At 30.8% G+C, this 72,089-nt stretch overlaps 5 protein-coding genes across 6 annotated transcripts in view; 1 reads left to right on the forward strand and 4 right to left on the reverse strand.

Annotated features, from left to right (window-relative positions):
* The window catches only part of LOC126844605 (uncharacterized), a 15,756-nt gene extending 11,609 nt beyond the window's left edge, over nucleotides 1-4,147 (reverse strand). The window contains exon 1 of the mRNA XM_050582908.1: nucleotides 4,048-4,147. Within this exon, the coding sequence (XP_050438865.1) occupies nucleotides 4,048-4,140 (93 nt within the window). The 5' untranslated portion in view covers nucleotides 4,141-4,147. The remainder of the gene's footprint in view (nucleotides 1-4,047) is intronic.
* Nucleotides 4,148-27,903: 23,756 nt separating this feature from the next.
* LOC126844610 (uncharacterized) lies at nucleotides 27,904-31,191 on the reverse strand. Its single transcript, XM_050582915.1, has 2 exons — nucleotides 30,964-31,191; nucleotides 27,904-29,601 (listed from the first exon to the last, which is right to left on the reverse strand). Exons 1-2 carry the CDS (start codon nucleotides 31,087-31,089, stop codon nucleotides 28,180-28,182), a joined length of 1,548 nt encoding a protein of 515 aa, XP_050438872.1. The 5' UTR covers nucleotides 31,090-31,191; the 3' UTR covers nucleotides 27,904-28,179.
* A 3,382-nt stretch (nucleotides 31,192-34,573) lies between these two features.
* On the reverse strand, nucleotides 34,574-43,023 carry LOC126844594 (uncharacterized). 2 transcript variants are annotated; one of them, XM_050582892.1, is made up of 12 exons: nucleotides 42,902-43,023; nucleotides 41,678-41,822; nucleotides 40,951-41,030; nucleotides 40,684-40,801; nucleotides 39,957-40,045; nucleotides 39,369-39,510; nucleotides 38,037-38,128; nucleotides 37,114-37,258; nucleotides 36,315-36,400; nucleotides 36,097-36,247; nucleotides 35,957-36,010; nucleotides 34,574-34,710 (listed from the first exon to the last, which is right to left on the reverse strand). In XM_050582892.1, the coding sequence occupies exons 1-12, from the start codon at nucleotides 42,971-42,973 to the stop codon at nucleotides 34,637-34,639; spliced, it is 1,248 nt and encodes a 415-aa protein (XP_050438849.1). In that variant the 5' UTR covers nucleotides 42,974-43,023; the 3' UTR covers nucleotides 34,574-34,636. The 2 variants fall into 2 exon arrangements, with proteins under 2 accessions (XP_050438849.1, XP_050438848.1); XM_050582891.1 differs by having other exon boundaries at nucleotides 40,645-40,801.
* Nucleotides 43,024-57,532: 14,509 nt separating this feature from the next.
* On the forward strand, nucleotides 57,533-60,883 carry LOC126844339 (acidic fibroblast growth factor intracellular-binding protein). Its single transcript, XM_050582475.1, has 8 exons — nucleotides 57,533-57,727; nucleotides 57,796-57,994; nucleotides 58,989-59,108; nucleotides 59,240-59,347; nucleotides 59,444-59,671; nucleotides 59,871-59,999; nucleotides 60,110-60,235; nucleotides 60,429-60,883. Exons 1-8 carry the CDS (start codon nucleotides 57,634-57,636, stop codon nucleotides 60,499-60,501), a joined length of 1,077 nt encoding a protein of 358 aa, XP_050438432.1. The 5' UTR covers nucleotides 57,533-57,633; the 3' UTR covers nucleotides 60,502-60,883.
* A 435-nt stretch (nucleotides 60,884-61,318) lies between these two features.
* Nucleotides 61,319-71,661, reverse strand: LOC126844842 (uncharacterized). Its single transcript, XM_050583269.1, has 22 exons — nucleotides 70,884-71,661; nucleotides 70,674-70,818; nucleotides 70,283-70,515; nucleotides 69,374-69,510; nucleotides 69,077-69,262; nucleotides 68,912-68,994; nucleotides 68,701-68,847; nucleotides 68,281-68,620; nucleotides 68,071-68,208; nucleotides 67,889-67,966; nucleotides 67,684-67,818; nucleotides 65,263-65,269; nucleotides 64,802-64,971; nucleotides 63,750-63,885; nucleotides 63,345-63,634; nucleotides 63,128-63,202; nucleotides 62,931-63,056; nucleotides 62,626-62,845; nucleotides 62,165-62,455; nucleotides 61,924-62,096; nucleotides 61,722-61,859; nucleotides 61,319-61,655 (listed from the first exon to the last, which is right to left on the reverse strand). Exons 1-22 carry the CDS (start codon nucleotides 71,074-71,076, stop codon nucleotides 61,545-61,547), a joined length of 3,552 nt encoding a protein of 1,183 aa, XP_050439226.1. The 5' UTR covers nucleotides 71,077-71,661; the 3' UTR covers nucleotides 61,319-61,544.
* Nucleotides 71,662-72,089: the final 428 nt, after the last annotated feature.

Below are 72,089 nucleotides of genomic sequence, written 5' to 3' on the forward strand. Positions count from 1 at the left end.
ATTTGTTTTTATATGATATACATTTATAATAACACAATACAATTAATATTGTTTTAGAAATGCTTATTTTTCGCATATATAAGATATATTGACAGAATTCACAATCAGAATTGAAAATAAAAAATGTTGTTATTAAAATTTCAATTAATTTAAAAAGTAATTTTATCTAAATTGTGCCCTGATGGTGTCTTTGTCATCATCTATTGTCTTAAGAAGGAATGAGGTAAGACTAAAATCGACTTGGCCATTTTTAGTTTTTAGTTTACTAAAGTAAATACGTAAATCTGTAGTGTTTGTATTCATAAATTGTATGTCAAAATCTTGAACAGGAGGGTTAGAAACAGTTCCGTGCATAGGAACTAGGATAAACTTGACTTTCTCCAGTATACGATCAGCCATGCTTTCAATTTTGGATTTGTTTGCTTTTAGTAGTTCTATGACTAGGAATGTAATTAGTTCTTCTATACCAATGTTATCTCTAAAGAAAACTAATTTAGCAGCTCTTTCCAATTCATAAACAAAATTTTTATTTGAACTTTCTAATTCATTATTGACTGCATACTTAGAAGTGATACTTAAAAAAGCTCTTAAATGCAACCAAGAATGCAAATATAATTTTATTTTTAAAATACGTCCAATATGTTTCAAATAATCATTATCGGGAAGCGGCTGTTGGATCCACATCCGGCTCGCAATATAATTCTTCATTAAAGTTTTTTCAGCGTCCAAATTTTCTTTTATTTTTATCCAATCAAGCTTAATTACTTTTGTATCTTTCAATAAAACATAATGTTTATCCTGCAGCTCTACCAAATAGAGACTTTTCAAACTAAACTCATAACCTGGCCACCCGTTCAACTTTTTACTACCGTATAATGGGAGAAATACTATTTTTAGTATAACGTCCAAAGGATCAGTTAAATTAATCATAATTTGAAGAATGTCTTTACTACACATGTCCATACTTTTTGAAATATCAAAGTTGAGTGGTTTATCGTCAACAAGATAGCTGCTATTCGGTAGCTTGAATTCTTCAGAATCGCCTTCTACGACACCACAAACTCTAAAATACAATTTCCATAGCCATTTTGCTGCTACAGTCTTCGCTGCATACAAAACTGACAACATTTTAGCCAATTTTTGCTTGAGCCCATAATATATTCGCTTTATTTTCGAAGGAGGTGTCGGTAAGTTTATAGTTTCTTTGAACTTATTCAATATAAACTGAACGATTGCTACATTAGCACACTGTACTTCTTGTATTTTTTGTTTAAATTTTAACAACGTTTTTTTTTTATCGTCAACAGTGTATTTGTTGTCAAAGGTATGCGGCATTCGAAGCATGTTGAGCTCGTCTTCGTCAAATTGTAACGGACTAACGCTGTAAGTTTTGAATTTATTCAAATGTATAACCAAGATGTCTTCGTAGAAATTTAATCGTCCGTAAAGTGCATCTTCGCAGGGCTGGAAAAAAACCATTTTATTTCTTGTTATTTTAATAATAAGTCATTTGTATAGTTAAGCTTATTTGTGGGAGTTAATAGCTATTGTTAATAATATGTTGTATTTTTATTTATTTTTTGACATCTCAGAATAGTTTAACTTATAAGTTAGAAGTTTAATACATTTATACTGTTGTGCTTATTAGAAATGTCTTATCTACATTTTGCTTATTTCTTTTTTTTTTATATTAGAAAACTATAGGTAGGACGAACCTTCCAGAGCTCGAGAGAGCCTTGCACGTAGGGCGTTCCAAATTGGATAAAAAAGATATAATACACCCCAAGAACTTCCCGGACAGCCTAAAATCTCAAATCTACATTATTGTTGGTTTTCGACTAATCAATATTTCTATTCACTGAGAATTATAAATAAAAAAAAATATATTATGGTTAGTCTACAGTCTCATAAATTAAACAGTGAACACTGTATTTTAAGTTTCTCAATTGCCCTAGAAGATACTAAAAAAAACTGTGAAAACTCACTAAGATATAAAATATAATACTTTCTATAAGGTTAAAACTTCAACGTATTACGCTTTTTCAAGTTGGGTAAGTTTGCTACATACATTATATAAAAACAATTGACCCGACGCTACCTCTATTCTAATCATATCCCTGATAATCCACCAAGAAGATTAAAAAGGAAATGGTGTAGAGACCTCCTATAAATTATAAAAAAAAAATTTAAAAGCAATAAGTATTAGATAAACTAACTCAAAATTCAAAGTAGGTAGCTCCATTGGGTGCCCCCCTACTGCATGTTATTCAAGCTATATTATTAAATTTCTTTTTTTACTGTTTACCCATTTACTGTTGTGCATATATTTTGTATAGATCTAAATATAATATAATAAAGACATTTTCTAAAAAAAAAAAAAATTGACCTTGATTATTTTTTATTTTTTGACAATCTTTTTAGCTTTGATGCAAAGCGAGAAGGTATTGGTTTTACTCCGATGTGTGTTTTTTTTTTATCTGTATACACTGTAACTTTTTTAATACTGGACCGATTCCTTCGAATAGCAACTCTATAAATCGCAAATTTCATCTAGTTAATACATTGGGGGGGGGGGGGTAAAAGTTAAAAAAGTTTACTTTTTAACAGACGAAATTTGAAAACACAAAAAAAAAACCGTACGAGTTTTTAAGTTAGAACTTTTACTGGCTATAGTTTCGAGAAAAAGAGTCGGATCGAGTTGGAATTTATAAGAAATATTTATTTGGTATGCCCGCCCACGTCAGTTGTATCAAATTTAAATTAAACCCATTTCCCACCCCCCTAGAGGGGGTTAAAGTTTTTTGTTTTTTTAGTTTTTTAGCCGTAATTTTAAGACCCTTAAGTTGAAAATTTGTCAGTAGTCAGAACTCATATGTATTCATAACATATAAACGGAAAACAAATTCGGCACTACAGGTTTTTTCTAATTGCCGGAAACTGTGTTTTCGCAGATGCGTATATTTTAACAAAAAACACTTAAAATCTTAAAAAAATGTTTATCAAATCATTAAAACAATTTTATGTAGATCTATGCAGAATGATACTATTAAGTTTTGTGCTCAAGTAACACTTTTGACTTTATGTTTACACAAATTCAATTTTTTTTTTACTTAAGTTCTTTCTGGCTGATTAAAATTGAGAGCTGATATTAAATTCGCAATCGTCGACCCCAAAAACATATATTATTTCTATGATTCTATATTTATGTTTTATCCGAGAGGACTAGCACAGTAGAGTATAGGCATAATGTAATCAAAGCAATAAGGAAACGGAGAGGTCATAGGTCTACAGGAATTATTATAAATAAAAGTGATAAAATTGAATAAAATCACTTTCAAATAAACGCTTTGATGCTTATTTGTAAATACAGAACCTCAATTTAAAACTTTCTAACTTTACTGGTTTATACTGAGCTTGGTTTGGATTGTACTGGCTTGAAAATACTAACTACCGATTTGCATCGAAGCGTTTTTTTCGAAAGTGATTTTATCACTTTCAGATTTAAAAATTCCTGTAAATTTGTAACCTCGCCATCCCCACTATGCCCCGAACCAGTTATGCTCCGTCCCCACTATGCCCCGACCCCACTGTACTGGTTTTTTAAAAATATAAAATCAAAGATTTTTTGTAAAACATTGGATTTTAATGCATTTAAATCTTTCAGATGTCATTCAAACACTTGTTCTTATAATATACATGTTATAATGTTACCAAACTTTCAACCGGTTTATTTGTTTTTGAAATAATTCGTGGTCAATTTTTGCAGTAAACCATATTATGCAAAAGTTGTTAACTCATGTAATTATTATTAACATAGCAAAGAGATATTTATTTTATATTAAAGTAGTTTTTCAATTGTTTAACGCATGTGTAGAGATTTTTTAAATAAATATCCTCAACTTTCGAATCTCCTAAATTGCAAATGAGGGTTCTCTTCTGCCTCCAATTTTATACATAGTTTTTTTTTCTTATACTCTCATAGAACAGAATCATAAAATACATACGTTTAATAGATTGTGAATTTTGAATAAGAAAAGCAATAATTACTTTTGCTGACTGATTTGTTGAAATTTCATTTTCTGTCGAGCGCACGACCGGCAATGTGAAAAAAGCTGCAACAACAAAAATTATTTTCTTCATCCTTAATCTGGCCACGTATCCAATGAACTAAAGTGAAAAAAGAAATTGCTCAAGTATGTTATTTAGTGTTGTTTTTCACGAAGACAAAATATGTTATTGATGACGCACTAGATCTGTGTAAATATTTTATTTACCCAAAAACAATTTCGTTATGGTAGAAATATTATGGTAAATACTAAAACTATCAGGAACATTTACCAACGTAAAGGTATAGATCGTGTCTACTGAATTAGTTTACAATATAGATAGATCACAGCATAAAGTTGTAAAGAAAACCCCATTTATATAAAAAAAAGGCCCCAAAGTGATGTGGTTTAAGCATTAAGAAAGGTGGTAAAATTATAAAAAAATCAATCAACTAGACATGTAGCTAGAATTAAAATTAAAATTGTTTTTATGATTCAGTATATAGTAAAAAGCCTTTTTATTTAAAAGTTAGCTTGATAAATTGAAAAAAAAACAACTTAATAAATCAATGTCAAGAGCCGCTATTGATTTTTTTTCATTTGGACTTTTGACTTTTGACTTTTGTGTGCCTATTGTTCAAATATTACCTTATATTATAGCTTACACGTTTTAAAAAACCATACCGCATTATCTTTGCCAGGAATTTAGAACATCCGAAGGTCTCTTAAATATTTAAAGATGTAGTAAATAAGTATAAAAATATATTTTTTTCAATACTTGAACAATACATGTGCATATTATTTTTCTAAGGTAAGGTATGTTTTTTTTCAAACCAATAAATGTATACATAATATTTTTTGCGCTTAAGCGTTTTTTTTTAAATATTTGAACAATAGGCATACACGCACATTATTTTACTACTTGTTTACTATATCTTTAGATATTTAAGAACTGGGCCGGAGGGCGAGATGGCGATGTCTTGCTAGGCCGGCAATATTTCGGTCCTTTAAAGTAATGATAAATATCAAAATTGATTCACATAGGTAGTTTTTCATAATTTTAAAAAATCGTCAATAAGGTGGGCTATGAAATTCTAAAGACCCTGCATTTGTCAACGTAAGGCGAATATGAAATATAACCCGTAGGTTTCTGACGACCAGTGGACTTATTGTAATATGTAATTTATATTAAAAATGGTTACATCGGAATTAAAAAATGTAAACAAATAATTTGTTTATTTGAGCATTTAGTCAAACAATACGTTTGCGAATAGCTGTTTTGTCTACTGGACTGATTCCTTCATACCACAAGTCAATAATAGATCAAAAAAGGTACATAATATGCACAATATATGACTAACGGGTTAAAAATTCCACTTTACTCTTTAAAATTGAAGGAAACCCCCTTCAAATTGACGTATTTTCTAATATACGCTGATTTTAGCGAATAATTATTAGTATTAAATTCGTTTTGTATAGTAAAAATCTATAGCAATATTTTTTTAACCTGAATAAATATTTATTTTATTTTCTACTGAATGTAATATATATTTAGAACAGGGACATAAAATTCATTAAAACTGAGCTCACATTTTTGCCGTTAAGCTATAATACTTCAACATGGAAATAAAAGTGTGATATTATTTTTAACGTTTAAGTACATGGAATTCCAAGTATAGTAAAATTAAATTATATTTGTACCAATCACAGAAATTTAATGGCTACCATAATCTAATTTAACGACCAGTGTCTTAGTTAATTCGCTTACTTGCCAAAACTTTCCGCTGTGCATAGGAAAGTGGACTTTGTTTTTAGTATTATGACTACTTTAGTGTTATTCCGAAAACGAGATTTATTAACGCTTACAGGGTGGTAGATCTTAAATTAAAATTGAATCCTTTAATTAAGGATCGTTTATGTTATTTTTAATGTTTCAAGTTATGATTTCAAAAATGATAAATGTTGTACCTCTATATCGTTAATTTAATTATAGAATTTCTTAAAGAAGTCAATACACGTAGGTCACAGTTTGACACTTATAGCAATTTAAAAGCCGGGAAACATTTAGAATAATTTATTTATGAACACTATAAGTAATTGATTTATTATTACATATTTTTTTTTTTTTTAGAAAATGTCTTTATCATATTGAATATTTACATCTATAGAAACTATATGCACAACAGTAAATGGGTAAACAGTAAAAAAACAAACTTATAATATAGCTTGAATAACATGCAGTAGGGGGCACCCAAAGGAGCTACCTACTTTAAATTTTGAGTTAGTTTATCTAATATTTCTTTTCTTTTTTTTTATAATTTATAGGAGGTCTCTACACCATTTCCTTTTTAATCTTCTTGGCGGATTATCAGGGATACGATTAGAATAGAGATAGCGTATATTAGGGTTAGGGTGAGAGATGAATTTGTTATGAAGTTTTTGGTAGGCGATATTGTTTACATAACTGATTTGGAGATCAGAATGAAGAGTTTTATTAGAAATATACCAAGGGGAATTTGTGAGTGTGCGTAGGCAAATGGATTGAAACGACTGGATTTTTTGGATGTTAGATGGAGCGGCACAGCCCCAGATTTGGATACCGTAATACCATAGTGGAAAGAGAAGAGTTTTGTAGATGAGTGTTTTGAGTTCAAGATTAAGTTTGGAATGTAAGAGAGGGCGAATTAGATGAAGTCGGGTGTTTAATTGTTTTCTTTTTTCAGTTATATGATCTTTCCAAGTTAGGCGTTTGTCAAAAATAAGGCCTAAGTATTTTACTTGGTTAGTTTGGGAGAGTAGAGTGTTGTAGAGTTTGACTGGTGGACAGTTGTCTAGTCAAAGAAAAAAGGTGATGTGATTTGATTTGCTTGTATTAACTTTTATTTTCCATTTAGTAAACCATTTTCAAGAAGATTGAGGTGGTGTTGGAGTTTAAAATTTGTAATTAAGGGATCAGCGTCGGCACTTGTATCGTCGGCAAAAGTATTTAAAATAGTGAAGGTAGATGTAGTTATATCAGCTGTGTAGATTAAGTAAAGAAGGGGGGATAAGTCACTGCCTTGGGGAACTCCGGCGTTTATCTTGAAATGGTTAGAAAGTGTATTGTTTATATTTACTTAGAAAGAACGTTGGTCTAGGTAAGATTTCAATATTAAGTAGTATGGTGTTGGGAAGTTTGATTTTAGCTTGTGGAGTAACCCTTCGTGCCATACCTTATCAAAAGCTTAGGCGATTTCTAAAAAGATACCTGAACAGTATTTTTTTTGTTCAAGAGATGAAGAGATGGCATCGGTGAGACGCTGTAGAGGGTGGATTATAGAGTGATTTGCTCGGAATCCGAATTTATTACATTTATGGTTAAAAAAAAGTTATGCTATAGTAATAATTGTTTTTCCTGAAGTGTAGAAAGACGTTTCTATGTAGGTATGGTGTATTATTATTAATTTTTTTTTCTTGATGGTAATACATTTAAAATTAAGTTAGTTTTAAAGTTTATAATTGCATATAATACAATAGGTTATACATAAAGACTAGTGGGGATGGATACAGTTTACAATATTCTTAATAAGCCACCGCAGACGTACGTACAACCCGCTCTCTACAAGGTAACCCACTTAGGTGACCTAACCTAGCCTAATTACCAAGAGCGAGAGACAAATACACTGATGTAATCTACTATGCTACGTGCGTCACCGTAAATGTTCGATATTTAAAAATAAATTACATTTTTGTAAGTAATATTAAAAATGAGTAGAAAGAGATTAGTTTATGTTAATGAGCTATTTAATATTTTAATAAGTTTCTTATATAGACCGTTATATGTTAGATTTTTATGTTTTGTCATACTTTGGGAATTCCCATCCTAATTTTTCCAATATTATGTTAATATAATTCTGTGACTTGGTGCAAGAAGGGCCAATGTCAATTTTGTGCACAAACAAGTTAGTCCGCTAATTGCAAAAATTGAATCATTCTTTATATACTGTGAAAAAATCACACTCTGAGGCCAAAAAATGAATTACTCATGAAGAGTTTGATAAAAAAATTAACATCGAGCCCAATGGAAAATAAAAACTTCAAAGCTCATTTTCCGAAAGTTGCAAAAAGTGACATTGGCCCTTCTTGCTCCAAGCCACAGAATTATGTTTTACTCAATCGGTTAAGCTGTTCTTATTTTTTTGGAGTATTTTATTTTATTTTCAATTTACGGAATAAAATACGTGCCTTTTAAACTTAAAGTAAATAAATAAATATGGAATTTTATGGACGTTTGGACGCTCATAAAAAACGTACATAAATACATACATTTATAATTTTTATCAATGGACAAGCGTCCAAACGCCTGCACCAATTTTGCACAAACTAAGCGCATGTAATATTGTTTTTATCATTTAAATACACGAGAGTATTGTTATAGTACAAATTAACGTATTTTTTAAATAAAAATATAGATTGACAAAAACTTCTTACATAGAAGTCGATCAAACGTAAAAAAAAAAATTTTAGGTAATGACGCAATAAAAAAAATTAGTTTTTTCGATCATAAACTAAACAGTGGCAGCGGCAGATATTACTAATATTGTAAACGCACCGCAAAATATTTGATATATACAACTTTAGGTAAATAAAGGCCGTATGTAGGGCAAACGAATTCCGGTAAATATCTGGAATCTGCAACACGTAGTCGTAAGTAAAACCCACGCAGTGATTTTATTATTGATATTGACTAAGCAGTCGTGTATTGGATTACTTAGAGCATTCTAGTGTCATTTGTACATTTACCGAACATAAACTATAATTACAAAATGGTCGTGTTGAAATCGTGGAATATAATAAGTGTTTTTTTAATTGCGCAAATACTCCACCCGTCGTACAAAGTGCATGGCAATTCAAAGGCAGACAAAGATGATTGTATTGAACAATTGTTGAACGCACAGAAGTTTAATACGGGTTACAGCTACCACACCATATATAATAGAGAACAATTAAACAAGTCCGAGTCCCCTTTGTCCATCCAACGTTTAACATCGAATATATACCAAGAACTCGAATGCGGATTTCTTTACAGTGCCCAGTTGAATTTGCAATTAACAGGAGACGTAGTTTTTGGCAACAAGAAAAATATTCTCACAACAGAGTTGGCTCAAGATTTTTCGTTTGAAAAAGAAGCAATCATGATGATCGACTCGTTGTTTTATGTATTAAACGAAAAATTGAACACCTTGTGGTTACTTTTCGTGTACGCCCATCAAATGAGTGTTTTCTATAAAGTCATTGTCGAGCAAGGTATGCCAAACGATGGCATTATAGCCAACAACAAAGAGATGCACGATTACGTCTTATCGGAAATAGACAGACACGTCGATGGGTGTTCAAGCGAAAACGTTTTTAATATAAAATCGAAAAGATGCGAACACTGTCAAATGTTGTTTAAAAAACTTAGCTGTTGGCCTTCCTTCCGTAGAAAAGATAAAACCTCGACCAAACGTATTTTGAACGTGATAAAACAAAACAAGACTTTACTACACAAGACCTTCCAGGAAAACAAGGCCGAAGGATTGACTTACATCAACGCCAAAAAGTTTTCATTCGGCTTGTTGCATTTCCACGACGAGAAGACATTCACATCGTTGCTGGAAGAATTCCTCATAGACAGTGCCGATTTGACCGTACGGTCTCCCGTTGTGCTAACGAATATTATCAACGCCTCGCAAAACGGGTTGAGAGGAATAAAATCTCTTGGCGAATACCAGCGCACGGTACTGGGAACAATCGAATTGATAATGTTGCGAATAACATGGACTTATGTACTATTGGTTGACGACATTTTACACACAAAAAAGTACTGTAGGATTCTAGAATTTTGTCGACAAAATCGTTTGTACGACAACGTTGTGGAGAACGCAAAGAAATTCGTCGACGACATCTTTACCAAGTTCCTGGATGCCATGGTGTTAAACGACGACAGAGCTTTTAAGAACATCTTTGATTTGTTCGTGCATTGTTATGGAACGCTTTTGACGACCGGTAACTCGAGTGCAAACGAACTTGCGAATTATCAAGACTTACTCGTTAAACAAATTGAACTGTTGGCCGACAATGTTTCTGAACAAATCAAATCGCCCAAAATACAACCGACCTTGCCGTCTAGATCGTTAGACGATGTTCTTGTAACCGGCAAAAGTTTTGTTTATAAAATCCAACACGATATTGGAAAACATTCTTCCATCAGGTTAGTGGAATCGTTTCTGGTAATGATAGACGAAAAATCCGAATCTATTGACCGCATACTTATCGCAAAACAAAAAAGCAAGCCATAAAATATCATGTTAAAAACATAATAATTTAGTACTGCTGAACAGAAGTCAGAACAATTATTATTATTGCTTGTATATTATATTAAAGACATTTTTGATTGAATAGTATGTAATTTACCTATCCATGTATTACACTCTGACGCATTTAAATAAATCAAATCAATAAATATTTAAATTAAGTTTACTATAGTGATTACCGTTTTTTTGTTTTTGTGTATTTCCAAGTACTTCGCCTTTCTTTTTGGGTATCTTTATAAATACTTTTTTTATTGAAGTTTAAGATGTAAACTCAAAAATGTATTGGTGTCATAATAACAACTTTTAGCATTTATGTCGACATAACATAATATTTAATAAGTGGTTTTCTTCATACGTAATGTTTTACTTCGATGTGAAGTGGAATAGGAATTTTATTTGCTAGTGACTTAAGCATTTGCACTAATTTTGGCAATCATTGAAGTATTTAGATTGTTTGTATTGATTGTTGTATTAGCGAAAACAAAAAAAATCGAATCGTGTGATTTTCTTTTTAAGTGGAAATTTGGCGTGGTAAAGATTTTTAATCATTATCAAGGCAATGGTATATTATCTTTTTTTATACCGTGCCAATAAAACATAACATATTTTAGTACTTATTCAATTTGATTATTATTACCATGTATTATACAATTATAAAACATCATCAACGACTTAATATGCATGTAGCACCTACTACTTAAGTAGATAGTAGTGGTTTATAGTTTAATTTTACACTAAAGCAATGTGTTTTTTTTTTTTTTAAGTTGTTATAAAGGTGTAACTTTTAATATTGTATGTATAAACTGCACTCTTATATTTATATTATGTATAAAATAATTTGAGATGATATGGGTTTTTGTGGGCTAGGTACTATTTTACTTGATAAAACTGCACAATCAACATACACATAAAATGTATTTACATATTTTAAAAATACTCTGTGACATACATAAATGTATAATGTAAGATACATTTGTTCAACATATAGAATGTATACAAATTACTTGTTGTTATTTCGAAAAACCGCAAAAATAGGGGTGACCTTTTTCAGTTTTTTTACCCAAAGACGTACGGTGAACGACTTCTAATCTATAGACCATTTATGTGTTATAAATAAATATGACCGTCGCGACAGTTAAGTAGTTTTCACGAGTCCAAACAAACACAAAAACAAAACTTTTTATTTTAATAATATCTTTTAACAAAAGTCCGACCTTCCGCATTAATGAAGGTATGGGAAAAGTAAACATGGTATAATAACATGTTATCATAGATGGGAGTATTTAAAAACTTTAAACTTTAAACTTTATTTATGAACACGTAATCAACTTTTGGTCGTATGAAGATGTATCAGTCCTAGTGCATTACTGACGGCGATACACAAAACCCTGTGTTTTAAGTACGTTTTTTTTTGTTGTGTTTTTGATTAATATTTGGAAACATCACCGACTTTATAAAACAAAGGTAAAAAAAATTGATTATAACTTATAGAATGAGACTTATAGTGGACTATATATACTAACACTTATAGTGATAGTAAATGTGGACTTATAGTCCTAGCAGAAAAGAGTTTACTTCTATGCATTGTATACAGTAATACGCGCGAAATTTAAACGTCTGTAACTTCCAAAATATGCGCGAGCGGTGCAAAATTTTTTAAGCACATTTTGGATAAAAAAAAAAAATTGAAAAAAAAAGAGTGCTCGGTAAACTAGATTTGTTCCCTAATTGTAAACACTGCACCTAACTTTCATATTTTCTTACTGTGCTGGTTTATACTGTGATTGGTTTGGACTGTACTGGTTTAAACACACTAACTACTGATTCACATCAAAGCGTTTACTTGAAAGTGGTTTTATCACTCGCAGTTGGAATAATTCCCGTGTCCTATGACCACTCCATCCCGACTGTACTGGCTTTTATTATCGTAGTGTTTTTGTATAATGTAATATTAATTTTCCTCAATTTTTATGTTCCTACTTCCTTATGTTATATGATGACCACGTCATCAATATAGGTAAATTTATAAAAATAAATATAGGCAGTGCTTCCGACGACTCGAGACTGATTACTAAACAATTAAATTAACTTAACGCTTTGTTGCAAAATGTAAAACAATATAAAAGACATTTAAATTCAATGCTATTTCGTCAGTCGACTTTACCGTAACCACATGTCATCAGTCAAGAGTACTCGGTTGTCGCTGTCCGTCTACAAGGTTTAAGATCGAGAGTTCGTTCATTTAACACCTAGTAGTCTCTCCTCTTTTCTCGTGCACTTGTCTTGCGATTCCTTAACACAGTCTTTCCTTTATCAATATCTAATTCTTTTTAATCCAGCGTAAACAACGGCTCTTCGACATCCGCGCAGAACCCGGACGGCAATCCGTTATACTCTAATGCTCTGACAAGTGCCAGTTTACCACCAGTATATATATCTAGTGTCTCTATTTCTTTCTTTTTGTCTTACGATACTTACCAAACTAGTATTTTAATATCAACTATTGAAACTTAAATAGAACGTATAATATATTCAATTAACTCTTGAAATTGATAAAAATGTACTAAAAATGTTGACTGGTCGATAAACAGTTTTAGATAACTACTTTAGAAGTTATACGGGTTCAAAAGTTAAAACGGGAGGAGAAGTGCGAAAAGACAAAAATAATACCATAGTAATCCAACTTTCCTCCTGCCTTAAACTTGAAACTTCAATAACATCAAAAGTAGTTATTTAAAACTGGTGTTCGACCAGTCAACATTTTTAGTAAATTATTTTTAATTGATCTAAATCGAAAAAATAATTAGTATGGGAATGGGGTAAGAACGTGAAAATTTGTGGGAAATTGAGATTACATTATAATTTATATAAAACCACTATGCAAAAAATACTACTACTTTTATTCATATATTTAAAAAACCCCAAACGACAAATTGAATAATACAGTAACGTGTAATTAAAAGGAATACTACAACGATTCAATGAATACTCAAACACTTTTCGTTTCAGGTGATCAAGCAAAATAAAACATGGATGACTTGTGGAATCGTAGAAGGGTAGCATTCAACAACTGGTTCTTTATACTGTTGCGGCTATTTTTGTCACTAAATAAAAAAATACCGAAAATTTATTTCACCATAGTCTTGTGGACTGTTCTAATATTCCTGTACAGTGTATTGGGTCTCCTATACAATATATTCTATCATGATATTGAAATCAACAGATTGTGTATAATATTATTGGCTTACGTGAACTATGCACTTATTATGGTAAAATACACCACAATGTTACGTAAGGATAAACAAATATTGAAAATCATGGATATAGTATGTGTAGATTTCTTAACAAGTAATCAATGTCCATTTGAGACACAACGCTTATCACAAATAAAAAATCGAAGTAAAAAATTCTTTTATACCTTTGCTTTTTTATTATTTGGAATGGGAATAATAGGGATTGCAACCCCTATTAAAAATACATTACTTGGGCTGTACTATGAAAATCTAACTACAAACCCCATGGGCTATAATGCAATAAATCTGTATTATCCTATTGCCGAACAATCCTACATCAAATACTATTACTTTATTTACACCAACGAAACAATTTTTGGCCTTTTCATTCTATTGAACCAAGGTTTATTTGATATATTTTACTTCTCAATGTGCTGGGCTATATATATCCAATACGAAAATATAACGTTAGGATTAACGAAGTTTGGACATAACAACAGCCAAAAAAGTAAGCGATTAATAAAACAATTATATTTTATTATTCCATTTGTATTCTATTTTGCAAATATTTTTTTTTCTAGTTAGGAATTGGTTCACTCGGATAGAGAGTACATTTTAAAACATAGTGTTTACTTAAAATATAATGTATTATTTATAAATTTTTTTGTTGTACAGTTGAACAAACTCAAATGTATGAAGACTTGAAAATAATCATATCGGATTGTCAAAAAGTGCATTTGTAAGAGTTCTTAAATCGTACTATAAATACCATAAGCTATACAACAAATTTACTTTTCATTAGCTTCTTATTTTAGAAATCAGAACTATAATTTTCAATGCTTTCAACACGTACTATTTTTTATGTAAAATAAAGGTTAAAATAGAAGTGTGATCTAAAGTTGACCCTTCTATTTTACATTACATTTGTATAAAGTACATTTTAAGCCTAACCTAAATCTTTAAAAAGAGGCATCCTCATACTTGATTATTTCAATCATTAAATGTGCTGAAGATAATCTAAATCTTAATTTAGGTCCACTGAAGAAAATTAATAAATTCTGGTTCTTGTTGTCAAATGGTTTTAAAATAATACTTTTGTTTTTAAAAAATTACCACTAAATAACAAACATAATTTTTGTTTAGGTATGTGAATGAATTCCATTCCATAGTCCGTTTAATCGTACTACTTCAAGTTGCTGTTTGTTCCTGTTCACTTATAACGACTTCATACATAATTTCATTTGTATTATAATTATACTACCATAAATCACAATACATGTTACATATATTTATACTTTTTTTATTTTTAGCAATTGGTGACTGGTTCTTTTATTTTGTATGCTTTATTACAATCCATTGTTTCTTTTATGTTCTTCGCCACGCAGTTAATTTTGTACACGTATTTTTTGGACCTACTACATGAAAAAGTAATGTACCATACATTTCCTAATAAAAATGGTATTGTTTATTAAATAAGTAATGGTTTCAGAGAGAAGGGATTAATTTCGGGTTGTACAGTTGTGACTGGACGGCGATGGAAATTGGCTTTAAAAAGTTACTGCTTCTAGCAATGGCCATGAATGATGCGAATCAGTTTAAAATGAAAGCAACACCAGAGAAAGTTCTTAACTTGAAATTTTGTTTAAGCGTAAGTAGTGATCATAGAAACGATAACACTTTTTTAAACAATCAACTGCGAAGTTCATATCCAATATTTGGAAAAATATTTTACTATGTAGGAATTAAAAATAAATGACAGAAAGTTTAAGTGTTGTTCGAAAAAACAATAAGGTAACTTTATTAAAAATATTTCTTACCCAAATGTTTCAATAAATTTCTTAAAAACTTAATTACTCTTAGAATAATCTGATTAATCTTTATCATCCGAAATATTGTTATAACTTAGTTAATTTATTGTGTTATGAAATATAGTTTGTTTTAACATGTAACTAAATGTAGCATCGGTATGAAGTTGAGAAAGTATTTCTTTTACAATAATGTATTTAATTATTTTTGTGTCCCGGTTTCTTTATGCAGCAAGACTATAGATCAGTAGTCAGACAATCAACTGGTTATAACTGAGATTATTCATAATAATTTAAAAACAATTTTTTTAGGTGTACTTCAAAATTGGACCCATGGCTATTGTTCATAAATTGTATATAAATAATAACTTAGTATAAGACCGAAAGTTGAACATGCTTACACTTTTAATTTTTTTCAAAACACCCTAACATTTGTTATATTATCAATTTTGAAATTTGCTCTAAGTAACTTTCAAACTTCGATTAAAGTATTCTTTAGGTATTGAATGAACCATAATCTAATTTTACATTGTTATAATAACATCTTTTTTAGATTTTACGAACGTCGTACTCTATAGTATCAGTTATTTTGAATACCAATTTGGTTGATAATTGAAATGCGTCCAATAATTGTTATTCTAAGGAATAAGCAGCTAGTATATAAGCACATAAAGTATGTATTAGCAATACTAACTTTAATTTTTAATTTGTTTAATGATAACATAGCGTTAATCTACGTATAAGTACACAACTCATAAGTAACATATTTAATGCACATAATTATTATGAATAAAATAAAATATTTTGTCTGAGTAATGTAATATATATATATTATAATCGTAGTTAAACGTATTTTATTATTATTATTATTTTTTTTTTTTAAGTTAGTTAACGTAAAAAAGTTACCTTACTAACGAATTATTAAAAAGCCCGTACAGTTCTTACATTTTCACCGTAAAGCAGTTAGGTAAAGTTAAATACTGGTTATGACCACTAAAACTTGTATGATAGAAGCAAGTTAAAAAATGTCATGACACCTTTATAAATCCAAAGTTTAACATCGAATGTATAGCACTAACTTGAATACAGATACTACTGAGCTTGAATTAACAGGAGACGTGGTTTTTGGCAACAGCAAAAATATTCTCACAACAGAAATGGTTCAAGATTTTTCGTGTGAAAATGTAGCAACCATTATGACCGATCATTTGGCTAGGTTATACAAAATATGTACGACATAAATGCCCTAGTATTATTTCATAATATGGCTTAGTTTCACGCGATAAACATTAGAAATTCATTGGGACACTAAACGTAAAAATACTCAAATTGTTGATAACCCTACAGCCAAAATACATGTTCATTTCAAGCGTTTGCATTTCGTTATTGCAATTAGTTGGTAATAACAAAGAAAAAAATATATGGTTTAGGCACAATGTTTAGCAATTGAAACCGTCGATTAATTTTAATCAAACCCCACAATTTATTTTTATGTTTATTTTTTGTATTTTTGTATTGTACATAAAAATGAATAATTATATATTTTACATGGTACTGATTCATGCCAATCTTATTTTTTTTATTCTTTGTAATCGACCATTAATATCATACAGTCAAACGCAGATCACGCCACTTCACCCTATCCATCGCTAAGACATGCCAATCGGCATTTGGGTCCAGCATTTGTACATCCTTCCTTACTTGGTCCTCCCATCTTAGTCGTGGTCGCTCCAAAGCTCCTTGTAGAGTCCCACATTGAACCATCCGAACTAATGTTTCTTCTTTTCTCTATGAATGTCCTGCCCGTTGGAGTCCCCTTTTTTTTGTTTCCCTAATATTATATCAGGCATTTGGTACAACTGTTTAAGCTCTTCGTTTTTTCGAATTCTCCATTCCCCCGTGATTTCATCTATACACGGTCCGAAGATTCGTCTTAATATTTTTCTTTCGAAAATCAGCAGTGGTTTTGCTCTGATTTCCGTAATGTCCACACTTCACATCCGTACATTACCACTGGACGGATGAGAGAGCGGTCCAGCTGTATCTTGAGGTTCTTTAATATCGTTCTCGCCTTTAACAACTTATTTAGTCCATAGTAACAGTTATTACCGGCTTGGAGCCACGCTTTTATTTCAGTAAGTTCATCGTTTTTTTGTGTCAATATCGATCCCAGATATTTGAACTCTTGCACTCTCTTAAACTTATACTGTCCAACTTCTAAAAGTGGGTGTACATGATCTGCGACCTCTCCTCTCCGCACGACCATATACTACGTTTTTTCATCATTTATTTCTAAACCTACTCTTTTGGCCGTATCTAATAGTTTTCCCACTTGTTCAATGAGATTTGTCTTACTGTCCGCCAGTAATACTATGTCGTTTACGTAGGCCAATCTCCTATTATGCAACCATCCAATCGCACTCCGTTATCTTCAATATAGCTCTCGATGACGACCTTTTCTAACGCTATATTAAATGGATGACAAAGCATCCCTAACTGGTATCCCTTGTGATACAATATTGCCAACTTTGATCTTGATTTCCGTGTGTAGGATGTTTGCTTTTATTAGGTTAATGAATTTCTGGGGTAATTTAAACTGCCTTAGTATATTCAAAAGAGATTCTCTATGTATGCAATCATACGCCTTCTTGAAATCAATAAATAATACATGTATTTCTCTGTCAAACTCCCGCCTTTTTTTGATAATTTGTTTCAAAAAAAATATCTGGTCTGTGGTAAAAAATATTTTGTCTAAAACCTGCTTGATAATCCCCTAAAATATCTTCTGCCCACGGTTTAATATACATTTGGTAGAACTTTATAAGTAACGTTTAATAGAGAGATGCCTCTGTAATTATCACACAATTGCTTATCTCCCTTTTTGTTGTATAGGATATATCAGCGCTGTTTCCCACTCCCCTGGAATAACTTATTTTTCCCTAACTTCTTTTATTAGTCCAGATACATAGTCAAGCAAGCCTTTTCCCATACTTTTAAGTAATTCTCCAGGAATACCGTCTTCTCCGGGTGCCTTATGGTTCTTTAGGTTTCTTATTTGTTCCTGAATTTCCTCCTTACTCGGTGCCAGGCAGATTGTATTATTAGTTTTCATATTCTCAAATTGAAATAAACTATCTGGCGTATTACAGTTCAATAGTTGATTAAAGTAGTTCACCCATTTATTTACTATCACTTCTTTAGATGTGATTAGCGTTCCATCGTCATTTTTGAGAGCTTTCTTGGGATGTTTATATTCCTTACTTAAAAAGTTTACCTTTTTATATAAGTCTCTTGTATTATGACTAGTAGAATCGTGTTCTGCCTCCTTAAGTATGTTTTGTAAGTATTTTCTTTTTTCGCATCTTAATATGTTACTCGCTTCCCGTTGTCTCATTTTGAATCTTGCTAACTTCCACATTCTCAGTTTCACATTCTCTTGCCACATTCTCAGTGTCGGACAGCCATATATTTCTAGCTTTCATTCTTCTTTCTATGGATTCTTCGCAAATACCGTTAAGCCGGATTTTTTCGTTGTTCTTTGTTTCCTAATTGTTTTTTCTGCGGTTTCTTGAATAAGGAGTTTTATCGTTTTCCACATCTGTTTCATTTTTCTCCCTGACCCACTTGCATGCATCACTCTTAACTTTTCTTCTATACCTTTTTGAAAGTTCTCTACTACCGCTGGATGGTTAAGGTTTATGGTGTCAAATCATCCCGTAGCTCTTCCTCTCTTTGTTCCTTGTTTTCCTTTTAACTTTACTCGTAGTCTACCTACTACAAGAAAGTGATCCGAATCGCTGTCTGCTCCACGTACGGTTCTTACATCTAAAATACTGTTGCTAAATCTTGCGTTTACAAGCACATTGTCTATTTGGTTTACGTGCCGTCCATTTGGTGACCTCCACGTACCTTTGTGTATCTTCTTATGAGGGAACATGGTCGTTTTAACCATTAGATTTCTTCCCGTGGCCAAGTCTATAAGTCTGCAGCCATTATCAATCGAAAACTGGTGTAACTATGGTCTCCTATTATATGGGCTTAAAACATTCTTCACGTCCAATTTTGGCGTTAAAATCTCCTAATATGATTTGTACACAACCTCTTGGTATCTCACACAGTGCACTGTCTATATACGAGTAGAAATCATCTTTTTCATTTTCATCCTTGTCCTCTGTAGGAGCATACACGTTTACGAAAACTACTTCAAACCATTTTGTATCCAGCGTCAACACCGTTATTCTAGGGCTTATAACTTTAAAACTATTTACCGCTGTTAGTAGCTTGTTGTTCACTACAAAACCACTGCCAGCTTGTATTCTTCCGTTACAAGCATCAAAAAATAGCGTTGTGTTAATTATTTGCATTGAGCTCGTGTCTTGCCACCTCATTTCCTGTAGTGCCACTACAGACTACTCCTAAATAATATCTTTCTATCTCTTTAACTACTGTTCCTACTGCTCCAGGTTTGAATAAAGAACGTACATTCCAGGTTCCAAAACGTAATGCCGATTTCCAGTTTTCCAATCCGAAGTCCTTTGATCCACAATTCCGAGGCAAACTTGTGTTTGATTCCTGAACAAGGGTTTTTTACAGGATAGGTTGTTAGCCTATCGCCAACTCCATTATACTCATGGATAGGGTAGCTCGAGGCCCCGGGTTCACTACACCCGTAGGTGATTTCCCTGAGGGGTCATGCCAATAGTAGTGTTTTAAAATTATTTAAGTTTATTTTACGAATCCCTGTTATTAGTTTCATGTCCATAGTTGTTGATGAACGGATAGATAAATTATCCTTTTAAGAAAAATGAACTGCTTTTAGTACCTAAAACGTTTAATATATTTCATAATATGCTAATATAAATAAATCGGAGTGGAATGGCGGCGCACAGTTCTAGAAATATCGTTTACGCATAAAAACAAAATTAACAGTTCAATATCGAAGCTAAAACAGTTTTACGTCGTATTTTTATTTACATTAACTCTGAAAAATACAAGGCTAATAAATACATTTATGTGGGTAATAAAAGTAACTGGCGGGGTTGTGCCATCATTAATCTTAAACGATTATTGACTGACCTTAATCACCCTTGGCTCGCGTTTTAGCCTTATCCGACTGCTTTGAACAGAAATTGACTAAATATTGACGTCCTAATAGTTACTTTGCATGTACATGCATAATAGATAAGTACCTGATGTATGTATAAGCCAATTAATTGAATATTATGCAATAGGTAGGCGATGTCGTGGTGCAGTCAGGTAGCAATTATTTTCTAAAAAAGTTTTCCAAAGAACGCATTAATCTAGTGTGTAAGTCCTTATTTTTTAACAAGTTATATCCTGAATTACCGGTAATTATCATCATTTTTGAGACTTACAAACATTCTTATGATCTGGTTGGTAAGTATAAGAAATAGTTAGAACAAACAAACAAGTAACTAAGATTTATTATTATACCAAACAAAAAATGTATTTTTTAAAATATACAAATATACGAATATATAAATGTTTTTACTGTTTATTGATGAAGTTTTGTAAAGGCCTAAAAAATCTTCGTGTCGTACAAAATTGTTATTAAAATATGGGGCACAACCTGACATTTAAGTGTATAGTATATTACGTTAAAGTAACGTTTTAGAGAGTAGGGGTGCCGTATTACACTTGATCGATTAACGATTGTCCTTAATCACTCGTTGCTCGCGTTTTACCTTCAACTCACATTCAACAGAATTTGACTAAATATGTATGTAGTAATAGTAACTTCGTATGAATATGCATAATAAATAAGACCCTTCGATGATGTAGGTATAAACATTATTTGAACATTATACCGAAAGAATGTCGAGCTACTGTAACAGTTTAGTGTCAGATAGTCTTTGAGATAGGTCTCCAAACTAATATTATACTGTATTCTTTCCTCATATATTAACAAGCTACAGTCTAAAATTCTGGATATAATCAACATTTTTAAGATAGTAAAAATATATTTGTCATCCGGTTGGTAAGTATGATAAATTATTAAAATACTAAAAATGTATCCAAATTCCCAATTTCCAAAATTAATGCCGCTTTAGGGAGTGTAGCTTTAAATGCACTAAGTGACGCGCATGAAAGTAGGAGTGAAGTGAAGTTATGAACTGTAGAAATAGCAGACATGGCCACAATGTAGATATTACTATTTTGATAGACTGACTTTTTTGAGAGAGGGTCTGGAATTTGGACCTTTTTCGATGTAAAGTTTTTGTTAAGGATTTGTTAACAAAACAAAATAATTAAATTTGTTTCAATAGAACTTAATAATGTTTTTTAATTAAAAAAAAAAGGCAAGATGTATGTATTTTTATATTATTTAATTAAAACTTACTATGAAAAAATGTATGTACATAGGGAAAGTAGCTAGGAAAAAAGTATTGTGACAAAAACAGCTACTTGAAAGGTATTATAGCACACTATAACATAACATGACTTGGACATTTACAGAACTATAATATAATACAGTTTTAAAACAATTTTCTATTAATATTATTATTATTATTATTCTGTAAAGCCTTTTGCATGTAGAACTTAAGCCTGACTTAAATATTAGTGTATAATCATACAGTATATATATATATTTATATACCTCAAGTGACAAATTGAATAATACTACAATGTGTAATATAAACAAATGCTTCAGCGATTCAATGAATATTCAAACACTTTTCGTTTCAGGTGATCAAGCAAAATAAAACATGGATGACTTGTGGAATCGTAGAAGGGTAGCATTCAACAACTGGTTCTTTATACTGTTGCGGCTATTTTTGTCACTAAATAAAAAAATACCGAAAATTTATTTCACCATAGTCTTGTGGACTGTTCTAATATTCCTGTACAGTGTATTGGGTCTCCTATACAATATATTCTATCATGATATTGAAATCAACAGATTGTGTATAATATTATTGGCTTACGTGAACTATGCACTTATTATGGTAAAATACACCACAATGTTACGTAAGGATAAACAAATATTGAAAATCATGGATATAGTATGTGTAGATTTCTTAACTAGTAATCAATGTCCATTTGAGACACAACGCTTATCACAAATAAAAAATCGAAGTAAAAAATTCTTTTATACCTTTGCTTTTTTATTATTTGGAATGGGAATAATAGGGATTGCAACCCCTATTAAAAATATATTACTTGAGCTGTTCTATAAAAATCTAACTACAAACCCCATGGGCTATAATGCAATAAATCTATATTATCCTATTGCCGAACAATCCTACATCAAATACTATTACTTAATTTACACCAACGAAATAGTTTTTGGCCTTTTCATTCTACTGAACCATGGTTTATTTGATATGTTTTACTTCTCTATGTGCTGGGCTATATCTACCCAATACGAAAATATAACGTTAGGATTAACGACGTTTGGACATAACAGCAGCGAAAAAAGTAAGAGATTAATAAAACAATTATATTTTTTTATTCAATTTGCATTTTTTCTGTAAATACTTTTTTTCCAGTAAAGAATAGGTCAATTCGGATAGGTTAGATTAGGTTAGGTTTTAATGAACTTTTTTGTTGTACAGTAGAACAAATTCAAATGTATGAAGACTTGAAAATAATCATATCGGATTGTCAAAAAGTACATTTGTAAGAGTTTTTAATTTATATTTATTTATTTTTAAAGGACATAAGTCCAAATTACATTACAATTTACATTATTTATTATAATCATAACAATATATTTGATATAATTATAAAATAATAAAATGATAAGTTATTGTTTAATAAATTAATAATAACAATATTAACAAAAACACATTAAATATGTTATCGTTACAAAATCGATTACTAGCTGATTGCATTATAATAATAGAGGAGTAAGTTAAATAATTTATAGAGAGTTGTAGAATATAGAAAAGGTCTTTGTCTCGCATATTGTAAGGATTTATTCTAGATTTAATTTGACTAAGAAGGAAGCAATCGTCAATCTCATTTATTAATAATTTTTCTAGAAACATGGCATAAGAAAAATCTTTCCTATATTTTAAATATAATAATTGTCTAATATTTTCATGACCAAAGTGGCTTGTCTGGTAGTGTTACATTTATAGAATAATATATAACGAAGGACTTTGTTATGAATAGATTTAATTTTGTTGCTATGACTTTAATTTTGGTTTCCCAAATAAGACAAGCGTATTTCAGATGTGGTCTAACAAGAGAGGAATAGAGACATTTAAACTTAATTGGATCTATACATTTATTTAATTTAATTCATTTAATTTCTTAACAAACAACTTTTTTCAATAACAACTTATACAATTCAATCATTAAATGTGCCGCAGAAAATTTAAATCTAAATTTAGGTCCACTGAGGAAAATTAGTCGATTTTGGTTATTGTTGTCAAATGATTTTGATATAGTACATAAGTTTTTAAAAAAATTACCACGAAAAAACAAAATCGGCTCTCACTATGGTAGAAATATTGTGACGTAACAAAAATCTAATTTATTTAGGTATATGAAAGAATTCTATTCCATTGTCCGTTTAGTTGTACTACTTCAAGTTGCCGTTTGTTCCTGTTCACTTATAACGACTTCATATATAATTTCATTTGTAATATGATTATACTACCAAAAATCACAATACATGTACAATATATTTATACTTTTTTTGTTTTTAGCAATTGGTGACTGGTTCTTTTATTTTGTATGCTTTATTACAATTCATTGTTTCTTTTATGTTCTTCGCCACGCAATTAATTTTGTACACGTATTTTTTGGACCTACTACATGAAAAAGTAATGTACCATACTTTTCCTAAAAAAATGTTATTATTTATTAAATAAGTAATGGTTTCAGAGAGAAGGGATTAATTTTGGGTTGTACAGTTGTGACTGGACGGCGATGGATATTGGCTTTAAAAAGTTACTGCTTCTAGCAATGGCCATGAATGATGCGAATCAGTTTAAAATGAAAGCAACACCAGAGAAAGTTCTTAATTTGAAATTTTGTTTAAGCGTAAGTAGTGGTCACATAAACGATAACACTTTTTTAGACAATTAACTGCGGAGTTTATACCTAATATTTTACTCTGTAGGAATTAAAACTAAATTATAGAAAGTTTAAAAGTGGTGTTCGAAAAGAGTATAAGGTAACTTCATTAAAAATATTTCCTATCCAAATATGTTCCAATAATCTTTTGTAAAAACATTTTTTTTATACATTCTCGAGAGAAAATTTTCAGTTGGTCAATTATCATTATATTATAATATTATTTTACATACTTTTTAGTTTTTTTTTTTATAAATTTCAGTAGTAAAAACTAATTTGAGTATAACTTAAATAAAAAAACACTCAAAAATGTATTTTTTAATGCTAAATTTCGACAACGTATTTAAATATTATAATGTTATATTTCTTTATGGGTCTATGATATACGGCTATTATTTCGAGAATATCTGATAAGTCATTATATTTGGTAGTGGTCTTACAATTTTTGTCTTGAATATATTATTATTATTATTATTATTATAAGTAAAAGTAATTTAAATCTAAATTGAAAAAACTAACACAGGAGACAGGTCACACGGTTACTTAAAAAATATTCTAAGTCTTAGTGCATTGGTTATGAAATGTACAAGTTATCCCTTTTAAGAAACAATACTAGCCGCACAACATACACGAATACATAAACTAATTTCAATTATGTATGTATCACACCATTATGAAAAAAATTAAAATTAGATATTTAAATAAAAATTAATGAAATAATTTTTAATATAAACATTTCTTTACCGGGTATTGTGGTATTACAGGTACTGTGCTATCACACTGTCAAGGGCGACTTGATAGTACTATCATGATAGCACGGTCGTAATGCACAAAAGCGGTATGTTCGTTTTGGAACAGATAATAGTATTATTAGATCACAAGCTAACATGTCTAGCAAATAGCTTAAATTAACAGTCGGTCGTTGTTTGTAAACACAGTTTAGTTTTGGCCATTTTCGTGTTTACCGATTTCGTTACTTACAGCGCCTCATTTCAGTGTCTCGTGTGATATAGGAATACATATATTGTCGGCCAGAGGACGCCATACAACCTGCTTTTACTGTTTACGGAATTGCATACAGCAATGGAAAAATACTGCTGTTTCGGAGCCTCTGATAATTCGTCGCTTGGGGTTTTCCTCTGACCTCGTTTGAGACCACTACAGTTTTTCAAATTTATCACATAAAAGCGACGATGGTCGATCGCGATTATTTTGCGGCAAGTGTAGCATTTTAATGGTTTCAACCTAATTGCGATTTCTTTCCAAGCCAAGTTTTACGGTTTATTAAAGAAACGCAAAAATATTGACAAATTCTGCCGTGTGTTCGTTTCTCGACATTGGCAAGGTATATATACGAGTGGCGGATTCAGTATTGGCCAGGGGGCGCGATGGCAGTTAACGCCGCACTAGCCATAAGGCTTGGGCCTTGTGATACATACGATTTAGGCGGTTGCTGCCGTCCATAATCCCCCGGCCAAACATTTTTTGCTCACTAACAATATGGATTTTTTGTAAAATATAAAATATATTTTATCAACGTGTATAAAATATAATCCACATAAAAAAGAACCTAATATTACATTTTTACTTTATACAACTTCAACGATATGCACACATCCCTCGTTGCATCTCCTACTATAAATTCTTCTATTTATAAGGCTAAATAAAACATAAATGTAGGTTGTCATAGTAAAATTAAAAAGTAATAGCGATATTATCAGTAAGTGCTATGGGGAGGGGAAAGAGATTTTTAAATGCATATTATTATTAAAAACTGAAGGTTACTTAAACACTATAATAACAAATTATCTTACATACTATTGATTTATACAATTTGATTTGAAAATAGTTAAGTATATACAAATGTTATTTACATAAGTTTTCTATTTATTTTTAGATTGTTAATAATTCTACATCTATTGTTCAAATATCTGGCTTCAAAATTAAAAAGCTCTTCCTTTTCGAAATAGCGTTAAACGCCCTAAAAATTTGTACATTTTACAACTTAAATATAATAAAATCAAAAAATGAAAAAGTTTTTCAGCCGAGTCTGCAACCACGAAAGAGCATTTTCATGTCTCGTTTAAGTACCAAATAAATTTAGAGTAGTGGTGGAATTATAGGTAGGTAATCATATAGTATATTAACAAGCAGTAACAAGCTGGTATCTAAGGGGGCTAGTATATTAAAACATCAAGTCTCTGACTAATATTGTAGTTTTAATATTTGGCCTTAAAACAATTCATAGAGAATTTGGGCCCTTAAACTATTTTGAATTTATCATTTAGTTCTAATTTGAACGTTGAACGTACAACAAATCTCTCATCTCTTATCAGATAACAGCGTAACGCTTTTTTGGTAACACTTTTTTCGGTTATGTGCCAGAGCTAATTCCCACCTCCAACCCCGTTCCCATCCCAAAATCATTCTCACCCCCACCCCCAACCCCATTCTCACCCACATCCCCAAAACCCTATCTCCCACCCAAGTTTTATAACTAAGTATATAACTGATGTGGAGTCGATAAGGTATTGATTTACAATCAAGTGTTTAATTATTTTTATGTCTCGGTTTCTTTATGTAGCAAGTCTATAGATTATTAATCGTACTTTTATTTGGACAATAGTTTAAAAAGTTCATCTGTTTCCCTTAAAAATCGAGTTTTGACCTAATAGCTAGCTATTTCATTTAAAAAACGCTAATACAAATGATAATCTTTTATAAGACCAAAAGTTGAACAGTTGTACCCTTTTTTTTTTTAAACACCCTAACGTTTTTTTATAATGTTATCAATTTAATAATATTGCACTCAATATCTTTCAAAATATTTTAAAAGTATTCTTTACATATAGAATTACTGAGTGAATTATACCTTAATTAAAATACTTTATAATACATTTTTTATAGGTTTTACGAACGTCGTATTCCATAGTATCAGTTATTTTGAACACCAAGTTAGCTGATAGTTAAAATGCGTCCAATCATCGGTATACCGAGGAATAAGCACATGGAGTATGTTAGTTGGATTTAAAACTGGATTTGTGCATAATATTAGCGATATTAATCTTTACTTTCAATTTTTCTAGCGGCAACATAGTGCTAATTATGAACGTAAAAGTACACTACTAATAACATATTTAATGCACATAATTATTATGAATTTAATAAAATATTTTGAATAATAAAAATATATAATAATCCTAGTAAATCTTAGTAGTTTTTTTTTGGAAACAGGTAAGGTAAGTAATTTAACCTTGCTGATGATTTATTAAACAACCCAATAATTTTTGTATTATATTGAACTTTAAAATATAATTAACACATTTCAATTAAAATAATTTACAAAGCCTAAATAAGATATAATTAAAATAAATATAAAATTATAATTTAAATAGTTACTGCATTTTTATTTTTATTTTTTCGTCTTTATGAACAGTAATAATTTTATTATTTTGATGCGAAGCTAACCTTCCATTCTTGTTTAAACGTTTTATTTTTATTTATGTATACAATAATGCATATTTTGCTGAAAAAGATCATTAGTTACCGTGTAAGTATAATATGTATGTAAAGATCAATCATTCAACGATTTGCCGAATAAATACCAACAAACACACTAATGGTTTGCAGCATTTATCTAGGTACAAATTACAGGGTACCTAATGTTATGCATGTTATGGACCTATACATATTGCAATGTAATACTTACAAATTATAGGTATTGTTTCAATATTTTATGAAAAAAGCTTCGTAACATATTTTCTGTGAACGTTTTTTGATGAGGTAAACGTTCGTTAACAACGAACGTTTCCTCGTGGTTTTGTTCTCCGTCAATAAAAAACGAGATGAATACAAAGTCGATTTGGTCGAGTTTGATTTTAATGTTTCCAAAATAACCATCTAGTGAGTTCAAATTGTTTTCCAAAAACTCCATCGTGCAACTCTGACGGTCGAACGTCTCGTTAAAACTATGTGACAAACGGTTTTCACTCAACGCAATCGATTCCACGTCGATTTTGTTCATTATCCGAGTGGCCATGTTTTGAATTTCCCGTTTTTCTGAAGTTGTTATGTACAAAACCAAATCTTTTAGTTCGTCCACAAACTCGTCGTTGGCGTAAAGTAAATCCGCAGCCGTGGATAAAACGGCATACAACATGTCGTTAATATAGTCTAGTTTGGATATTGAATACGGTTTTGAAACGATTTCCCGATAACATGTCAAATGTATCCACGTGTACATGAACAATTTCACCTTGCAAATGCTGATCACGTATTTCAGATAAACGTTCATCTGGAACGGCTTTGCCGGCCACGCGTTATTCTTAATGTGATTGGCCATTAAAGTCTTGGCGTTGTCCAACAGTGATATCGTTACGTTCCACTCTATTTGCACACCCGGTACCGCTGCACAAATGGCATCGTGCTCGTCCCAAAACCGTCTCAAGTACAGGTTGTCCACGTCGAAATAGTCGGCATACTTATAAACGTGGTCCAGCATAACGTCGTCGTAGAGCTTGCCGTATAAGTTTTTCATAAACCTATGTGCGTCTCGCTCTGTTTCCGGTGGTTCGTATAGACGTTTGGCGACACTGTAGTCTTCGTTCAAGTAACCGTGTCTGACGCACATCTCGGTAAACGCTGAAATAGTGGCGCCCAGCCGTTGGTCGTCGGTAAGGTAACTCGCCATCAAGTCTCGGTCGGTCCAATCCGGATCCAAAGCCCTGTAAATCCCGAAATACAACAGCCAGAGCCATCTATGCGCCACAGTCTTGCCGAACAACAAAACCGACAGCATTCTGGCCACGGTCGTTTTGAACCGAACCAACGTGGGTTTTGTTTGCACGACGGCGCTAGTTTTGTTCTTCTGTTTGGCGAAACGTCTCAGATGGTAAAGCACAGACTGCGCGATCGCCCCGTTTGTGCACTGCAAGTCTTGCATTTTCCGTTTGTACTTCAATAGGGCGACTTCTTTTTGTGTTGTTCTATACACGCCGTAGCTGGATGACTCCGACAACATTGTCATCTCGTCCCAGTCGAATACTATGGGATGGTCGTTCATCGTTTTCAGATCGTTCAGCACATAAACGAATCCCTTGTTGTGTGTGTCCAACATTTCGTATTCCTCGGAATCCTGAAAACAAGCACAACCACAAGTTTATTTAAAAATAAATATAATAATATTGTACTGTAAGTTTACTGATCGCCAAACAGTAACAATTATGCATCTTGCGGTAATAGAAATTTAAATCTTCGATGGTTAGAAACGGTAGATAGTCCCTTCCTAAGTCCCTTCGAGGTTCGAGTACCCCCTGGAAAATATTTGGCAGTATAGTATAATTATTATCTATTTACAGCGATGTATGACATTTTTTCGGATCAAACACAAAAATACATCGTTCTAATTTATGTTATTAAACCCAAATCTAGTCATCAATTACGTCTGGTATCTCTAGAGTCTAGAACACCATATTATTTCTTAAATACATTAAAATTGAATACATTTCTAAAATGTATTCAAAGTAGTATTCAAGTAGCATTTTTTTTCAAGTTTTAATTACAAAGTTGTAACTTTGTGGACGATTTGAAGAAAATTGATGATCTGTTAGGCAAAATTAGTTTCCAGGTATGGTTTAAGCGAAAAAAGGTAAAAAAAAAAACATGAATTCAAATTAAATCACTATTATTTTATTAGCAAAATAAGTAATTTTAATTTTAAATTTTCATCTAGCCAGAAATAAATAATAACAATTTTTCTTTTTTTTTTATCTAAGTAAACTTTTAAATACATGGAATATTACATTTGGCCAGGGGAGGGAAGGACAACTTTGTAAAATGGGTATCAGTTAGTAATAAATAATTTAATGTCATCCATTTATTTTCCTAATCTTATCTATCTAATTAATGCTAAAATAAAATAGTACCCTTAAAATTATTGTAGCTGTGTCCAAAAACGTGTTCAACCCACCCAGTTTTATCTTAAGCAATAGCGACCGTTTTTTTTTAAAAATTTTATGGTTTAGCGAAACTATACCAGCATATCTGAAGTGTTGCTAACGTTATTTAAAAAAATAACGTTGCCAACACTTCCATGCTAAGAAAACAAATTTTACTACGTCAAACCAATATGTTTACTTGCTTTCCGTTCAGAATTCAGGAGTAACAGTTACCATAAAACTGTATAATCTTGAAAAACTTATTATAATTTTGTTTTAAATTAATTGTATAACACTGAATTCAGTTAGTCGGATGGAACTTGTGGGTATTTAAATTCTAAACTACCTGTTAATATTATGTTGACTTATATCTGCTGATAAAAACAATGTGTAATTCATGTAGTCTGAGCGCATTTAAAGTATAAAACCTGTACAGTATATTTTTTTGTCATTCATTCAAACTTAAAAATGGCAATCCTTTCTCGGCTTAATTATCGGTTTTGAATGCAATATAATTGTTTAGGACTTCGATTATACTATATAAGTTCGATAATAATTACTTCGGTCGGCTGCGTTGATTTTGGTTTAAGCCAAAATTTTAAAAACGACGGATACCCATACACGAAAGATGTTACAAACGATCCATATAAGAAAATTAACACGACCACATACATTGTACTATTCATTATTCGTTACACACGGTGTAAAGTATGTGTTGTTAGAATCGGTAGAACGAAACACTTATAAAACGACTATTTGCATAACTACGCAATTCACTCAAAACATTATTCGACTTGCTACTTATAAAAAAAACTAGTTCATACTACTGCGTACACATTTATTTTACTGTTATTTATTATTTTAACTTGCCGCCTATAGTCTTGCTTTAAGCGTTTCACATAGAAACACCGCAATGTGTGAGATATATTTAATAAAATAAACTTTGACGCATAATTTGATCTTATATTTTTTTTAAATAGCAACTTTACAGTAAATCGTAGGAGTATGGTTTACTGGCAATTTATCACCGACATTCTGGTATTATCGTTCCATATTTCAAAAAAAAAAAAACAAACAAAAATTTAAGCAACAAAGATACACGATTTTTTAGTCTGCCTTACTTTAACAATTTTAAATTTCAATTGCATGCCGATTAGGTCAATAACCTAGTGTACTGTATTTGTTACAAAACACTGCACAATTTGTATGTATTGCATGGCTCGATGACAATCTTAAAACAATTAAATATTCAGTGTATGATCTGATTCATAGTATTACTTAAGACATAATACATAATGTAAATGTACTGACAACATGTGGTTTGACGTGTACTCACCAACAACTTGTTACTATTGATTTAATTTATAGAATAAAATTACAAAGAGCAAAAGAGCGTTTTCAAAATAGAACGAATTGTATAGTAACAAGACAAATGAGCTAGTACAGTATAGCAAATTTTGTTTTAAGAGTTGTAATAAATTTGAAATCACAAATCTACAAATGCATTGAATTAAAATATTTGATTGTTTAAGATCATTGACATGCTTTTCGTCTTGTCTCGATTCAAATGGAAATCTTTTTAGGAAATAATCATTTCTAGTGACTATTGTAATAAAATAGGTTCAATAAATTTTAAACTATAGTATATCTTTATTCAGTCAATACTTAGCTATTATTGCAAGTTTTTTTTTAAAAGATTTCCAACCGTCATTATTTTTTATTTGATATTTTAATTAATAGTAAGGCAGATCAAACAATAAAATTGTTCACCCTTTATGATTAAACTAAATAATGAAAATCCCAATGATTGTATTTATACTTAAAAAGAATGATGTAATTATTATATTATATTTCACTATATTTGAAATTTGTATTTTTAAACATTGTGATACAACAATAGGCAAAAAAAATGATCTGAAAGAATTGTATAAAGATAAACTAGTATATAACTAGTTGTTATTGAAACAGTATAAAATATACATACACATTTATCTCGTGGTCTACAAGTTCACAAAACATAGTTAAGATGAGCAACCATAGCATATGGTAAACGCCGTGGTTTTAAATTATATCATCGACAATACAGACATCTTGACACTTACTTATAGATTATAGTTTATAAAAATAATTAAACCAACAGTTATATATCCATGAATCATAATTTTCCAGGATTTAAAATATACTTCTTTTTTTAGTACAAAAAGAGAAATAGAAAATAAAAGAAGAAATTTTTTTTTCGAATGCACTCGTATTGAACAGTTTAAATATCGAGAAGGAATGTGTATATAACTCCAGATTTCGGAATTAAAAATTCCGGTTTTTTAAATTTTAGAAAATCAGGATATCCCTATTACTCGTATTAATTCATATGAACACGTTTATTAAAAAAAAAAATTCACACAACTGTAGATGTATGGCCTTTTTGAAATGACCGATTTAATAATGAAAATATTTCCGTTATATTGATATAGGTTGCATAAACTAGTATACGAGTAGCATTTCTAAGCTGAGATATTATTATTAACCGAATATTATCGAAAAACCCTCTCATTACTCTTAAAACACATCCCACAAAATGTATGATAAGTTAAATCTATAGCTGTGTAATGCCGTTAATAATACTATAATATGTCATTTAGGTTATAAAATTCATAAGAAATCAAATGACGACATCACTTTTATGTGATCTGAAGTAACGGTTTAAAATTCCTCGATTAAATCACAATACTAATACTGTAGGTGCATAAAAAACAATAATCTGTGTAAGTATAGTACAATACTGTAGTAAAATACGGTTCGTTATCCTTATTTATGTAATATTTTACTATATTCATTTTGCAATAGCTGTAATCGTCCTGAGTTATGTCAAAAAAATTTCAAATGACGTTGGTCCAGATAATTTATCTGTAACATTTTTAAAAAAAATGTGCTTGTATTCTATCATTTCCGATTTAATTTTTGTTTTATATATCTCTCAAATCAGGTATTTTTCCTAGTATGTGGAAATATTCTTTTGTTACTTTAAAAATTGCGATAGCTGTGATATTATTAATTATAAAGGCCAATATTAAAAATATTAATTATACCTAAAATTTTATCTAAACTAGTAATCATAAACTTTCCCATATACGTAGTAAACTAATAATAAATGAACAACATGATTTTCGTGTTGGTAAGTCTACTATTACTAATATGGTAATATTTAAAGAACATATTTTAAATTAATTTTCTTCCAGTTTTCAAACAGATGTTATCACCACTGATTTCGAAAAAGCGTTTCACCGAGTAGACCATTAACTACTTATTTCTAAATTAAAATTATATGGCTTGGAAAATCCTTTATTATCCTGGTTATATACTACTTATCAAATAGATTTAAAATTATAAAGATTTCAAATTTTATATCAGACCCTCTACCCATTACTTCTGGTTTTCTACAGGGTATTCACCTTTCACCGTTATTATTTCTGTTTTTTATTAACGATACAGCTTCAGTAATAAAGACTAAAGTATTCTCAATTTCTTTTCTTTGCCGATGATTCAAAAATCTTTAAAACGATCAATTCACTGTCTGATGCTGCTCAATTACAATATGACATTAATTGCTTTGCTACTTGGTGTAATCATAACGGAATTACTTCAAATATTAAACATTTAATTGTATAACATTTACTTTGAAAATGTCCAAAACTATAATTAATTATTCTGTTGCTTCCAGTTTTGCACCGAAGCAATTATTTAAAAAGAATTTATAAATGTCGGCATTATATATTACTAAAGGCTTGTGACCCCCCTAAGGCACTTTTCGTTAGTACTTTACATATTTTATATTACAAGGACTTAAGCAACACTAAGAATTCACTTGGATTATCTTAGTAACAACAGGACATTTTTCGTTGCTACTAGAATGTAATACGTCCAAGGTACATATTAAAAAAATGAGAAGAATACAAGTAGATTTTTGTTTTTTAAAAAATATTATCTAGGTTAAGTTATGGCTTGTGGATAATGTTGAGCTCTGATAACACTACAAGAACGATCACGTTAATATTTTTTTCTATGTATTTTTATTTGATTAAACACCAATGTCTAATTAAGTGTCAAACGACATATTATAATTATTATGAAAAATGTTTGAAACATTATTAATGAAACATTTTAATCGTTTTGATTATATTTTTTGCGTTTTTCTTAACATAATAAACTTTTGAGGAAGCATTGACAAAATTTCCATTACTCCGGTAGTGAAAGATCTCCAAAGTTCATGCTTCTTTTAAAGTTAAGGAAATTTAATAGGTACTGTCCACCTGAAAATCACAAACATAATATAAATATAATGTATAGATTACTAAAAAAAATACTAAAATGTTTTATTGACCACACGGTATCAAGGAAACGGGACGCATAAATAATGGTAAGGAATGAGTGAGGCGGTTAGTATAGCCACGGCAGTCGAACAGTTGTGACTATCACATCCCTGAAGATGGACTCTGCAAAGAGTCCAAAACGTTGGCTTAAAACTATGGACATGGATTTATCTGAAACTCATCCGCTTGATGTTTTATTGATTTAAAACAGCCCAAACATTAATGTAAAAAAGATTTTAAAAAATATAACTTAAATATATTATTATAAGCTTTTAAAGGCTAACATGTTTTAAATTACAAAGGGCTTCACAATATTTTAGCTTCGATGAGAATCTGAGATGGTATTAATTCTACAATGATTTCTGATTTTGTATGTTAACACGATAACTTTTTTCCTCTTGACCGATTTACTCATGTAGCACCTTTATACATCCAAAATTGTATGCGATTGGTGCTGTAGTGGGTTACAAGTTAAAAATGTCAATTGTTTCTACCCCAAAATCAGGAAAACCCGAAAAAGCCAGTACAGTGAGGTCGGGGCATAGTGGTGATTGGGGGTCACAGGTTTACAGGAATTATTACAACTGAAAGTGGTCTTAGACTTAAAAGCTGAAGGTAAATTTTAGTGAGAATATTATAATCTGTATGATTTTAGAGTTGAACGATAAACTATCATAATTTTATTGTATAATATTATAGTTATAAATTATAATGTATTTTTAATTTTTTTAATTTTGCACAAAACTAAATAAGAAGGCAATGTTAGCGTTTAAAAGTTATGACATAAATCCTGCACAGTAAAAATAAGAAGCCAAGAAATAAATAATATACAGTAGCTATCAGTACAGCTTGAAGTAAGGAAAATGTGGAAAAGACGATTATTAATTCTGAAAGTGGTTACATCGGATTAAATGAATTGATGCTGTGTACGAAAACTAGAACATTAAAACCTTGTATAGTAAAACCAAGCACAGCACAACTAGTATTTATTACTTAGTGCTTATTAGCTATGCAAATAATATAGTACAACAAAAGCATTTATATTATTTTTAAAACCTATAATTTCATGTGGGCATTATTTTAATAAGGTTATGTAATTGGTTTTTGAAAATGGCACGTTTATTTTCAAACAATCATACATATAGTTCACTTAAGAATAAATGTAGTTATTAAAAATCATATTTACCATTCCATTTATAGTCAAAATATTTCATTTGACCACTTTCGGCTAAAGTCGGCGCTAAGCAATGTATACAAGGTGTATAAGGTATTATTAATAAAAAATTTACGTCAATTAAATGCAATAATATTATAAACCATAATTACAACGAAATTGTCCGTATTTTTGTAAAATTCGTCCGAAATTTTCTAAGTCTGTGGGTTTTTTAATCCCATAGTGTTTAACCATGTCATCGAGCATTATATAGTTTCTTCCCCCATATTTTGGGAGTATTTCCTTAAATAAATTATACATCGCCTAAACAAGTTTTTTAAATCTTATACAAAACTGATGTAAAACAATTTTGAACAGTAATATTTACTACCGTCATTTTATTATGAAACAGATCTGTAAGATAACCACCGTTAATAGCTCTTGAAAAGTTATCGAAAGTCATTCGGTATTGATCATCTGTAAAACACCAAAGTATCATAAACTACTAAGCATTCATAAAAAAAATAGATAGTAAAATGTTTTAGTGAGTGCAATGTGTTCAGAAAATATATTTTTTTTATAATAGTATAATACAACAACATAAGTGAATAATATTTTGTTTTCTATATTATGGGGTGGAATGTGAGCAACGACATCATTTTTAGTCACTTATTGTGAAATCAGTCGTTAAAATTCAAAGTTATTTTTTAAATAAGTGTACTTCAAGCAGGACTAGTGGTAGTAGATAAAATTAATTATATTTTAAAACCTTCATCATCAGTAAATTTTATATAAAAAATTTATAAGTAAATTTTTGGTGATTTACACAAGACAGACCCCAATCATATATTTAGCTTTTTAGATAAATTGTATATAATATATTTATATAGGTAGAATATAAACAGACATTTAAACAAAATGCTGGTATCGGTAGTTTGTTATATTTAATCCAGTAACGTTTATGGCATTAGTGTGAATTTTTGTGATTAGTACTTTGTATTTACTTTTTGTATTAACATTTAAATTATATCATCGGATAGGTTGGTTCAGAATAAGTTAGATTAGATTAAATATATTAGCCAAATAAAATAGAAACACTTAATTGTAAAACCACATTATTTCCAGTGAATATTATTTTTACACATTCAATTTACGATGATAAAAAAATAAAAATAAAAAATCATATTTACCTTGCGTTTCCCCGTATTTGCCTATAACATATTTGAGATGAGTCTCAGGAATAATTTTTTTATAATATCTATTTAGTTCTTTGAAGGTAATATATTTTTTGTCTTCTTTTTTTCCGATTATTTTCATAAATTCAGCATGTATCAACTATAATTATTTAAAGTAGCTAAATGAGTTTTTCATTAGGTATTTCATTAACAATTTATTATTACTATTAGGAAACAGGCACATACAAATTGCCTCCATTTCTTATCGTAACTTTTAGGGTAATAAACTACTAGCTGCCTCGCAAGCCAAGTAGTCAATATTTTATATAGGAGTAGCCCCCAAGGATATCCGAATTCCCTCCCGACGCAACAGTTCCTTTTAAGCCAAGGAAAGTTTTTTAGTTTTACATACACACTTTTAATTTGTGAGATTGTACATTGTTTTAGCATAATTACACGTCATTAAGTATATTTTGCAAAGTATGTGCAGCAAATAACTAATAGTATTAATAATTTTGTAAATTATTATTAAAATTAAAATAATCATCAGTTTTTGGATTTTAAATTTATCACTCATTATTTTTCTATTTACTACCTATGATAGAGATTCATGTTAGTGATCCTCAAGGAAAGCCCTGTATGTTTTTGTTGTACAGTTTCTTGGTCGGAGAGAATTGAATTTTGACGACTACATGGTGATGAGAGGCAAGTAGTGTGCACCGTAGGAAACAAATCGATAAATCGGTAATCTTATCTTAATCTCTAGCAACATGTAGGTATGGACATTGCACTACATTTATAGATTTATCATTTATAAGCTGAACTGTACAGTTGTTTTTTTTTTTAGTCTATAGGTAGTAATACCCAATATTACCCAATTGTAATTATCGTGTGCACATAAATATATAATGAAAATAACGTAATACTTATTAAATTACCTTTCTACTAAATCTTGGTATGTCCCCCTCTGACCCGGCCTTTTTAAATTCTTCAATTGTCATTCTGTATTCATCATATTCACCTAGTATCTCTAAATATACATTTTTTTCTGTTACAATACAATTTTATAAAGTTTCAAACCATATTTTAATAGCAACACCTCAAACAATTCAAATTAAAAAAAAAAATAATTGTACTTTAAGCAAGTAGCACACTCGCTTTAGTAGTAGGACGTTTCTGATCTGACAGATAGCTAGACTTGCACTACAGTTAACCGGTACTTAGCTTGCAAAACACTTTTTCGAAACTAAGTATGAACTATGATTACTGGATAAAGGTCCGATGAATTATAACGGTATACTTTAAAACATAGTGAGCTGACTCGACACCGTGGCTGGCGTAGCCGGGCACCCCCCTCGGAACCGCTGTGTACAGACATATAACATACTACGTTTAAACAAATTTTGTTTCACAAAGGTAAACCTTAACAGACATTTAGCTGACTGTCCTCTAGACATTTTTATCTGTTTTCAACTCATAAAGTTAAGCGGGATGACACCGGCCTATATTGATGACGTGGTCTATAATATAACAACTTTTACCAAAGACAATTTCCATTATACACTTTTTCCCAATGGCCAGCTTCTTATCAAGTCTCTTTAACTTTTTAAAATTTTAATTTAAACTTAATTTTAAACCTGTTACCTCCTCATAGACTGTAGCCTACAAACCTAGGATATTTTTAGTTGGCGGATCGAAGCGACGGCGCCGAGCGAGCGAATGCTAAAACACTCGAAAACCTGCCGTCCTTATCAGTTATCAATACGAATTCCGCCCGCTGATAAGGAACTGGACATTGGTAGTTCATACAAATTGGTAAAAGTGGTAGCAACACCGGACACTTGATATTTATTAACCGTCTAACTTCTAGACTATTCTTTTCAATTTAAAATTAAAAAAAATTACAGATACATAGCTAGACTTACTCTACACTTAATCAGTACTTAGCTTGCAAAATATTTGTCCATAACTAGGTATGAATTCTGATTACTAGATACAGCCTATAGGTACCATGAATTATAACGGCATTCCTTTAAGACGTATTCCGATGGCTCGACACCGTGGCTGGCGCAGCCGGGCACCCCCCTTTGGAATCTGTGACCTCCCCGAAAATACTTTGCAGCGAGGGGACGTGAGCGTGCCCGGCGTAGCCGGGTACAGTACCGGGAATCTGTGGCCTACCCGCCCGACTCGGGGGCCTGGGGGCGGAGACCCCAGCTAGAGCGAAGCTCTAGTTTACAAACTAAAATATTATAACATCACAATTTTACCGTCTTTTACAATATGTATGGATCCGTAAGTTTTCACAATAGGTTTGTAGTCGTTATAATCTCCATAATAATTACTCATGAAGGCCCTATTAACATAGTCCTCTTGTATATTTTTCATCTTGTTGAATAGATATACTATTTCCTAAAAATAGTGATGAAAATGATATAATAAGTGATTCAGATCGGTTTTTAATTAATTTGATGAGCTATTTTTTATTCTTTTTATAAAATTTAGCATAAAACTAGCATAAGATTTACGTCAACAAAATATAAAGCTAATTTTTCAAAAATGTCCTAAAGATATTTCGCCAACCCAACATAGATTTAGTCTTCCATAGTACATCCTAAAGTTATTTATATTTTTTTTCCTATTTTTCAAAAAAATTGACAAACTTATAGAAATTGTTAAATTGTACATTAAAGCGTCAAAATTGAAACTGTCGTAAGCTTTCGTGCAAGTCGTGGAGGAATAGGGAGACATCATTCATAAAAACGATACAAAATATATATTTGATGTATCCATATTTATAAGTGGACTTCATATGTTAATGCAAATAGCTATTATAATTTAAAAAAAACAATTCATACCGCCTCAATTGCAACTTCATCACGCCAAGGTTTTGGAAGATCACCATTGTTTACGGCTTTTTTAAATTCATTAAACCCTAAATGTTTACCTAATAAAAAACACCAATAAAATATAAATATTCCGTACCAATTAAGATAACAATATAAAAAACAATATTAATAAGATTTAATGTTTACAACAAAGTCCAAACAGTAAAGTTAAAAATGTTTTAATAATCTCGTGAAAGTTGAAGCTATTTAAAATAGTAAATATTTTATACATAACATATTTTAAACAGATTTTTATTGAATTAATGACTGTTGGCATCAGATGCCATTGGCTAGCAAATTTGCATAGATATGGTCTTCAGAATTTTGTTTTAAATATATCATTTTACCTACTTTAATTATTTATATTTTGTTTTCAATGTAAAATATATTTTTTTAGTTAAGTGGTAATCCTTTAAGGACATAACTTTTATTAAATGTCAAAAAATATAAATAAACAATTTTAATGATACTATAATACAACAACAAAGTTTACAATAAGGAATTTGGGGGCAAAGTTCCCAGCTGCGCTAGAGATAAAATAAAAATATAATGTTTTGAAATAAAAATACTATACTATAAAGACATCTTAGCTAAAGCCTTGTGGACACCCATGATGGCTTTACCATTGTTTATTAAAAGCACAAGAATTTTTAATTACATATTATTGGCCTTTTGCTGTATTTGTTTAAAACATTACCGAGTTGAAGTGGTAGAATTATTGGTCCATAATAATGACTCAAGTCTTTGTGGGTAATATTGCTTGTAAGTTTGTTTTGTTTGTTTGCGATTATTGCCTCGAATACAGATTTAATTGCCTAGACATTGATTTTAAAAACTTATGTAAAATTAATAGAAAAAAAATGTTGAACAATTATATTTATTAAATATAAATTTGTGCTTATTCAATGATTCTAAAAGACTAAAGCTCATAGTATCAAGCATAAAATGATAATTATTAAATTACCTGTTCAGAATAAAAGTGTATGTGTCCATCAGATGCAGCTTTTTTAAAATCCTTATAATACATTCTGTACTCTACATTGTCTAAAAATCAACAAATAATAAAAAACAACTCCAGTACATTGGGGTCATATTATGTGGGATGGACCATTATACGATTAAGAATGTTAATGGTCTTTAGAAATCTTTGAATGTGATAAAATAATTTTAAATAAACACTTTGGCGTAAATCCCTTGATTATAAAATGTACATATGACGAAATATATTACTGTAATAAAGTCATTGCATAATTATAGTATATTTTAAATGAATTAGACGTTTGTAAATCAAATCGATAGAAAGTAGGTTAGCTTAACTCTTTTGCAGCTGATTATTATGCGTTTGTATCTTATTTTCATTTTTTGATAGTTTTTCTTAATTTTGAAGGGCAAGAGATGATTTTTTAAATTTTTACCCAAATAAGCACCTCTTAATATAACTATTATTATAAAAAGCTATAGCAAACTGCAGTTTAAAGTTAAAATAAATTTACATTTGTGTTTTTTTCGATTTTTAATTGAAACTTTTTAAATTTCCGTTCCAATAAAATACCCTTTTGGGTACGATTTCTAATATATCCTATAAACATCCGCCATGAGCTTATATCTATATAACTGCTGCATAAAGAATTTAACTCAGTCATTTTTAGGGTGATATAAACTTTACGTGTAAAAACATGAAACATGATTACTTTCATTTTCTGCCGACTGGTGGCCGTACGTTTGTAATACGCTTAAGAATTCAGTTGGATCTTCGTCTTTATAATACCTACACCAATAACCTTGATTTATAAAGTCACTTTCGCATCTTATCGCGTCCCAGAGAATTTCCATTACCTGAAAATTTTAATGCAATGGCATAAGAAGTGTTATAAAATGTATTTTTGACTAATTTTATAAAAAAAAAAATTATTATTATTGAATACTATTGTTTTTTTGATATTTTTATGTCTTTGCTTTGGCACATAAACGGAAAAACCGACACCGGTTATCATAACGAAAAATAACAGCTGATTTATCTGTTTAGATAAGAGTTATGGTTTTTACTTTGAAACACAACCGGAAAAATCGACACCGACACCGATTATCATAACCAAAAAATCAGCTGATTTATCTGATAAGAGAGATAAAAGATAAGGGAAGGAGATAGGGGTTAAGAGATAGGAGGTTATAGATAGGGGGTGAGAGTTAGGGGTGAGAGATGAGGGTTGTGGTTGGGAGTGGGATTGAGGGTGGGGGCATATTTGTTGTGTTCACAACGTTCAAAATAGAAACGAATAATAAATTCAATAATTTAAGGGGCCAAATTCTCTATGAATTGTTTTGGGCCAGATATTATGAAAACACTAAAATACTAGCCAGAAACTTGATATGTTTACTAGCCACTTTAGATACATACAAATGTATCCCGTGGTGTTGCGTACTCGTACGCAAGCTGTTAAAATATAATATGTAGTACCTATGATTTTATCATAGGTATTACATATTATATTTTAATAGAGCTTTGCAAACATTCCCCATTTTTTTTTATTTTAGTCGTTTTTTCGGTTTTTATTTAGAAGTGATTATTTTTTAAATTTTTGGTACATTAAAATACTATTTAGGTACGATTTCTGATATACCTGGAAACTCGTAACATCGAAAAAACATAACGTGAATTCAGGTTTAAAAAAAAAATAATAATAAAAATAAAACAGCTATTCATCAAAGCTAGCTAAGACCACCAGTGTATAAAATTAGTGGAATACTAAAAATACGACTATTTCGAGTCTACAATAAAAAAATCTGTTTTTATACAGCTTATTATATTTTTCTAAATGTTTCGGTAGACAATAGTATTAAATATATTTTAACTTTTTGGGTAAAACAAATACCAAAAAATATGAATAAGTGCTTGTTGAAAAGTCTATAATTACCACTTCGTCCATAGAGTTAACCTTTGGAATAAAATATGTTAAGCAAAAAAATAATATGTACTTCATAAACATTTTTTTTATTTAAAGTTTTTCTAACTAATGAATATAACATTTGCTTTAGAAGAAACCGAACACGTAAATGATTCTAATACTGAATAATAGCTAGTATTTTCGTAGATTTAGTTTTTAGCAATGCAATATTCGGACAACTGTATTTGTATAAGATATTTATTTTACAATATTTTTTTGGTTTTTTTCATCAATTCAGTAATCTAAAGTTTTGAAAATACTAACGTGTTCGTTATTGGAGTTGAATATTATTCACAAGCCTAAACTTGGTCTATAAACAATTTGAAAAAAACAATCGGCTACTTATTCTCCCTTTTTTTAACATGTTTCTTGGTCGTATTATATTTTAGTGGCAACGAAAAATGTCCTGTTGTTACTAAAATAATCCAAGTAAAATTTTAGTGTTGCTTAAGTCCTAGTAATAAAATGACTGTAAATTACAAATGAAAAGTACCTACATAAAGGGGTCACAAGTCTTGGTATAATTTAAAGACGAAATTAAGAAATTTCAATTTTAAATAATTGCTTCGGTGTAAAACTGTGTATGATACTAACTACTTAATATAAATTATTTTATTAAAAACAAAGATATTATTAATGGTACAACTTTTTATTTTAAAATGTCTAATATTCAAGGCGGTACACTTAAAATACTAGGCTAGGTTATGTCACCTAATAAGTGGTTTAACCTCATAAAGAGGATGGGTCAATAAGAATTTAATAAAATTGTAAACTATACTTAATCATACTAGTCTCTATTTACAACCTATTATGTATGCGTCTATAAAATTAAAGAATAACAAATTAGTCTTCAAATTGTTGAAAATGAGTTTTCGAAACCGAAATCTGAAGATATTGAATTCAAACTTAATAATCCGTATTTTTGAGATTTCGTTATAAATTGGAATTTATAAAAGATGTTTTTTTTTCCATATCTCAAAATACAAAACCCAAAAATAAAATTAGAAGGGTTTTCGGTTCTTTTATTGTCTAAAAATAATACAAAATACATTGGATACCGTTAAATTTGCAATGTAATTCTCAAGAGAAAATATTGTGTTTATAATTACCGTTACCAAATTACCTGTTTACCTTTACCAAAAAATAGTGTCAATTTGTAAAAATAATGAGAATTTTTATTACAAAATTAGTATTGATTTTTCTCTTTTTTGTTTTAAATACATTTGTATATGATTTATAATTACTAGCCTCTAAAGTGATAATATCATAAAGCTTATTGAAACCGTAGAGCTTGTCTTTTATTTTATTGGTACTCTTACCTATAGATCATATGACAATAGTTAAAACAATTTTTAATTTACAATATCTAATACAACATAGGAATTTTCATTGTTTAGTACAATCATAAAGGGTGAACCCTCTAATTGTTCAAATTGTCTTTAAATTTTAATGAAAAAGTGTGTACAATGGAAAATAGTCCATTAAAACAAGTATTATCTTGTAACTGATACAATAATTATATTATCAATAAAAAGTGTAGCCGAACACAATTGTATGGTGGTGTAAATACCCCATTGCTTTATAGGATGAGGTGGGTGGCTGATCTGAACTTAGTGGACGACTTAGTACAATGTCATACTATAGGATGAAATATTGATAATATATGTATGTTATGAGTGATTTTTTTTTTTTTGGGTGGTAGGTGTAAAATATGTTTATAGTCTAAATCTGCGTCAAGAAGAAGAATTGAAAAAATATTCATAATGTATCCATTCCAACTGTACCAATAGAATACTAAAAAAACAATTCAAGGTGAAGCTCAAAACACATACTGATTTGCATGAACTACTTTTATTACAACAGAACTAAGAACAACTATAAACAACATAGCTAAAATGTATTTAAATGACTTTCGTATAAAAATGTTAAAGTGTTAGTAGTATAGAACTTCATATTAAATACGTTTTTCATGTATTCAAGTGTCTCACAACCTATAACATTTTTAAACATAACGACTCAAATAAAAATGTTTAAAAAAAACTTACAATTTAATACGAAAAGCCATATGCTTTAAAGACATATTAAAATCAAACTAAACACTTGATTATTGAACGGCATTTTTAAAGATATGTTTTTAAAAAATGTAATGCTAAGTACCTACTATAATTTACAATATAGTGATGCTATGTTTGTTATGAACCCTTGCGCGAACCGCGTTAGTGCTGACCCAGCACATGACATACGTCACGGCCTGTGCAGACGGTATCTGTACATTATTATGTAACATGCAATTATTATGTAATATTTATGTAAACAATAATTTTGCAATTATGCCTCAACTGTTATTGAACTTAAGTTTCCTATTTTTATTTATGCATTTATTTGGTGTATCAATACTGTGTTATACAGTATCTTTTGAACCTAGACAACAATATTCCGTCATTCATTTTACTTTTATGTTTATTCAATAGTTCCTTATAAACAACATTACGGTATGTATAATTTAACAAAAAAAAAGTAAGTGTGAAGTGTCTGTATTGTTATATCAGAGGGCGGAGTGTTGTCCGAGTGGGTAAGGCGAATTCGTCAAGAAACCATCCCGTGATGGCAGCGTTGAGCTTTAATGGTCGATTTAGCTACATAATGATAATATTTATGACAATATTGTTAGTGATTGCAGACAAATGACGCGTTGGTTTGCGGTTTAAGGACATTATTACCTGTACAAATGCAATAGAATAAGTTTGGAACCGTTCCTTATTTATTACGGGTAGTTTATGCGTGTTGTATAACGGCAGTCGCCGGTCATTGTTATTTATTACATGTACGAAAATCCTATAGAGTATAGGTAAAGTTTGGAACCGTATAATATTTTCCGTATAAACGTTATGATATAATAAATTAGCATTATGATGCTTCGTTATAATTTATAGCGTCTCCAAAAAAGAATACAATTAGTACTTCTTCTGACAAATTTTTAAATGACAATTTAGGCAATTAATTCAATTGTATAGTATATTTTTTTTCTTTAAAATAATAGTTCAGGTAATATATTACACTTTTTTTCAAAACAAAACCAAATTATTTGTCTCAAATGTAGCAGTAAATGCTTCTTAATAGTGCACTAATTTGTACTTTAAATAGCTATAGCTTTTGAACAGTTGAGTATAAAAAATTGTTTTTAACAGTTTTGTCTTAAAAATATTAAATGCTAACAGAATAATTCGAAAAATATAGTGGTTCCCATTTGAATTTCAAAAGTTGATAGTGTGCATGCGCAAACTACATATTATTAAGGTTAAACTTCAAATTTGGGCTTAAAATGTGCGTTAAGTTTCACCCAATAACATTTAAAAGTCAAAATTTAAAAAAAAGCGGCTCTGAAAATCAAGGGGTTCCAAACGTCTTAAACAATAGTAAATACCTTTTTCGTTTCGTTATTAGTTTTCGATACTCAGCTGCAACGGTAAAATAATGTTATTGTTTAATATACGGTTTTTTGACTAAAGTACAGAATGTGTTTTGGGTACACGTGAGCGAATTTAGGTTAGAAACTAAAAAAATAATAATGCCTTACAAAATATCCGTTCATTTTCCGTTTTATATTTTTTTACGGTAGCACGGGTAAGAAAAATGCAGAGAATAATATCAATAAAAACTAGAGCATTTACAATATAATAAGTTCAATATAGTAATTTAAAAATAATTTGTTTTATTCGTTTACGTATATTGTACATTACAGAGCATTGGATTAGACCAGGGCCAAATCGATAAATTAGTTTCAAAGCAAAATGTACACATGGATACATTTCTTAAGAAAGAGATTATTGCTTATTTATCGGAGGTGGGCTATACAGGTAATATCAAACGATTTGGTAAAAAAAACATAAGTTCTTACCATTGATGCATAAAGGTAATGTTAGTCCATACTTCACTAATTCAATCTTAATAGGCATGTTATTAATTTCTATAATCACTGAAAATTATTTTGCTTACCACGAACAATTTTAGCTTAGTTAAAACTTTGTATTTATTTTTTTGTAATGTATGACTTGTTTCAATTTTCAATATATTTGTTTAGGATTTGTGGTCAATAATAAAACCATAGCACGGTTTTTGATATTGTTGGCTTATAATAATAAGACAACTGACAACTGGGATGGTAATACCGAATTATTTAATCTAAATTTAAATTAATTACTTACAACAGCCCAAGGTTTAAAATAAATGTATTAAAAAAATTAAACAATACATAAATATATAATGTTTATACATAATAGGAGAGCATAATAGTTTCTTATACTCTCCTAATATACATGAACATATTGGAATAAAACAAAAGGTTAATAATAATGGTACTATTTTATTCTCTTGTATTTGCAATTATATCAGGTAGTAGGTTTAACAACATATGAAGTAAAAATTTTTGTGGGAATGTTTAATGACCAAGAAAAAAACACGATGGGCTCCTTGACAAAGCTGAATTAATTCAGTTACTTAATGACCAGTTATTTCATACAGAACAATCTAAACAGATGATAATGAAAGAATTTACAGGTAATATTGTGTTTAAGAATCGGTTAGTTTAATGAACTTAAGAGCTCCAATTATTTTTTTTTTAGATGGAGAAATTATAAATATAATTTAAACGATTAAAACGTTTCATAACTATCTTATCAATAATTGTTCATCATAATTGTGTAAAATCATTTAATAATTATAATATACCGTCTAATACTTAATTAGACACTTTTTTATTTAATACAAATATATACGTTTATTAATATGTATATAAGCTAGTACCTCTTGTAAGTAGTCTAGTACCATCACTTGTAATACCTAATTTTATTAATGTAATATGTTACAGTGAAATGTATTAGTTAGAAAAAAACAAATTTAACAAAATAAGAGAATTGCCCCAAGAGATGTTTATACAGTTTTTATTTTTGTGTCTGGGATAAGGATACCTAACATCTTTATATAAATAGAACTTTTATGTGAAGTTTTTGTTGGAATGATAACTAATATTTTATAGAACCATATATTTTACCTACAAAAATAAAATGTTGCTTTCTTCATAATATAATATTTAATTTATATACTTAAAAAAACAAACTATACTCAGTTCCATACGAGAACTTACTGTATTTTATGATACATACCGTGATGAGACAGCTGATCGAATAGTTATCTTTAAATGTAATAGCTGTTGCGTGATAATTTCGTATGGCCCTCATTAATATTCTATATGTAATACCCAATTTCTGTATGCACTAAAACCTTAAATAAAATGTTTTTGCGGGTGAAGAGTCAGAATATGAAATTTATTTTTATCTAAACCCGAGCAAAATCTTTTTTTTTATAAAAAATTTCAGTGAAATTTCATAAATTTAATAAACAATTACAGTTTAATAACAAAAAGTCGCATTACTTAAAATACATCTTAAACATGTTATTCCTTACTTTTCCATAAAAAAAAAAATTATGTTATTGAAATCGGTATACTAGTTTCGAAGATATAGATTATTGATTAATTAATGAGGGAGCACATTGCTACTATTAAAACCGTTACTCGATATTTATTTTTTATGTTATAATGTGTAATTTTAATTATTTTACCTTTCGGTATTTTTATGAGGTCAATAAGAATTAATACTAGTCCGGAAATGGTTTGAATACATTTAGAATTACTGCAAGTATTGAATTGATTTTACGCAACGAAGAAAATCATTTTTTGATTAATATGTTAGTATTTGCCTTAGCAACATACTCAATCACACCCTGGTGCTTAACGTGTCGTCTTGTAAATTCTTTAACTATTGAAATACGGCTTTTATAGAATTGCATATAAGTTTTACTTATAGCTAATTGGTGTCCGAACTTCATTACACTGCACTTTGAACCTTCCGATTTATTTGCATAGCTTATACCATCCACAATACTTGTAGCCAATATCGGAGAAGTGCTTCGATTGTACAAGTATTAATAACACGTATGGTTTGTTAATTTGAAACAATTGGTTTGACAAACAAATATTTGAATACATCAACCAGTATCAACCAATAAGTCGCTTTACAATTTCTGGACAGTAAAGGGCGTTTAACCGATCACCTTTTACAGAAGCATTAGTGTTTGCATCATTATTTATGAATTTGGGGGTAGTGGTCATCTGTACTTTTTGCTGCAAATAAATCATCGTCTATATTTATTCCTTTATATAATTCCCTATCCGTAATCTCGCTTACACTCAGTTCACTCGTAGATATGCACTCGTATAACCTTTTTCGAGCAATTTCAGATAGCGTTAACTGATCATCAGTACTTTTTCCATAGGTTTCTGACAAAGCAACAGTTAACATCATATTAAGGGTTGTTTTATATGAGGGGTAATACTGTAGATTGGATCACTTGCACTTGAAATTCCAAGTTCAGAGTTGGTAAATCATTAGGTGACTCTGCGCCACCATGATCCATTGTCTGATCAGCCATATTACGGCGCCATTGTGATGCATTCGAATTTAATAGCCATTTACCCACATCGTGTCTCTTAGGGCGTCTTTAAAATATTTTTTTTTATGAGTTAGATATTTTTTAGAATGGTTAAAATTACGTCTACGTCTAGTTTTGGTAATTCAACGATTTCTCCAAAAACTGGAGAAAGGCATTCCGCATTCCTTGCATTTACCTCCAAATGTAATTTTACTATTAGACACTTTGTGGTAAGATACCGCAAATGAACAAGGTTATTTAATATACGTCAACTTATGCTGATCCCATAATGAATCAAAAAATTAATCAGTCCATCCTTTTCGAAGACAACGATTTTTTGACCATTTATGGTAGAACATTTTTTGTTTTAGTTCAATTTTCATTTTTCTTAAACAAAATGAGGTACCTATTATTACTTTAAAAGGTTCGTCTGCCTACAATTTTAAGTATTTAAAAATGGTATTTGATATTCCTTGTCACTTGAACATTGAAACTAAACTATATTTCCTATACAGGAATACCTGTCCATTTACCGGAAGAGATGTTTGGTTATTTTTGTATTTATTTATATATGTATGTATATTATATATAAATAATATAAGAATTCTAACTACTAATAATCAACTCGTAATTTTCTATTTAATAAAAATACTTTCTTTATTTTTTCATAAATTATTAGAAAATATGTATTTCTATATTATATAATACAATATTATTTCAAAAAAAATAAAAAAAAGATGCCGAAAGAACCTAATCGATCAACCACGGTTGATGCTTATAGTATAAACACCACTGGAGCGAATAGGTCAAACATTTTACTACTTATTATTAGTTTGGAAATTTTACTTACGATTTATGTCCCTAAGTAAAGAAAAAAAAAATATATAAAATTAATAAAACGAATCAATATTTATATAAATAACAGTATCAGAAAAATGACTATAGGATAGAATATAAAGTAAGGACGGTTGTCAGTGTAGTATTGAAAACACCGAAAAGGAATATTAACATGGTTATTAGCTCAAGGCTAAAAACACCGTAAAAAGGATATAGAGGATTGTTCGCTTAGCGCCGAAAACACCGCAAACAAGAGCTGATGACGATTATTACTATAATACTAAAAACTCCTTATAAAAGATAAGTAGATTGCTCAAAATTCATACATTTTTATAAATTATAAATTTCTCAAAAATTTCAAAAAATCAAATCCTTCAAAAACCATAAAATTTGCGTCATAAATATTTCAGAAGTAATTTAGGTAAAAAAAAATTAGTTTCAGTCATTTGATTTTCAATTCATCAACTCATAAATTTCTCAAAAATCATAAAATTCTAAAAATCAAATTCCTCAAGTCATAAATGTCTCATCGTAAATATTTCAAAAATAATTCATGATAAAAAAATGATTTACTTCAGTCATAAGAGTTCGAGTAACTCTAAAATCATAAATTTCTCAATTCATAAATTTTAAAGAAGTCTTACATGAAAAAAAAGTTTTTCAGCCGAGTCAGTAACCACGAAAGAGCAGTTTCATGTCTCGTTGAAGTACCGAATAAATTTAGAGTAGTGGTGGAATTATAGATAATGATATAGTATATTAAGAAGCAGTAACAAGCTAGTTTATTAAAACATCAAGTTTCTGGCTAATATTGTAGTGTTTAATATCTGGCTTCATACAATTAATAGAGAATTTTAACCCTTAAACTATTTTGAATTTATCATTTAGTTCTAATTTGAATGTTGAACGTACAACATATCTCTTATCTCTTACCTCTATCTCCCACCCATACCCCCTACCTTCTACCCTCTATCTTCCCCCCTATCTCCTACTAAGATACTGATTCGTCAGGTTTTTTTTTCGGTTGCGTACCACAGCTAATTCCCACCACCAACCTCATCTTTATCCCCATTTCTTTTTTCGGTTATGTGCCAGAGCTAAGACATGAAAATGTCAAAAAAATTTCAGTCATAATATTATATATATATATATTTTTTTTTAAGTGCCTAAGGGCATTTTTATTTAAACGATTAAAAATCTTTATAAATATAAACTAAAAGAGGATTAATACATACTTATGAGTAAAATATATATATATGTACATATACAAAACATGTGTGGGGTTCTACTTCCAGTGAAGTAGTCCCATTCTTAATCTAATAATTAGACGAAAAAGTCGAATGGCTTCAGTCGTTTGAGTCGTCTGATGTCTTGCGAGTTGTCGAGGAGTTGTATGGCAGCTGTATTTGAGTGAAGCTCCAGTCTTTTTGCGTGTTTGCGGGCAAACCGGGCAATTTCATCCTGCACAGATGTTATTTTTAGATCGCAGTGGATGATGTCGTTCTTATCATACCGATATGCTGCAACAATGGTACGAAGAGCGATGTTCTGGCAACGTTGGATGAATTTGATATTAGACTTACTGGCGCAACCCCACAGTTGAATACCATACATCCAAATAGGTTTAACGATTGATACATACAGGAGACGTTTGCTGGTTAGGTCTAGCTCGGAGTGTCGCCCAACTAGCCAATACAGTTTGCGCATTTTTTCTTTGATTTGCAACTTTTTCTGGCGTACATGATGTTTCCAGTTAAGTCGCGACTTAACTATCAAGGTGCATTCCCAGATATTTTGCTGAATCATTTTGTGGGATTATCTGTTGATTTAGCGTGACTGGGATATATGCGGTTTTACGTAGCGTGTAGTTGACGTGCACCGACTTGTCACTGTTGATTTTTATTTTCCAACGCTTTGTCCAGTCGTAAACGTTGTTGATTGTCACTTGTAGGATCTCAGTCGCAGCTCTAACAGTCCTTATTGGTTGACAGTATTGCCGTGTCATCGGCAAACATAGCTATCGTTGTGTCGTCATTAGTTGGAATATCAGCTGTATAGAGTAAGTACAAAATAGGTCCGAGAACACTACCTTGAGGTACCCCAGCTGATATACTCTTCCAGTTAGAGGTCGCTTCTTCGTATCTAACACGAAACTGTCTTTCAGTCAGATATGATTTGAGAAGTGCACACCACGTATGTGGGAGCTGTTCTTGCAGTTTTAGTAATAAACCTTTGTGCCAAACTTTATCAAAAGCTTGGGCCACATCAAGGAATACACCACAGCAGTAATTTTTCTCTTTCAACGCCTTACTGATCACGTCCGTTACGCGATGAACTTGGTCGATGGTCAAGTGTTTATGGCGGAGTCCAAACTGGTGATCTGGTATGAGTTGTTTTGCTTCAATAAGTGGGCTAAGATGCTTAAGAAGAAGTTTTTCGAATAGTTTTGACATGCATGACAGAAGCGATATTGGCCGATAAGAGGTGGCTTGTTCGGGCGGTTTCCCAGGTTTGAGCAACATAATTACCTCCGCTCTTTTCCATTGCTCGGGAACAAATTTCGTTCGCAAGATGGCGTTGAAGATGTGAGTAAGGTGGATGATTGCTTTCTTAGGTAGCTCTTTAAGGATGCGCGGGCTGATCTCATCGTATCCAGGTGCCTTTTTCGTGTTGATGTTGGTATCGATTTCATGGGCTACTTCAAGTGATGTAAAGTGGCGTATGATTTCTCTTGTAGAAATGAGTGGCTGACATTGGATGCTGTCAAGTTCAGAAATTATGTCGTTTGGCTGAAATACACGTTCGAGATGATGTCCGTATACTTCAGCTTTATCTTGTTCTCTGCGCGCCCAAGTGCCATCTTCCTTTCGGATGGGTGGTATATGAATGCGAGGTCTTTTTAATCGTCTTGTGGCTTTCCATAACGAGTAATCGGAATCGGCTGTTGCAGATAAGCCACACAAATACGATTTAAATGTTTCATTTTTCAATTCTTTGATTTTATCATGTAGTATTTTGCTGACTCGGTTCCATTCGATTTTATCGGATGGGTGTCGAGTTCTGTGCCAAATTCGTCTTGCTCGCCGCTTTTGTTGAAAAAGCTCTCTGATTTCTTTCGGGTAGTTAAACTCGCGGTCGTTGCCTTTTTGAGCTTCAGGTGTTGCCGTTTTTGCCGCTTCAACAATGTCATTAGTCAGTTTATGTACTACCATTTCAATGTCTGTTGACGACTTTAACCGCACAGAAAGAGTGATAGCTTCTTCCAGAGTATTTCTAAACAGGTCCCAGTCTGTGTATTTGTTTGTTAGAAAATATTTTCGTTTTTTCATAATGACATTTGAGCTTAACAATAATAACACAGGGATGTGGTCGGACGTTAGCTCTGTTAGTCCTTCAGCTTCAACATAATTAGAGGAGATGTCTTTAATTACGAAGAAGTCAAGCAGGTCGGGGATTTTCTTAGAATCGGTTGGCCAGTAGGTTGGCTCTCTAACAGAAATTATTTCAGCGTTTATAGTGTTAGCTACTTTTAGTAGAGCACGCCCTTTCGGAGTGATCAGTTTTGATCCCCAGTGAGAGTGCTTGGCATTGTAGCCACCACCAGCAATGAATCGGTCTCCTAGCGTTTGGAAAAATGCAGTAAATTAAATTTCATTTGCACCGTGATAAAAATAAACTCACTCTGTATTCGATAAATCATAGAAAAAACGATAAATATCATGGACAAAACAATAATGGTTCCCAAAATGACAGCCGACTTCAGGCAATACACGTTCCATACATTGAGATAAATACACTACGGCGGCGGAGATGAAACGATAAATCAATGGCGGAAACCTTTAGTCGTCAAGTGCTAGGTTTACCATATGGAATATAAAATATTATTTAAGCTATACAGGTATACTTAAAGCTGACTACCGGCATTTCTTGTGTGTAAGTACACGCGGGGCTCGTTAAAGTGTACAAATGCAATGATTGAAGTGTGTACGGTACAACGGTTATTCTAATGATCATATTATTATGTATACCTAACCTAACCCAATCAGATGGAGCGGAACAATCGAAAGAGTCGTGTACCGTTACATATACGACTAATACGTTATGCATACATACCGTGTACTTAAACGTTGTACGAAATAGCTGTTCAACTACATTGAGAGATAATGTTTGCTTAATTTTACCGTAAACCGTGCTAGAATTGAAGGAGGGCTACCGAGCTGTTGACCTTTGCATGGGAAACCGTGAAAACAACACCGAGTAATCTAAATTCTTATTTACCTCATGCCATACGAACAGAGCCTACCAACCAAATTATATCTCTCCATCGGGGGCTCGTCAGGGGAGACTTTGAAAGTGAGTTTCCCCTTATTTTTAATTTTTAATTTGTTTTAGCTACTGATAAATGAGGCGCTCAGATGCCAAACCGATCAACTCCACTTTTTTCAAATTGATAATAATAACGTGGTTGGATTAAAAAAGTGTAAAATATTCAATGGCCAAGATAAACTACTCCATAGTTGAATTTTTCACCACTAGAGTGCGCTAAGAAAATTGGCAATACATACGTTGTTTCAAATAACTTTAACTGCCTGTCCTGAAAAATTTTTGTTTTATGGAGTTAATCAGTTTGGCTTCTGAGCGCCTCAAATAACAATAAATTATTATAATAACACAGGAAGGGCCGTGGCGGTCAAAACTTGTCGTTGAAACGATTCCAAGCATTTGGTATCGAAGACAAATTGCCATCTCCATAATGATTTCATGGTTGCCTTTTTTTCGGCTGAGACAGGTGAGGTTACTTGAACGTTTCGAAGTAAGTCTAAGCCATCCTCGTCACTAGGGGATGTAGTACTTTCTTTTTGGTCGCCTCCGCCTAGGAGGTCGTAGAACAACGCGTTTCTAGGATTCAAATGTAAAAACGACTCTTGATGGTTTTCGGTTTTTTGTTTAACCTTCATATAGTTTTTAATCTGCAACGCACTATCTTGTATTTGGTCGATTGCTAATAACAAATTTTCGCGTTTATTTATATTTCCAACCGTGTTTATAGGCCAACTTCTTGATAACAAACTTTTGAGTTGGTCCAAATCCGAACCCAGCGATTCGGTAGGTGACCATTTAGGACAATTTATCGAAAGACTTTTGGTTATAGATTCGAATAATGCGTTCAATACACAATGGATCGTCAATTGGCATACCCGTGTGTCACGGCGAATTCCCATACTTGTGTACTCCTCTGCGATTGGTTTTACCATTAACAATCCAGAAAGGTTGTTCAAATATAAATTGACCGCCATCAAAGCCTGCGGTTGACTGGCTGGATTGTTGGCCTGCAAATCTTTAATCTTTAAATGTAATCAAAAAATGGTTGGGAGGCGGTAAAAACAATAAAAGTTGTGATAAATTGAGATCACATTGTATAAAAACAATAAGGAAAAAAAACAATTTTTACCAATAAACCCTGTGAGATATTGAGCAGGTAACGATAAAATGATCACCCTGTATAGTATAATACAAGTATATAAATATGGTCATTGGCGGCTCGTGGGTAAAATTGTTGGTTTTGCATATTTATAAAATATACAATAAAACTTTACAGCAGTCAATAACAATGTTTCGAAACATATGTGGCTCGCATAACATCGCCTGGTGCGTTATATGATTTATCAAATATATTTGAACAATTTTTGTTTTAAATAGTCTTTTGTACGGTATGTACAGGGTGATCATTCCATTGTGAACCACTCAATAACTTATGCGGTTTAATAACTAACGACAATATATCAAGTCATGAATGTTTTTAGTTCATCATCATTGGCGGTTCGTGGGTAAAATAGTTGGTTGTGCATATTTATAAAATATACAATACAACTTTAGAGCAGTCCATTACAATGAAAAAAAAAATGAATTAAAAATATTCCTGTATTTTAAATTTTGACGCAATAATATTCGCCACATGTTTAAAAATAATTTAGCATTGTGACTAATAATGACATTATGACTAATATACTTTGTGATTGAGATAAAAGTTTCTCTATTAAAATACTTAAAAATAAATAATGTGTTGAATATAAAGATTAAATATTATATGGAATGGGCTATGAAGAATATTGAAGATATTTTAATTGTTTTCGATAGGCTTCGGCGGGAATTCAATTCGGTAAGGAACTTCTCGTTATAATACTAACATTTTTTTTTAGCTATAATAAATAATGTAATTTTTAGCTTTGTATTATTTTCGATTCTCGGCTATTTTTTTTTACACAAAGATACGTTATCTTTTACTGTTGATGCTAAATACAATTTTTGTAAGAACTCATAATATGCGCATACTATACAGGTTTGGCCAATATAAAAAAAACAACTGGATATTTTATTTTAAAACATAATTTTTAACATTATTATTTGTCTTACCATAGTTGAAAACCCATTTTCTTATTTAAATAAAACTTACCTTTAAAGTTTTAAACGTTTGAATACAATTTTCATTAATCAAAATGTATTTGTTTGCAAAAAACGTAGTTTTTTACTAGAAGCATTTACTGGCATTTCTGGCCAGAAGTATTTACTGGCTTTTAGGATCCATTAACTGTCTGATTTAGGATGTTGACCATATGTATAAAGTGCTTACACTTTGCCAGAAAAACATTTAATTTTCTGTTTTTATGCAAATGTTATCAATTTCAAATACAGTAAATTTTGACTTTAGTTTTATACCATTTCCCAAATTTAATACTGGATAGTTTTCAAATTCATATTAAATGTCTTGTTCACTTATAGGAAACAAATTTACCAGAGATGAGCAATTATTAATTTCATTATTCATTTTTCTAACTGTTTTTCTACCAAGATTATGAAGAGCTAAATTTTGCAATTGATATGGACTGATTTGTAATACAAAAAATATAATAATGTTGAATTAAAAGTAAATATACTAAGTTGAATAAAAGCATATCTAAAATTATATTGTGAAGGGGTTCAAATTATATTATTAAAAATATGTGTATAGAAAGAATGTGGGAACTATAAGTCCATACATAATAAATAGATACAGAACAAACATTTAATACGAATAGTTATTATAATAGTTATATAGTTACTAATTTATGTTACAACTGAGTATACTTAATACAAGAATACTTAATAATTAAAACTCCCATTAATTTAACCTTGGCAACCTTGGGCTACAGCTGCTGATAACGCTATCGTTATTCTTATCACTAATCGACCGATTGTCTAATTTCATTGATAGTATAGTTATTATGCTATCATACTACAGTTATTATGTTATTCAATAGGTAACATAATTCAAATTCCAATTTTTCCTGTTCCCATAATTTATTCATAATGGGGCGCACCGTCGGCTGAACAATAATATGAACTCTCCGAGCCCCGAAGTGGACGTTTTCATAAGCAATTACACCATCGTCGACCCGGACGTCTACCACTTGTGGGTGAACGGGTGCTCCGGTAAGTTCTCTCTGGTCTAAGCATGTTCTTACGGTGTCATTTTCAACCGTCCCGATATCATTTCACAGCGTCCGAAGCGGTGACCTTTCTGAAGCAATATGGTATCTTGGAGGAGATGGGTACGACGCTCGACTTGGTCGCGTCCGATATATTGGATCATTACAGGACTTACAGTCTGCTGGAGAAGTTAATACATTATCCGACGAAATTAGACCAGCAGCTAGCGTTCCAGATCGAACCGCAAACGAAAAAAATACTAGTCGAAAAGTAGGTATAACTGCACACTTACTTAAACTGGCTTACTGGGACCCTATTGAAACTCCTATAAATGAAGGTCTGTTTCCGTTATGCAATACAAATGCTGATCTTTTGAGCTATGAGTAGCGCTAAGTAGGAACTTCATGACCTTTTAAAAATATGTAAATATGCATTCATTATAGATGCCAAAGTATAATAATTATGCTGTTGTAGTTAAAAATCAAATTTCCTCATATATTTTTTAACCAGTATTTCACTTCAGCAACTAAATTAATATTTTCATTCATTCATTACAAAAAATTAATTCTATATTTATCATAAACTATAATGAATTAACTGCTGATGTTGTGTTAAATTGATGTTCACTGCACTTGTCATCTTTTTAGCATACTAATTAATTAATTCATAGTGGACGTGTTAAAATATCAAATTAAATTTTTTACAACTATAAAATAAAATACAAAAAAGCCAGCACAACGGGATCGGGGCAGCATAGTGAGGTCGATTGTTACAGGACTGTAAGAATGATTATAACTGAGTGATAAAGAAAAAAAAATACTTAAATGCAAATTTGTAGATTGTAGTTAAAATTAAGCCAAAACTACTAAAAAAGTGAAACATAAAAAACGTTTTCAACCCAATTGAAGGAAAGTGTTTTTGATACTTTTTGGTTTGTCAATGTGTATTTATAGTACTATATTTAAATAATATCATCATACAAATTTGGAACTAATTTGACTATTAAAAAAAAGTTATGGCGGGCCGTCAAAAACTGGTAAACAATTTATGTTTCTCTATTTAAAACGAATGACTTTAAATGTTTTCTTAGAAATCTACGAGTAATAATGCAAACAGTTAGCACACAACATAGCAATCTGGTAACAATTAAATCAATCTCGTAATCATTATGTACAGAACATAAAGTGTACTGAATTGACTTTACAATTTAAATATAATTACATGAAGAACATAGAAATAGTTTTAACAATCTATTGTTTTACAGATACTACGAAATCGACGACATTGTTGTCAGAGAATTTCTTGGCAAAAAATTATCGTCGAAACATCGTAAAGACCTGGACGAAGTCAGTGAAAAAACTGGCATTGCCATAAAATCGTGCAGGTCTGTTGTAACTTAGATTATAGGTATTGGTTGGATTATTAAACATAAGCATGCCACTTCCTAGCACAACAAATTATTTTTGTTAATTTTTATTTTTTTAATACAAATATTTATCAAAAATGTTTCTGTAGACGTCAGTTTGATAATGTCAAGAGAGTGTTCAAGGCTGTAGAGGAATTGCAAGGATCCGTCATCCATAATATTTCCAACACGTTTTTGCTCTCGGAAGATTTAGCCAAGTAACTGCAATGTTGCTTTTTTTTTTTTAATTATTACATAGACTATATTATATTTAATCATACTATTGTTAACGTTTATTGATTTGCTGTATTTAGAAAGTATGGGGTTATTGTATTCATCGCCTGCATGCGTTTTGAAACTTCCAAAAGAAAATTACAAACTCTGACGTTTCCTGACTTCTATGAGCCAACCCTGTGCATTATAAACAAATGGACTTACCCTAAAAATAGCCCAGAATTCGGAGATCTGGACTTGGATCGAGAGTTCTTGCTTGACCTGCGAGAAGTCAGGATCCTTTTGGACAAAGAAAAAGATCACAAACAGTATGTTGCATTATTACAATAAGTCTTGCATTTGAATTGAAGATGGTTAATTATATCAACAAAATTTTGAATTTTTGTCTTCACCAACGACGTCGACATAACATATAAAGATAAACTATCGATTAAAAAAAAAAAATAATAAGAAAAATAGTAACAATTTTACACTTGACACTAACTTCTAATTGGACGACTTTTTCAGTTTGGTGTGTCAAAAGTTAAAGGAACAATTTCTTGAAAAAATTTACAACAGTATGGAAACAAACTTTCGTATGCTGAGCAGGGCAATTATTGGAATAGCGTACAGCCTTCATCATAATAGAGATATGAGGTAAGACGTTTTTTTGGAGGCGCACAAATACCCGATACAAACGCACCACATTAAAAAGAAAGTTTATTTTATTGAATGTTGTATTATTGTGTTGTATACAATTATTGCAGGGGTTATTTTCTTGAAGTTGTCGAACGAGTCATCGATCCGTGGAGAGCGTTAAATTGGAGCAAAGTCGAGGTCATGGATTTCCTAAAAGTGTACATTTCTAGTGCTATCGAATTGGATATTTTCCAGTGAGTAATAATTATGTTGCATTGTCAATGTGGTCGAATTTTTTAGAAAATACTTTTCTGAAAAATGAAGATAATAATATTTGTTCAACAATCGTTTAACGTGAATCAATGTTTTTACTTCGAAGTTCGATAATTTAATTTACTAACATCTATAATTATTGATGATTATTACATAATTTTTTTTTTCTTCTAGAGAGGCCGAGGTAAAAAAAGCTTGGGAACGTTACATGGACGTAATAACAGTCAGTGTTCAGCAACTCTACTGAAAGGAGAAAAACTAATGTTGGTGTCTTATCAACAAACCAACCTTTATGTATTGTGTGAATTGTTTAATCTTTTTTGTATTTTTAGAGATTTGTTTTTTTGTAGGCGAGATTTTTTTTAGATGTGTAACTTTTTGGCTTTTTACTAAATATAACTCAACTTTTTATACTTATTCATACGAACACACTATTTGTTCAACAACTAGTGTTTGTTTATGGTGGAATTGGACAATGTCTGTTTAGCAGCATTCAGGCTATTGGACATTTTATATATATCCGACATAATGACATTTAATTTTATATTATTTATTTATTTATTTTTAAGTTAGCTAGTCTCGAGTGTTTGTATATTTTCTCAATAAATATTATTGCTAGTTTCTACAATTTTAATCGTTTTTTCATTTTTAACATAAAACATATTATTTTGTTCAAAAACTACAATATTCGTAATTTTTTACAACAAGTATTGAAAATGATACTCTAAAATATATACGTCAACAATGAAGGATGCTATAAGAATCCTTAAGTTAAATTTTGTTAGGTTCATGTTGCTACAATCACAAAAACAACATGTAGATAAAAAATATTCAACTATAACCAATGCTTTTTGCTTCAATGTTTTGTTTGAATAATATTAAAAAATAGTTTACATCTTTGCAAATATTCAAAACTATTGTAAAATTGTATGACCCTTAAAAAAACTTTTTTTTAATTAGTTAATAATCAATCCACTAGCTCCCCCTCCCAATAAATTGTACGCTACATTTGTGTAGTATATATAAAAAAATATATTGTAAAAAAAATGTTATAAACACATACAATTAAAATTTAACACAACTAATTTGAACTTTGTTAACATATTTAAATAATAAAATTGATAGACAAATTACGCAAAATCTCACTATAGCGTCACTTTTCAAATGTTAATCTGAGACTTTTTATAAAAATATGTCATTTGTTTAGTCGTAAGTATTGGGTTGTTAAGTACAAATAGATACAAAGTAGATAAAGAATAGTAGTAATGATGTATGTCTGTACAATAACTGTCATGTAAACTTTCTATTATAGAAAAAAGGTATTTGTTTCGAATATGCAGCTGCAATGTGATAGGGCGGAGGAACTCTTGGCACGCTTTGGATGGGATGAGAAAATAATTCCTGTAAAAAAGATACAGACATAATAATCATGTTGTTAAAAAAAAAAAAAAATTACATAAAACTTACGGTTTGTTTTATAGTACTATTGTTTTTCATTTGATACAACTGCTCCATTTTTTCTGCTTCTTGATCAATGTTGGTTACGTAATCTACTTCATTGGACATTATCGGTGAAGGGTTATTGTTGTTCGATGTTGTTGTCTCCTTAATAACATATTTTAATGTAATATTATCGAAATAAAAAAAGTTATTTATACTATTTTATTACTATTTCATCATTATTTTGTTTTCTTTCCATAAACATTTTGGCGAGTGCTCGCATCTTTTTTGGATGTGGTGTGGGTACTCGCATTAAATTTCCCGGTTCTTCCATATCACAGTCTAAGGTAAATCTGATTTTTGTGTTGGTCCGAATCGGTTTGAAAGATTCTTGTTTATTTTCTAAAAAAAAAAAATTATACTGTAATTAAAACAATACTTGTTTTTTAGTAGCAGAAGAATAAATTTACCAGAATAACCGACGTCGTCTATTTGCGGCAATAAATAACACGTTAAGATATGCTGTCCAGTGTCATAATCGAAATCGTTTTGCAACGGAGTTAACGGTTTGCTCTGATTTTCCGATAGCCAGAGTGCGTTCAGTTTAGTCAGTTTGAGAATGGAAAGCGGAAGACTTTTGATTTGGTTTTGTGTTAATGTAAGGATAATAAGGTTTTGTAAACTCCCAATTCCGTCAGGTATGCTAGATAAATTGTTGGAGCGGAGGCTGAGCTCTCGCAGATTTCTACAGCTACAAATTTCTGAAATAAAATTAAATCAATTAACCAAAATAAACAGGAAGTGTGGCAAACAACAAAATTATGGCAATAATTTAATTTCAAACCATTTTAGTTGGGGCCATTGATAAAACTAGAAATTAATCAATTTAAATTTACCGCGCAACTTGGAAGTATAAATAAATAGAACCCACCTATTGGTACATCGTTGAGCCGATTTGCGTCCAGCCGTAACACAGTCAGTTTTCTCATTAAACCTACACTGGGTGGTAAAAATTCCAAGAAGTTGTATGAGGCATCAAGCTCTTCGAGATTCTGAAGACCTTCAAAAATCCCGTTGATTTGTTTCAGAGAATTATGGTCTATTTTCATTGTAACTAACTCGTGTAAATGTCTCATAGAACTAGGTAAACACTGGAATTATAGTTGAAATGACATATATAAATATACATATTATTTTTTTATAACAATAAAGTTTTATTATATTTTAATGAAATACTTTTAAATTGTTGAACGAAAGGTGAAAATCTTTTAATTTCGAACAATACTGAATGTCTTCATCTATTGTGCATATCCGGTTGTAGCTAGCATCAAAATACCATAAACTGTGCAAATTACTTATTTCCTAAATTTCAACAAATATGAAAATGGTTAGTTAAAAAATAAAAACTGAACATGTTAAACGCAATTACTCACTAGCGATATTTCTTCAATGTCATTGAAATCTATCCAGAGTTCTTGTAAATCACTGAGTTCACTAATTATCGAAGGCTGTAAAGAATAACAAACATACAACTGTGTGATTGGGCCATTAAGTTTTGAAATTTTATTAGAATTAATAACAACTCAAAATTATTATCATTAAAATAATGTATTGATAAATATATATTGGTCAAGATAATAGACAACTTACTAAACTATCAAAATCATTTTGGCCAATATCTAGTCTGTATAACTTTGTCAGGCGGGATACGGCTTTGGGTAATTTAGATATTTTGTTGTCCCTTAGTTCCAATACACGCAGATTCGACAGTCGTCCAATGTTTGCTGGCACAAATTCTAGTTGTGTGTCGTTCAAACAAAGTTCACGCAAGCATAGTATTTGCGTTAAGGGAATAGGAAATTGAGACAATGGGTTAACGCTTACATTCAGGATTGATAATTTCTTGCATCCTTTAATGTTTTCGTCAATGGTTGTTAAATCTGCAACATCAAATCGCAAACAAGTCTTAGAATAATTGTTTATTTCATTCAATTTTTATGCAACTCTATTCATTTTTATTACAAGCGTATTTTTATGGCTATAATTTACACATACAATTTCGGCTAACATCCAATTCTATGAGATTGACTAGAGATCCGATGGCTTTTGGCAGTTGATCGAGCTTATTATCACTGAGGTGTAATACTTTTAATTGTTCACAATGGAATAAAGGCAACGGGAGATCTTTGATCTGTGAACATACACAATACACAGTAGATATTGAAAATCATTGCACATTTTACATTAACAAATATAAACAAATTATTTTCAATTTAAATATAATTGCAATAATGTACATTATTCTTGACACAACTGGTAGTAGTTAAACTACACAAAAACCATTAACCAAAATCACATCTAGAAAGTATTGTTCGTATTATATTTTCAGTAACTACAGAATGAACATAAAATTATTATCATATCATAACTTTTTGAAAAATAGTATGATTACTTCCAAATTTAATAGAAGACCCTATAACATTTAATATCACATTTTTAAAAAAATCTAAAGTCAAACTTTATTTTTATCATTATATTTATTAAGGAAAACCAAAACAAAATACGATTCCAAACACATTATTGTACCAGTTGATATTTATACTTTTTACAATTTGTTTTTGAGACACCTAATTAATTTATCATACATGGATTATGGAACTCGAATAAAAATAAAAATTTGTAGTACATTTTAAGCAATACATAAGGCGTAGAGCACTAAACTACATTTATGTTGAATTATTTATCAAACATCTACTACTACTAATAGAATTTAGAAAATTACTTAGGTAACCGTTTTATTACACTGATAAACTTTAACTACTTATATACATTTTTTACAGTTGTACAGTTCCTGAAGACCCGCTGACCTACCCGCTGACCCCACTGTTTTGACTTTTTTTTTACGATTGTCTTTGTTAATTTAAGTAATATAATATATATATATATATATATATATACATATTCAATAAAATATAGCCTGCTTATTTCTCATAGAGAACAAACCAATTTGAACCGGCTACCAAGGGATTATTACTGCGGGTTTACAGCTAACAGGCAACCGGTTGCGAGAGTCTATGCAACAATAATTCATCGGTGGCCGTTCTTACGTGATTGGAAGACAACAGTAGTATTTCTAACGTTCTCTCGTACAAGAACAATTGCAATGGCACGTCGGTCAGATCCGAATTGTTCAGATCGATTTCTTTGATGAATTCGTCTTGCCGCCGTTGATCCGAAGACGTCATCCGACGAAAACACGATAGGAGCGACATGGTCCCTGCAAATTATTCGTCATGTGACCGGTGCAGCTCAAGCGAAATAACTATATTCACGTCCATTAATGACGATGATGTGTAAAATGAATAGCAAACAATTTATATTCGAATAGGTATACCAATAACCGACGAAATCGCGCCCAAAGGTGACAAATGATTATTTGTTATTGTTTTTTAAAAAAAACCATCAGGTAGCTGATAACGGGTTTGAGATAAGGCGGACAACCGCTTCTTAGGCAAACACAACATAACCAATTGTATTCATGTATACTGTAAACTGGTTCGCAACGTACCTTCAGGCTACAACCGAATACCGATGTGACCAAATTTTTAGGCGAATAATAATTACTGCTAAATGGCGTATTCGGTATTACCAATAAGAAACTAGAAACCTATAACCTATTTTCAACTAGAATATGAAAATAATTGTATTTCACGGTTAAGGAATTCTAGGTTGGTTACTTATTATACGATGACATTAAAACAGAATATTATTATTATACAGAACATAAGGGAAAAATATTCTATAGGTTTTCTATGGACAATACTCAATAGGATATAAGAGAATTTTTTGGGATAGGCATTGTTAACGTTTTTTAAGATCTTATTTAATTCATAATTACTATCGTAATATGGTTGTGTTTTGTCTTATGTGTTTAAGGCGTAATTATCGACACTATAGAGTTCACATGACGTGAATGGGCACTTAAGAAACAAACAAAAGAGAAGACGCCCGATAAAGGTAAATAACGAAAATTGTCTTATTAATGTAAAATTTAATAAAAAACGACTTTATAAGAATTTTAAAATTGATCGTCACTCGTCCGCGATTAAATTAGATAGTCTTAAAAGTCATTAATAGTATTTTTAAATCCGAGAAAAAAAAACAATTTCAATTAAAAATAGTTTTAACAACCTTGTTATTATTTTTACATAGTTTTTCAGGTAAACGTAATTTAAACAATTACCAATTAGGTATCAAGTTTTTTTTTTAAATCCCATTATATTTTCCATTATTAACCAAAATCGGTCATATAAAAATTACAAAAGAAAAACGTACGACTTGAAATTTCACTCAATAATCTTATAGGTTATTGTTTATTATACAAGCCAGAAGTTAATGACTTTACAATTTATAATTTATAGAAAATATACCTAACTCGAAATTGCGGCCTAGTTAGTTGTTAAAGGTCATAAGTAACTAAACATATACATGATTATTATTATGTATAGTATTATAATGTAGGCCTATCGATTTTCGATTTGTCAAACCCATAATTGAACGCATTTGTCAGTTAGCTGTGTGTTTACCGTTCTCGGCATACTTCATGGGTATTTACAAATTTCTTTGACCGATTTAAACTCAAAATGTAGTTGTTAATTGATTACACAAAGTAAATATTTTACTGGTCATAAAAATTCACATTTTAATTTTATTCATTTAAACCTAATTATAAATAGTATTCAACGTACAAATGTTACATTTGATTATTATTATTTATTTATATCTGTATAAATAAATAGTGAATAATATTATAATAATAATTATATAAAGCATTACGGCTGTTACAAGTTCACACATAGTTTTATGTTATTATATACGATAAAAGAATGGGTAAAAAATAAATATTTGCTAATTAAAGTAATTAAATTACGTTATACATAAAAAAAAGTTATATTAATAAGTAGTGTGCCAGATTAATAAAGTTCACATTATAAGAAAGTCAAACAAACACATTGTAGTATTTAAAACATACGTTTTATACAAATGTGTACATTAATTAAAATTTGTAAAAGTTTTTAGCAATTAAGACATATTACTTCCAATAATGTGGTTAAGTAAAATTTGGGATAAATAAAAATATTGTATTGATATTTCGGGTTTTAATTTAATTTTTTTGTTTTTGAAGTTATTATTATTTTAATCTTTTATACTTAATCTAACTTCTCACACTTGTAGAAACAATTACATTCAATTAGGTCGGATCGGTTATTATTATTAAAATATAATACATAGCATATTATAATAAGTTATATATATAGTGCCAGATGTTTAAAAAATATTAAAGATGAGTAATAACTAATAAATAATAATAAATACATTTAAAAACGTAATTTTTGTATTCCAGTGTGTCTCTCATACTACTTAAATGACATACATTTCCAATCTAATAATTTAGTTACATTAAGATATAATATAGAGTACAGTCGTTTTAATAATAATAATTTTTTTCTTAGGAATGGCAAATCTTAGTTTGTTAACACAGGCATTTTAGGATATAATAAACGATTATGCAATATTATAATGCTTATCGTACTAAAATAAAATTGTCATAAAGTATATAGTAAAAACAGTATACTTGGTCTTAAATCTTAAGATATAAAACTATTAATATTAAGCAGGGGTTAAGGTTTACATACAAGTTTTGCTCGTTTTATCGTTGTAACTTTTTGTTTTGATTATAAAAAAATATAATTTGAATAAAAAAAAAATCAGCCTCTCAATCGTGTTACCCCAGGAGGGTTTGCAGTATTTTTTTTTTTTTTTTGATAGGTACAATACAACAGTCTTTATAATGCCAACATACGTCATAATATAGCACTTATTGTAAAAAAAAAAAAAATTATTATAATGAGCTTCATACTATTTGTCAGTCAGATTACGCTTTGACTATTATCTAAATGTTATTCAATTGTTAATATGTCGTTTAAACATTGACCATCGATGGGACCTGTACGGACTGTGACGGTGACTTAGGCGTGTGGAATTTTAAAAGTTCAGCCACAGTTATGGCCACTTGAACGATTCCTTTTCCTTCGAGAATGTCAACAGCGCAACAAATCATTTTCTGTAAATAAATCACGTGTTAAAGTTGCAAATTAAATTTAAGAAAATACCAAGACCTCATCAATGCTTACTTCGTTCACTCCAATTTTACGACAGGCTTCTAAAAAATTGTCCACGTTACGCCTGCATCGAGCCATTGTGAGCTTAGGCTTAATAACATAAATAACAATTAGAATTTAGTGATTACTAAAGTTAATACATTTATTATTGTTATTGTAGTTATTGTATAATAATAAGTATTATTATTACTCACAACTGCGGGAGAAGGCACGTGAATACTGGCTACAGATCTCGGTTTAACGTGGTTTGCCAAATAACAAAGCACGACACCGTCGCTGAGAGCAGGCGCTAATTCACTGGGCAGTGACATTTTCAATCTCGACTCGATAGTCTGTAAACGGTTGGCAACCAAACATAATATAGTATAAATATAATATAATATACTATGTAATTTTAGACTTACGTCACGCAACTGTTTCACTAGTTCAGCTTCTTCTTTGGCTTTCTCGTATTCGCGTTTCATGGTGAATTGTAATTTACTCTTGGCCACGTTGTCTTTGGACCAGACTTTCATGGGCGGCCGCTGATATGACGGCGGCACTGTTGACAAGTTAAAATTGTTCACAGAGGTGGGTATGATATCCGGTGGGGTAGGTTTGATGTATGGACGGACTTCTTGTAAGTTATTGTTGATGTTGACTTTTTGATCGATGATATTACTACTCTTTTGATCATTGTTTTGTATTTTACCCTTATAAATACTGTCTTGGGTTCGTTGCTGCTTAAGGAACTCTTTGTACTCTCTAAGGGAGGACAAGGACAACAAATTCATAAAATCCATTTAATGGTTATTATAGTTACTTTATAAGCCCATATTACTTACTTGTAACTTTGTGTGTGCATGGCAGGCTTGTCGTTTTGTTTGTTACTACCACCGACTACGCCGTTACTATTGTTACCGTTGATAAATTTGTTTATCAAGTTCGATGTTGTTCCACCATTACTTTTGTTAGCTCGTAAAAATTCAGGACTGCAAGTAAATTAATAGGCCATTATTATTATTGTTGTCTACATATATATATATTTAATACTACCTAGCGTTGTAACTATTGTGACCATTTGTCTCTCCATTTTTCTTATCCAACTTATTAATGTATTCTATACTTCCATTAGCACCCTAGAAATACGATACAAGCTATTAAATGATTTTTGCTGCGTACAAAAAGTGTGGGAGTTTTAAACACTTTATTATTATTAACCTCGTCAGAAGAATGTACTAGGCTGGCCGGCTCTGACAATGTCAAACTGTCCATATTACTATCCAGACTATGATGACTATTCTTGACAGAACTGAACTTCCATGAAGACATTCCTCGATTACGACCATCCTTGACGCTTTTCATTTCTAGCCACTTAAATATGTACACACGCCCTCTAGTACACACCTGCGACAAAAAAAATAACAATATTTATATACATATTACAGAATTGTTAATAGTATTAGTAGGACCAGAATTTTTGATAGTAAATTTGTATCAATTGGAACTAGTACATACATCACACGGAGGAGACACCAACGGGTTATTGGCTACATCAAAACTTTCCAAACTGGACATTAACCTCAGTTCGACAGGTAAAGACGCTATTCTGTTATGACTGACTGTTAGTTTCACTAATTTTAAATAGGTTATTTCTGAAAAGAAAAAAACAAAACCAAAAAGTGTGAGATAAAAGGTAGTATACAGGTATAAAAAATGTTTACTGAATCTATGGTTGTATTAATTTGTTATTTTACTAAATTAAAAAAATTTAAAAATCATTAAACACTTACTTTAACTTTTTATACAGTCGGTATAAGTAGTATACTGGAATTTTAAGCTTACTTCAGGAGACACAGAGTAAATTAGTAAATAGTATAGATGGTTAGCGATAAATCACAATATTAAGGTTTTTTTTTTTTTTACAAATAATATCAATAGTAGTTACAGTTTATCAAAGAATCTAAGTACAGAGTATAATTTAATAGTGATAAAATATGTCGGTAATAACTTATGGAGACAGTCATTATTTATTTAAACTTGTCTATCTACCACTGGCTCAAATTTTTGTTATTTAAAGAATAAATGACTAAAATTGCACTAAAACCACATTTTTCTTTGATCTACGTGTTTAAAAAATGTTGTTTGTTATTGACTCGTTATAAAAATATTATACGAAAATTTATAATGATATTGAGTTCAAAATGATGTTCAAACACAACTTATTATTTCAATAATAATATTTTATTTAATACAAAATTGTTTTCAAAAACGGTTTACCTAACTAACAAGAAGGGTAAATCAGTGAATTGTTGTCACTGTTGTGAAATATTTCTCACTGTATGCAAATAATGAATACCTTCAATAGAAATTCTAATTTAAATCTATTAAAATATGTGTACAAATCATAAATACATTTTTACGTACCTAATGGTAACTCTATGAGTAAATTGTTTTGCGCGTTTAAACATTTCAATGATAGCAGTTGTCCCAGTTGTGACGGTAAATTAGTAAGCGCGTTGGAGCTTACATCGAGCTCCAGAAGAGTTTTGCAGAATCCAATTTCGGAAGGCAACTGTTTGAGTTTATTTTTCGACAACAATAGTATTTCAAGAGGTAACTGGAATATGGTCGGTGGTAAAGAGTTCAAGTAATTCCGACTGAAAAATAATAATACATTATTGCAATTATATACCTAATGTAAAACAGGAGTCTGAGTCAGATAGGTTACGGCATAACACCTATGTATGCAACATTTTACACCTGTGTTCTACCGAAACACTAGTACTCAGGAAAAGTCGTTTAAACGCTCGCTCACCTGAGATCAAGATACGTTAATGATTGGAGTGTCGTGATTGTACTGGGTATCGATCGAATCACGTTGTTGTGCATGCTAAGAGATTCCAGTGACCAGAAATTGTAGACTTCGGTCGGAAGACTGGCGAAACAGTTTTTCGAGAGATCTGAAATGACAAGACAAAAGCGGTTATTGTTTACGTCCCACGGCAATGGCAGTCGACGTAATCACCTGCGATAATCGTGTCGGACACGTCATATTTCGACGGGGCCGGGAAACTTTTTAGTCTGCGTCCGCACAATTTCAGTTCGCCGCACATGTGAGCGTTTTCAAACAGTTTCTCCAACGATCTCGTCAGCGGTTGCCCCGCAGCCGACTGGTCCTTAAGCTTGTCGCACCCGTGTCGTTGGCATCCATAATCCATTTTCGCGGCAGCGCCTACTATGCGGTAGAGAGCGATACGACGGACATGGTGCAATGTATCTCAATTATTATTCGGCGGGCATCGCATAGTTTTTTTCAATAGCAATTCAATAGGACCGACGACAGCGGTGGCCGAAGGTGTTCGACGTCCATGAAGATGATACGCATTGCGGATTGCCGTTTGATGCGCGTTTTTATCAAGTACTTTCACCGCCGGTTGCCGGATGCACTTGCGAATGAAAATCGATGAGAAACAACAAGTCGGTATACCGTATAGTAATAATGATATTACAATGCGAATCCAAGTTATAGGTGCTACGCCGAAAATATTGTAGATAAATCTTAACGGTGTTGTTATTGTTTTTGTTTTACGAATACTACCTATAATAATAATAATATTACACCAGCAGCTACAGTCGAAGTAGTGATAATAATTGATTATACGCCGCCCGCCTCGCGTTAGTCATATAATAATAATATTATGAAGCGACAACGATTTTTGTTTACACTCGGCCCTAGGTAGCGGCCGCAGCTGCAGCTGTCGTCGTCGTACACGTCCCGTTTACACTGTTCACCCGAAACATAACCTTTCAACGCGTGTTGGTCTGCGATAAGACCTGATAACTGATAAGGTCAAAGAGTCGATTTACCAAGATAGTGATCACTGATCGCGACCTACTAATGTTTTTTGATGACGACCGCTTGTCGCTTGAGACGTATAAAACAAAACAAAAAAACCGTTTGCCACATACGCATTACTTATTACACATTACGTTACATTACATATTACATCATGAGCGCAATTAAGCCTCCCCTAAGTCCTAATTACACCCCGCTCAGGGGGTATTAGCACCCCTAATTTTAAAAAGTACCCTATATTTTTCGTGTTTATGTATTAAAAAACCTCTGCTTATAAAAATGTTTAATATAAAAAAAAAACCAATTTTTTTTGCAGATTTGATAAAATTCAGTATCCTTAATCAATTTCAAATGGTTGTCACGCTTTCCATAAGT

The sequence above is a fragment of the Adelges cooleyi genome, unplaced genomic scaffold (genome assembly GCF_023614345.1).
Source record: "Adelges cooleyi isolate 19-005CV unplaced genomic scaffold, UGA_ACOO_1.1 ACOO_flye_CR_arks_rails_tigmint_CR_PRNA_651, whole genome shotgun sequence".
Taxonomy (NCBI): domain Eukaryota; kingdom Metazoa; phylum Arthropoda; class Insecta; order Hemiptera; family Adelgidae; genus Adelges; species Adelges cooleyi.

Bases quoted from the DNA above. Each gene is read 5' to 3' on its own strand.
- LOC126844610 (XM_050582915.1), bottom strand. From the start codon at position 31,089: ATGAATAGTACAATGTATGTGGTCGTGTTAATTTTCTTATATGGATCG. The intron at 29,602-30,963 runs GTAATTATTATC...GCTTGTTTTCAG, and splicing joins AATCAACGCAGCCGACCGAA to GATTCCGAGGAATACGAAAT.
- LOC126844594 (XM_050582891.1), bottom strand. From the start codon at position 42,973: ATGTTTATGAAGTACATATTATTTTTTTGCTTAACATATTTTATTCCA. The intron at 40,046-40,644 runs GTAATTAAAAAT...GTTTTTTATTAG, and splicing joins CAGCAAAAGGCCAATAATAT to GTAAACATTTAGGGTTTAAT. The intron at 36,248-36,314 runs GTAGTAAATATT...AAACTTGTTTAG, and splicing joins TGTTTCATAATAAAATGACG to GCGATGTATAATTTATTTAA.
- LOC126844339 (XM_050582475.1), top strand. From the start codon at position 57,634: ATGAACTCTCCGAGCCCCGAAGTGGACGTTTTCATAAGCAATTACACC. The intron at 59,348-59,443 runs GTAACTGCAATG...TGCTGTATTTAG, and splicing joins CTCTCGGAAGATTTAGCCAA to AAAGTATGGGGTTATTGTAT. The intron at 60,236-60,428 runs GTGAGTAATAAT...TTTTTCTTCTAG, and splicing joins ATCGAATTGGATATTTTCCA to AGAGGCCGAGGTAAAAAAAG.
- LOC126844842 (XM_050583269.1), bottom strand. From the start codon at position 71,076: ATGGATTATGGATGCCAACGACACGGGTGCGACAAGCTTAAGGACCAG. The intron at 69,511-70,282 runs GTACGTAAAAAT...TTTTCTTTTCAG, and splicing joins ACTCATAGAGTTACCATTAG to AAATAACCTATTTAAAATTA. The intron at 63,635-63,749 runs GTATGTGTAAAT...TTGATGTTGCAG, and splicing joins ATTGGATGTTAGCCGAAATT to ATTTAACAACCATTGACGAA.